The sequence below is a fragment of the Vombatus ursinus genome, unplaced genomic scaffold, assembly GCF_900497805.2.
Source record: "Vombatus ursinus unplaced genomic scaffold, bare-nosed wombat genome assembly UNPS02012082.1, whole genome shotgun sequence".
NCBI classification, from domain to species: Eukaryota; Metazoa; Chordata; class Mammalia; order Diprotodontia; family Vombatidae; genus Vombatus; species Vombatus ursinus.
Window position 1 is genome coordinate 3,328,276 of NW_020951860.1, and position 64,943 is coordinate 3,393,218.

General features: G+C 39.6%; 1 protein-coding gene and 1 pseudogene across 2 annotated transcripts; one reads left to right on the forward strand and one right to left on the reverse strand.

The window, feature by feature from the left end:
- Positions 1–29,368: 29,368 nt before the first annotated feature.
- HDHD5 (haloacid dehalogenase like hydrolase domain containing 5) lies at positions 29,369–54,499 on the reverse strand. Of its 2 annotated transcripts, none has more exons than XM_027857359.1 (8): positions 54,360–54,499; positions 41,524–41,727; positions 39,573–39,685; positions 34,614–34,707; positions 33,748–33,781; positions 33,201–33,375; positions 30,438–30,626; positions 29,369–30,239 (listed from the first exon to the last, which is right to left on the reverse strand). In XM_027857359.1, exons 1-8 carry the CDS (start codon positions 54,486–54,488, stop codon positions 29,927–29,929), a joined length of 1,251 nt encoding a protein of 416 aa, XP_027713160.1. In that variant the 5' UTR covers positions 54,489–54,499; the 3' UTR covers positions 29,369–29,926. The 2 variants fall into 2 exon arrangements, with proteins under 2 accessions (XP_027713160.1, XP_027713161.1); XM_027857360.1 differs by having other exon boundaries at positions 41,524–41,760; positions 54,360–54,441.
- A 236-nt stretch (positions 54,500–54,735) lies between these two features.
- Positions 54,736–58,148, forward strand: LOC114039565 (annotated as a pseudogene).
- The last annotated feature ends 6,795 nt before the right edge of the window (positions 58,149–64,943 follow it).

Sequence of the window (64,943 nt, forward strand, 5' to 3'; positions counted from 1 at the left end):
TAGATAGATAGATAGATAGATAGATAGATAGATAGATAGATAGATAGATAGATAGATAGATAAAATAAAAGGTAGTTTGGGAGAAGAGCACTAGGAGGGTCGAGAGAGGCTTCATGCAGAGGGTGGTGCATTGATGAGGCTCCATCTAGAGTTCTGTGTTCATTTCTGGGTGTCACTTTACAGACAAGCTGGAGACACATTCCTGACTTTAGGGAACAAAAGCAGACCAATTTGGCTGGAATTCTGAATATAAAGGGCAACAATGGGAAATTAGGATTGCAAGGTAGACTAGAACCAGATTTGTGAAAATCTGGCCTTAAATATCAAACTGGGGAATTTGCATTTTATCCTAAATGGAATAAGGAACCCCTGAAAAATTCATGAGTTGGGAAGTGATAGATAAGTGCTTTAGGGAGATTTGTATGGCAGCTGTATAGAGAATGGATTAGAAACCAATTTGTACATTATCTGAGTAGACTAAAAGGTGATGAGGGCCTGAATTAGGCTGATAGTACCTTATGAGTGAAAAGAAGGGGGCAGATAGGAGAGATGTTGTGAAGGTAGAACAGATAAGACAAACTGATTGGATTTGTGTGATGAGGAAGAGTGAAAAGTGGAGGATGACTCCATGGTTGCATCCCAGGTTGGTTGGAAAGATGATGGTACCCTCAACAAAAAGAGGGAAGTTTGGAGGAAGGCCAAGTTTGGTAAGAAGGATATGCCAGGAGGGTGAAACACAGATAATGGATCGTGTTTTGGACATACAAGTTTAAGATACCAATGTGATAGCCTGTGGGAATGGGACTCAGTAGAGAGCATTATCCACATAAAGCAATTATCAGAACCTATGAGATAATTTTGTAAGGGGGTATAGAGAGAACAAAGAAGTTCTTTGAAATCTGTTTTTCCCAAATCTGGAGTTCATGTCAGACTACATCCAACTTTCCTCTCCAAGACAGATCACTTAGGTATACCTAGGCGGGTAGGACTTGTACGAGTTCTAGGAGCAGAACTTATATGATGGTCTAGCAAATGAGACTGAAAAAGAGCAATTGGGTTGGGAAAGAACCAAGAAAGAGCAGTGTCACAGAAGCTGACGGAGGAAGCAGTACCCAGGAGAGGGGAGTGGTTGACAATATCAAAAGCAATGGAGAGGACAAGATGATATCTCATACATGGAGTATGTATTTGGTTCCTAGTCTTTAGTGGTTCTCCATTGGTGCAGACCCTCACACGCCTCAAGCTTCCAAAGAGTCAAGACCTCTCTTGGTGGTCCTGAGTCCCATTAGTAAAGGCTCTCACATGTGAAGCATTCCAATGACATGGGGCCAGAAAAAAATGAGGCCAGGATTTAGTGCAATCACCCTAGCCTCAGAACTTGAGGGAAGAAAAACCAGGTGGTTAAGTAGTGACTCAGGAAGATGTGGAGGTGCTGAAAAATACTTGAAGCTCACATATGCAATTAACCTTATTTTTTCCCATTACCAGACAAAACAGGTATCAAAATACATGTGGAGAGAGAAGAGTAAGAGACACACAGTATTATCTGCTTCAGGTCACAGACCTCACCGAAAGAGTAGTTATTCCCTATACATCCCTCACCTTGGGCTATATACTTATTCCTAATCCTGTTGGAACCAGAAAGGAATGTGTGAGACTGGAGAACATTTTGTGAGATAATCAAGTGCACAACTTATTAGGTCACCCTCTGCTTCTCCTTACTCTTCCATTCCAATCTCCCACCTCCATTATCAAGATATCCCTTAGCTGATTCTCCCTTACTATGTTCACAACTTTTCTGTTAACCTTCAAACTCTGAATAGTTGTAGCGTGTAACTAGCAAGTGGCAAAACAAACAAAGACTTGTATATAACCTACCAAGTTCTCTGAGACTTCCTAGATCACACTGTCAGTTATGGTTTCTGCCTTAACCTCCCTGGAAATATGATATCTGAATGACCACAATTGGCACCTGAAGTATTTTCCTTACCTTTCCCTCTCCTATAGAGAAGTCCCCATGGCTTTACTCCTAGAAAATTAAAAGGAGGGAGGTATAAAACTGCTGTCAACAATGGCTACAGTTTTCCAGACTGGTCCTCTTGGTTTGTTGTAACTCAGTTATACCAGTATATGCCAAGATACCACCCTACTCTCATACCCAGTTGCTGGTGGAAATAAGTTTTGTAAAGAGTTGGTGGACAAACAGCTTGGTCACTGATGCCCATATTGGCTCAGGTTGAAAGGCCAACCAAAGTCAGCCCAGTGGTAAACAATCAAGTGGTGGTGAGGAAGGGACAGCTGTCATGTTAATGGGAATAATAGTAGCCCAACATCCTCAGCAGCAGCAGCACCACCAACCACCAACACCACTCCATCTCCTCTATAGAATCACAACACTAAGCATTTAGCAGAAGTCACTAGGTTGGTTAATAGCTTGCTACTGCTCAAGTTTAGAAGCAATGCTTCACAAAAGCAGTAATTCAAAATCAATGCAACTAAGATAAAAAGGAAAACCATTGATTGGGAAAACAATATTTGCATCAGTTATCTCTGATAAGTATGCAATCTCCAAACCACATGGGAAATTAACACAAAAATAAGAGAGCAAGAGAGTCAACATGGCATAATGAACAGAAGGCTGTCAGGAAACCCAGAGTTCAAGTCCTGCTTCTGATGCACCTTGGTTTGTAACCTTGAAAAAATCTGATTGAAAAAAAAAGATGATGATGATAATGATTAGCATTTATATAGCATTTTAAGGTTTTGCAAGCTATTTTAAAAATATGATCTCACTTTATCTTTATAATACCTCTGAAAAGTAGGACCTGTTATTATTCCCTCTTTACAGAAAGTTCTATGAATTTCAGAGAAGGCACAGATCTTCACTAGTAGAGGAGATACCTCTCTAGGAACTGCTTATACTGATGAAATTGCAGAGATCATAACACATACATGGCTTTTACACATATTATATATACATACATACATACATACATACATACATATATATATATATATATACTATAATGGAGGTTATATAGAGGAATGTGTCTGCAGGGGCCATCCTAGGGAGCATGTTCCAGAGCTCCCCTGGGAATCTCCAGAGACTCCAGGGACATGGCACTAAAGAACTTTATGATAACAAGGCTATCTCCCATCATTCCCTTAGCAGCACAGACAGCAGCAGGGGAGGAGATGCATCAGTTTGAGAAGCAGAGACAGCTTCTAGATGGTTTACTTCCTTCAAATATTCCATGTTTTGAATAGCTCTTCTAACTAGATTTCCCATGAGGGGGTGGTTAGAGAGGCATTTTCCTTTCCCCTACCCTTTCAGCATGGTAACTACAGCTACGTGTCATCAGGCACTAGCAAAATGCCTGTCTAAATTCTCTACTTTGTGTTTCCTTGCCTGAGCATTGGTGGCAGAAACTGTGATCCTCAGATGACCATGTCCAGCCTTGGAGGCAACCTTGTGAATTTGAGGAGTCAGGAGATCCTGTATTCCTTGGTCAGAGCTTACTGGCCACAGAGGGAGATTCTACATCAGAGAAGATAGCACTGGCAGGAGAAGGAGCTCAACCTCTGGCTGAGCTTTCTAGAAGACAAGAGACCTGGAGGGAACTTTTGGGCATTGCACAGCCAAGGTAAAATGTGAAATGCCCATTTAGCAGTGCTGCTAAATGCTTTATGCTTTGATATTTTAAAATCTCAGTCTCCCAGAAGAATATAGAAGTAATTATAAGTTGCTATATCCTGTTTTAAATCTTTGTAGAAATGTGTTTGTGGGTGCTGCATGTGTTAACTATTTCTTTTGTGAAGAGGAAATAAAAAGCTGTTCCATACCTGATTCATATTGTACATTAATACCTTTCTACTTCCATATGTGGGGAGACCTTAGAAGTAAGCCAAACCTAAGCTTTAAGTAATTGGGATGGGAATGTAAAGAGCCAAAGAATATGAGAAAGGGAGCCTAATTTCCCATATTAGAATCTACGTTCACCCAAGAAAGAACCGAGAAGATGGGGAAACTTTAGTGGAGAGGGAGAGAAAGCAGTGTTCCATCCCCTTAGACATAACAGTAGTTAAATTGTTCATATACCTATACATATATTTGTAGATGCATATGTGGTTGTATATAGTTTGTTGATAGTTTGCATATAATCTTTTGATTATATGTATATAAACATACATACACACATATGTGCCAAAATCAATATGAAAGACTGCTCCAAATAAATAAGAGAAATATAAATAAAAATAACTATGAGGTTTTGCCTCACTTCATGTAAATATGACAAAAACAGGAATTGGAGAGGCTGTAAGAAGGCAGGTACACCAATACATTGCTGGTGGAACTGTGAATTAAGTCAACAGTTCTGGATACCAATTTGCAATTATACAGGAAAAGTTCTATGAAGTTCTAAACTGTTCTTTATCTTTTAACTCAGATATCCCACTGCCAAACATATACCCCAAGGAGGTCAAAAACAGAGAGGTCCTATATACAATAAACTATTGATTGCAGCACTTTTTATGATAACAAAGAACTAGAAACAAGGTAGGTGCCTATCAATTGGAGGATAGTTAAACAAATTGTGGTATATGAATGTCATGGAATATTACTCTGGTCTAAGAAAAAAAAAAAACAGGGCAGCTAGAGGGCACAATGGATAGATCACTGGGCCTGGAGTCAGGAAGACTCATCTAACTGAGTTCAAATTTGACCCCAGACACTTACTGTGTGACCCTGGGCAAGTCACTTAACCTTGTTTGCCTCAGTTTCCTCATCTGTAAAATGAGCTGGAAAAGGAAATGACAAACTATTCTAGTATCTTTGCCAAGAAAATCCCAAATGGAGTCACAAAGAGTTAGACATGATTGAAACAACTGAACAACAACAACAAAGAAAAAAACAAATATGAAGAATTCAGAGAAACATAGGAAGATTCATGTGAACTGATGCAGAGTGAAATAAGCAGAATTTAAAATGGCTACAATAATATTAACAGAAAAAAACATAAAACTATGCTACCATAGAGTTCAGAGGAAGAGCAGTGGAGCCACACAGACATTAGTTAACAAAATTTTATTACTACTCACAAGGGAAAGAGGAGAACAAATGTCAGCAGAAAACAGATTTGGTGTGGCCCCCACACCTCTCTCACAACATTGTTGATATGGAGTCAATAGTTATTGATTATGGAATATATTCTCAGGCATAACTGATTTGTTGATTAGTTTTATCGAATTTTCTTTTTTCAATCTTTTTTTAAGGGATGGTTCATTCAGTGAGGAGGATAAAGGGAAGAAGTCTATTTGGAAATAAATATGATATAAAAACAAAAGGCATCAATAAATACATATAGACTATATTCTATATCAAATGTCTTGCCTTCTCAGGGAGGGGGAAAGGGAAGGAGGGAGGGAGAGAATTTGGAACTCAAAATTAAAAAAAAACAAAAGTTTAAAAAATTTTGTTTACATGTAATTGAGAAAAAAATAAAAATTAAATGTTTAAAATACATAGTCAGTTGTCAGTTCTGCTATAATACTGTGTTCCTAAAAAATCACTACAGCATGTAAAATTATAAAAACCATAGGGCTTACAAGAAAAATGGGATTGGGACCTAACACTCAAAACAGTAACATTAAAAAATATAGCAATCTAATAAAAATGGCTGCACACTTTTTTTGATGCATGTTAAATGGTTAAGAAATACATAAATACTACAATAAACAGTGCCATTGTCTATTGCGGTTTCATGATATGTTGTGGCGGAACAGTCTCAAAGAATTCAGAGTCAATTATGGAAGTGTTTTGCATGACTACACATGTATAACCTATATCGAATTGCTTGCCTTCTCAATGAGGGTGGGAAGGGAGAGAATTTGAAACTCAAAGTTTTAAAAATGAATGTTAAAAGTTGTTTTTACATGCAACTGGGAAATAAGATATACAGGCAAAGGGGTATAGAAATCTATCCTGCCCTACAGGAAAACAGAAGGGGAAGGGGATAAGAGAAGGAGAGGGGAGATAGAAGGGAGGGCAGATTGGGGGAAGGAGTATTCAGAATGCATGCCATCTTGGGATGGGGGAGGGGAGAGATGGAGAGAAAATTTGGAACTCAAAATCTTGTGGAAGTGAAAGTTGAAAACTAAAAATAAATAATTTTTTTAAAAAAGAATTCAGAGTCAGACCACGTCTAATCCAAGGATAGGCATTTTTTGAGATTGACGCCTCTCATGAAATGGGCTAAGTTCCAAGAGGAACCAGCAACTTTAGTGAAAGCAACACGGCTTTTATAGGGTAAAGATGCAATTACCTAAAAGAAATGATGAACATTAAAAAGGCAGGAGGGATTTGTTACGGGATTAGGTAATAGGAGAGGGGTCCCAGCCTCAGTAGAATTGCACATGTGATTTCCCACAACGCATACAGAAAAACCCATTGGGGGGTATGTATGTATGATAATGATATTATAATAAGCCTCTCTATGTCTTAAGTTCACCTAAAGGACAGCTTTTGCCATTACTGCTCAGGTGCCTACTCAGGGAAAGTCCCTTCTATTGTTTTGGGGTCCACATCCTGCTTGAGCATCCTGGTGGTGCTGCTTTCTAATTGGCTAAGTATTGTATCCTGAGAGCAGATGGATGTGATTGTAGTTGAGTGCATGGACACGCCTGCTGTTTCTGTGAGAAATATGAGTTCATGGACACACCTGTTTTTCTAGTGAGCAGTGAAGCATATATGAAGAAGTTAGGATATTGAGTTGGGGTGGGGGACAGTGGCTAGGTAGAGGCACTGGGCCTGCTATTCAGTGGGGCCTATAAGGAAGTTAGAACATTGGGAGTGAGGGCAGCTTTATTAGGATACCAGCATTGTCCATGCTTGTGGGCTGCTGTTTAGCCTGCATCCTGCTTCCCATAGGCCTGGGCTGGCACAGTCAAGTATGGTTGAGACGGTGAGTTTTGGTGGGTTGCAACTTCAATTCCCAGGTTCAACAGCCACGGCAGATGGGGAGGTGGATTCAGTCCAGCCCTCTTCTGTGAAGAGCCCCTACTATACTAGAAGCTATACATTGAAAATGGTACTTTACCTTGAAGAAGACCTGAAGTTTTCTCATAGAAGTGGGTGTCAGAGAAGGGTTGCAGCTTGTGAGTTATTGTGAAATAGTATCGTTTTCTATGTTATCAATATCACACGTAAGCAAACTTGCAGTATGCTCAAATTGTTCCCTAACATATCAATCATGCTAGAACAAATTTGCATTTTCAAAACAAGCATTTTAGCAAAACTGTATTTTACTATATTTGTGTATACACACATAGTGAAAGGGGAGAATCTAAGGTAAATAGGATATGTTCCTTAAATTCATTTTTAAAAATTTTGTATTAATTAATTTATTTTTAGTTTTCAACAATCACTCCATAAGCTTTTGAGTTTTAAATTTTCTCCCCCTCCCTCTCCCCTCCCTCCCCAAGATGGCATACAATCTGATATAAGCTCTTCACATACATTCCTATTAAACATATTTTCATACTAGTCATGTTGTAAAGAAGAATTAGAACCAATAGGAGGAACCACATGAAGGAAGAAACAAAGCAAAACAGAAGAAAAAAAGAGCAAACAGTATGCTTCAATCTGCATTCAAACTCCATCGTTCTCTGAGCGGAGCCAAGATGGTAGAGTAAAAGCAGTGACTTACTTGAGCTCTCCCCCAAAGCCCTCCAAATACCTGTAAAAAATGGCTCTAAACAATTTTAAAGCAGCAGAACTCACAAAAAGACAGAGTGAAACAAATTTCCAGCCCAAGAAAACCTAGATGGTTGATTGGAAAGGTCTATTGCACCAGGCTAGGAGAGGAACACAGTGCAGCGTGGGCGCGCAGGCAAAAACCAGGCCTCAGTGAACCTGGAGCAGCCCTCAAAAGACTGAATCATGGGCAGCTGTGGCAGTTTCCAGACTTCTTAACCCACAAACACCAAAGACAACTTAGAAGGTCACTAGGAAAAGTATGTAACTGTGGTGAGAGAGAAGCTCAGTTCCAGCCCCAGAACCAGCATAGCCCCAGGGCAGTGGCTGCTTCTGGAACTCTTGGCCCACAGACTGAGGGGGAATTGAGTGATTGATCAGAGGGGGATTGCAGGGATCTCTTTGCTGGTGCTGAGGCAGGATTCTCTTGCCTTGTCCTTGCTTGGATCTGGGTCACAGTTCTAGGTGGCGGTCCTGGGGCAAGGAGGAGTACTGGTGTAGTGGAGCTTGTAGTGGCTATGGAGAGGAAATCCTCCTCACAATCCCAAGGCAGAAAAAAAGTGCTTGTGATCACTCATAGATCAGAGTACAGCCCAGGAAAGGAGTAAACACCTCGCCCTTGATCATATCACATTGGAAGAACTGAAAATTCACAGGTCTCTAGAAATATCTCTGAAAACAGCTGCACAAAACCCCCAAAGATTGGGACAGTACATTCTCCACACTGGAAGCAGATCCCTACCTTAACAAAGAGTTTAAAATTCAAGTAATTGGCTGGGAACATGAGCAAACTGCACACAAAAAAAGTCAGACCATAGAATCTTTCTTTGGTGACAAAGATCAAAACATACAACCAGAACAAACTCCATAGTTCTCTGGATGTGGATAGCATTTTCCTTCATGAGACTTTTGGAGATCTCTTAGATCCTTGTATTGCTGATAAGAGCTAAGTCTATCAAAGTTAGTCATCACACAACATGGCTGTAACTGTGTACTACCTTCTCCTGGTTCTGCTCACTTCACTCACTATCAGTCCATACAAGTCTTTCCTGGTTTTTCTGAACTCTGCTTGTTCATCATTTCTTGTACCATATATTCATATACCACAACTTGTTTAGCCATTCCCCAATTGATGGGCATCCCTTCAATTTCCAATTCTTTGTCACCACAGAAAGAGCTGCTATAAATATTTTTGTACATGTGGGTCCTTTTTCCATTTTTATGATTTCTTTGGGATACAGCCCTAGAAGTGCTACTGCTGGGTCAAAGAGTATGCACATTTTTATAGCCCTTTGGGCATAGCTCCAAATTGCTCTCCAAAATGATTAGATCATGTGAGGGACTGTCTGAGGTTGGCAGTTGCCAGTTGGGCGCTGTGGCAAGAGTAGGGTAGAATATGGGTATTTTGGAAGTCGAGGCGGGGGCTGTGGTAGGCGGAGTCATGGTGAAGTGGGATGGGCTGGGTACGGAGAAGCCCTGAGGCAGTGGGCAGTGCTATGTGAGATAAGCTGGGTGCAAGGAAGTAGCCGGAGCTTGAGCTCCTGAGGCAAGGAGCGGTGCCACGTGGGAGTGGGACGACAGAGGACTGAGTTCCCTTTGCTTAGTCCCCTCCCTATATGCAATGTCATCCCCAGACGCCTCTTGTGACCTTCCTGACTTCCTGGGTCCCTTTGTGTAGCACTGACCCCAGACCCCTCCTCCCAGTATCTGAGTCTGACTTCCTAGGTCACGTACTCTGTCTATGCGCTAATCCCAGATGCCTCCTCCCTGTATCTGGTCCTAGCCTCCTACGTCACTCCCTCCCCCTTGGTGTGCTAAACTCAGACAGCCCCTTCCGGTATCTGACCCTACAATCATTGGCTAGTAAGCGGGCTGGGGAGGAGGGGCTAGGTAGGTATTTAGGAATGAGCGTGGTCAGATCACGCGCTCTCTCTCTCGGCTCCTGCTCTGTTGCTCTGGCCTTGCTGCTTGGGCTTGCTGTGATGGCCTCTGAATAAAGCTCTGGTGTTGGCGCCTCCCGATGGCTCGTCTCTGTGTGTTTTTCCGGCTGAGGACCGAAGACTCAGAAGTGAGTATGACTCTGGTAGCCTGCTCCTTATAGGAGGAGAGGGTACGGCGCGCAGCCGGCAGAAGGTCGGCGCGGTTGGTACAAGATCATTTCACAATTCCACTAACAATGCATTAGTGTTCCAACTTTCCCACATCTCCAACATTTATCATGTTCCTGTTTTGTCATGTTAGCCAATCTGATATGATGTGGTACCTCAGAGTTGTTTTCATTTGCATTTCTCTAGAGCATTTTTTCATGTTTCTATAGATAGCTTTAATTTCTTCATCTGAAAACTGCCTGTTCATATCCTTTGACCATTTATCAATTAGTGAATGACTTGTATTCTTATAAATTTGACTTGGTTCTCTATATATTTTAGAAATGAGGCCCTTATCAGAGACACTGGTTGTAAAAAATTCTTTCCCAGTTTTCTGCCTCCCTCCTAATCTTGGTTGCATTGGCTTTGTTTGTGGAAAAACATTTCAATTTAATGTACTCAAAATTATCCATTTTGCATTTCATAATGTTCTCTATCTGTGGTTTGGTCATAAATTCTTCTGTTCTCCATAAATCTGACAGGTAAACTATTCCTTGCTCTCCCAGTTTGCTTGTAGTATCAGCCTTTGTATCTAAATTGTGTACCCATTTTGACTTTATTTTGGTATATGGTGTAAGATTTTGGTCTATGCCTAGTTTCTGCCATACTCTTTTCCAGCTTTCCCAGCAGTTTTTGTCAAATAGTGAGTTCTTAGTCCACAAGCTGGGGTCTTTGGGTTTATCAAAAAGTAGATTACTATAGTCATTGAGTACTGTGTCTTGCATACCTAACCTATTTCACTGACCCACCACTCTATTTTTTTAGCCAGTACCAAGAGGTTTTGATGATTGCTGCTTTATAATAAAATTTAAGATCTGGAATGGCTAGGCCACTTTTTCTAGCATTTCTTTTCATTAGTTCCCTTGATATTCTGGACCTTTTGTCCTTCCAAATGAATCTTGTTATTATTTTTTCTAGCTCTATAAAATAATTGTTGGTGTTTTGATTGGTATGGCACTGAATAAGTAAATTAACTTAAGTAAAATTATCATTTTTTATTATGTTAGCTAGACCTACCCATGAGCAACTGATGTTTTTCCAATTGTTTAGATCTGACTTTACTTGAGTGTAAAGTGTTTTGTAATTGTGTTCATATAGGGTTTGTTTCAGCAGGTAGATGCTTAAATATTTTATAATGTCTGCAGTAACTTTAAATGGAATTTCTCTTTCTAACTCTTGCTGTTGGGCTTTGTTGGTAATATATAGAAATGCCAATGATTTACATGGGTTTGTTTTATAACCTGCAACTTTGCTAAAGTTGTTTATTATTTCAAGTAGTTTTTTACTTGATTCTCTAGGATTCTCTAAGTATATCATCATATCATCTGCAAAGAGTGATAGCTTTGTTTCTTCTTTGCCTATTCTAATACCTTCAATTTCTTTTTCTTCTCTTATTGCAAAAACTAACATTTCTAGTACCATATTGAACAACAGTGGTGATAATAGACATCCTTGTTTCACCCTCGATCTTACTGGAAATGCTTCTAGCTTATCCCCATTACATATAATGCTTGCTGAAGGTTTTAGGTAGATGCTACTTATCATTTTAAGGAAGACTCCATTTATTCTTATGCTCTCTAGTGGGTTTTTTTTGTTTTGTTTTACTTTTTGGTGAGGCAATCGAGGTGAAGTGACTTGCCCAGAGTCACACAGCTAGTAAGCATCAAGTGTCTGAGGCCAGATTTGAACTTAGGTCCTCCTGACTCCAAGGCTGGAGCTCTATCCACTGTGCCACCTGACTGCCCCGCTCTCTAGTGTTTTTAATAGGAAGGGGGGAGTTCCTTAAATTCAAACATTAAAGAATACATCTTTCCCACAGTCTACCCTTGGCTGCAGCAAAACCTCCAGATTCAGCTACCCTGATTACTTTCTCCTTAACCTCTCCAACCAAACATCAGCTTTTGTAAGTATATCCTGGTTTCTTCCATGTTTGTTTGTCTTGTGGGGCTCCTTTCAATGCAAACTTTGCATTTCTTCGAGATTTCTGGAGCAAAGGCTGATTTCCTCTCTGTTCTATCTCTGTTTTATTTTTATTTTTCTTTGGTATAAGGTCCCATGATAGATTACAACAAAGACCAACTCTGCTTTGTTAGAACAAGTTCTGGAGGCACTCTCCAATCCCCACTCACACTGGTAGGTCTGGTCCACAGGTGGCAGCAGCGACATCTCCCCCTCAAAGTTCTAGGGGCAGCCTTGAGAGTTGAGGTGGTTTTCATTTTTCTTTTTTTTTCTTTTTTTTGGCTAGGCAATGGGGTTAAGTGACTTGCCCAGGGTCACACAGCTAGTGTTATGTGTCTGAGGCCGGATTTGAACTCAGGTCTGCCTTAATCCAGGGCCAGTGCTCTTGAATCCAGGGCCGGTGCTCTGAGGTGGTTTTCTAAGTCTGTTTCTTACAAGCCTAACCAGTATTCTTTCCCCTTCTCCAATGATAGCCATCAGTGGATATCAAATAGTCAAGCAGACAATCAGCTTTTTTTTTTTTTTAATGTGAGGCAACTGGGGTTAAGTGACTTGCCCAGGGTCGCACAGCTAGTGGGTGTTATGTGTGTAAGGCCGGATTTGAACTCAGGTCGTCCTGATTCCATCCACTACAATTGGCTTTTAAAAAGGAATTTTTACTAAAGAGTATAGTAATAACAGTTGGTACAAAACATTCTTCCAAAACTCTGTGATGTCCTCTCTTACCTGTATATTCAGAATCCAGGGCAAAGTTGGTGATTGATTTAATCAATCTCCAACCTTATACTATCAAAAGTAAGCAAGCAGTGCATAAGATAGAGTAAGCAAGAGTATTACCAAGAATACTAGCAAGATCTAACAACACTCTACATTGTTTATAACCTTTTTTGTTTTCATACACAAAGAGGCAACCAGAACCTGGGTTCAGGTCCTGTTTGTGATATATGTTGGTTGTGTGACCTAGGCAATCACTTAATCTCCAGTGCCCTAGGCAACTAAAACTAGAAATTACAGATAAAGTGCCCACCTGAATTGGAAGAGGAAATTTGCTCATGCAGGCCTTCATACAAATGAAACCAAGGTCCAATCCCTATTCTTTTATATACACACATCACATTGCCTCTTATGACAGGAAGGTAGACACAGGAATAGCTTTAGGCACTTAGATCATAATGCATCAATCCATTCTTGTTATATCACTTGTCTCAACTCCAAAGAAGCTTGTGCATGTAAATAAAAGCACATTGGACAAATTAAAAAATGCACAAGAAACAAGTTTTTCAGATACTTTTTCCAAACGAGGTTCACCAACAAGATGAATGGAGGAAAAAAGACACCAAGAAACCCCAGGCCACTGAGATCATGCTGACTAAATGTATAAAAGATTCCTTCCCCATTGTTCTTACTCATAATTACTCAGATTGCACTAACAGAACAATGAGTCAGTCTGGAAAACCCCGATGACACATAGCTGTTCCTCTCCTTGAACACACTCATTAATGACACCTCTACTTATACATTCATTAAAGATGTTTCTTCAACTATAAAATATAGAAAATAATAACACCCACCTCCCAGGATTGTTGTGAGGATTAAATAGAATCATAATATATGTGATGTACTTTGAAAATCTTAAAATGTACTATAAATATTATTGTTACTATTATTATTATTAGTCCATCCCTACTCTCTCTCCTGACCTCCAATCTATTGCATATTTCAAGCTGGATGTCCTGTAGACATCTTAAACTCAGCATGTACAAAACTCAAGTTACATTTCCCTCACAAAATCCTCTCCTCTTTCTAACTTCCCTATTGGGGGACACTACCATCCTCCCAATTGCCCAGGCTCAAAATCACCACATATATCTAATCTGTTGCCAAGTCATGTCGATTCTATTTTCACAATGTCTCTTATATACTCCCCCTTCTCTCCTGTGACACTGCTACCACCTTGGTGCTGGCCCTCATCACCTCATGTCTGGGTTACTGCAGCTACAGAGTCCCCAGAATTTGTCCTAATTTGACTATCATCTAGCTACACATTGGCTGATAGTTTTCTAATCCCAGTCTGGACCCTGCTTAGAAAAATGAGGTTGGTGCTTCTTGATTTCCAATGATTTTTCCCCCCTCAGTTTATGGCCAATTTTAAGATAATTAATTTAAAGATGCCTCTGTTGCTCTTTCCCTAGTATTCTTTATGACACCTGTCCTGTAATTTACATTCTCATCTTTGGTTCTTTTCTACGTCCAGAGCAATAAAATGAAGCATACTCATTAGCTACTGATTAAAGCTGATTCTACCCAAGAGGCAGCTCTGGGTTTAGAGACTGAAAACCAGAATTATAGTTCCACTGCTTACTAGTTGTGTGCCCTTAGGCAAGTTGCAATCTCTCTGAGCCTTAATTTCTCTACCTGTAAATAGGAACAACATTTATTATATAAGTAGCAGATTTCAACAAGTTCAGAAAAAGTAGAGGTAGGATCCTAAAGCAGGCAGCTAGGTTTAGTGGATGGAGGGCTGGGCCTGGACTCAGGGAGACCTGAACTCAAATCCACTGGAGAAGAAAATGGCAAACCATTCTAGTATCTTTGTCAAGAAAACCCTGTGGACAGTATGGTCCATGGCATGACGAAGAGTCGAATACAATTGAATAACAACAACAACAAAAGGATCCTATGACTCAAAATTGGGGGTAGGGGGTGTTGGGAATTGTCCAAAGACAGAAGGGAAGCACGAAAAAAAATGAATTTTTGATAACACAATCAAAGGCTGAGTTCTCCTGATGAAGAAATGGACCCCAGCTTTCAGAGAAGTATAGTGAAGAACCTGGATAGCAATGGAAAGCTGAAACAAAGATTCATGAGATAATGGATACCCCCTTCTGTCCCAGTATCTTATAAGCTTGTATCTTTTCTGCTTCTGCCTCATCACTTAAGTAAAAATGGAGAACTTAGCATGAGGGAAGAAGATGAAATGAAGCACTTTGATCTCATTTAGAGCTGAATCAACAAGATACCCTGAAGATGAGATAAGAGGCAGCATAGGCTGGACAGGTTAGACCCAATCACCACATTCTTGACCACCATCTCCCCTCAGAAACTGATGGAAGACACCCAGGCCCCTGAACCCGAGAGCCACAGCAATAGCAGTGTCCCTCAAATGATCAAATGAGATATTCGTAAAGCACTTAGTACAGTGTCTGGCACAAAGCAGGCATTTAATAAATATTTATTTCCTTTCTTTCTCCTTCTTTTCTTCCTTCCTTCCAAGATCATAGATCCCCTAAAACCTGTCCATGATCTGCAGACATCAGGTTAAAAATATATCCACTAACATAGGGGGTAACAGGTATACCATAACAAGAATATCAGTAATGGACTAGTAATCCATGGGACACAATATACAAAAAGTGAATCAGCAACAAACTCCAAGACCTCAGATGTCTATACAGAAATCAGCAAAATTGTGGAAATACATGGTGAAAAAAAAAAGAGTTCCTAATGAATGCAAGGAAACAGATTTGACTGCACAGATACCAGTGAAGCTGGATAGTATGGGATTTGTGAATATGGCTCCCCAAGGGGTATAACTTCTTCTAAAGGAATGGAATAAATAAAAACTAGAGCTCAGAAGGTGACAGAGTAGCATTGTGTATTAAGAAGATATCCTAATGTGAGACAGTCCAGGAACCTGAGAGGAGAAAGGTGCCAGTGAGCCTATGGGTAAGATGAATGGAGAAGAGAAATTACATTGTTGTATGAGAAAACTATAGATCACCAGGTCAGAATGAGGAATTCAAATAAGGAGTTTAGAAAACAAACCTGATACAGAAGCATAATATGATGTGACGGGGAAATTCAACTACATAAACCTTGTCTAACAAAAACAGAGTAGCTGATAAAATTGTAACTTCCCTTAATGAATATTTCATCTTTTAAAATGGGGAAGAAGCAACAAGAGGAACTATTATTCTTAACTTGATTAGACCGAGAAGAAACTGATTGCTGGAACTGAAATGATAGGAACCTTACAGGCAAGTTCCCATCTCTGAGGACCTGGAAGATCTATTGATTATGCTTATTTTAAAGATTTACCCTGGAATCTATGCAACCAGCTCAGATATTTTTCTCTGCTTAGCTCTGGGCTTGGTTTGGTTTTGTTTTTTCAGATAATTTGGGGTCATTAGTGCCCCGAGTTGTGAGCTGGGCAGGGAAGCATTTATTAGGTGCCTGGCACCTAGCAGACAATAAATGCCTGTTCCCTTTCCCTCCCCTTCCCTGCTTATTACTACAATAATCTTCTCCACAACACCCTTCATAAGGGGTCATCTAACCTGTACTTAAAGACCTTTAATGAAAAGGAATCATGACTTACGCTGTTACTTTTGGATGAATCTAATTGCTGGGAGTTTTTTCCCTCATCTTGGACACTGCAACTTCTGACTAATGCTCTTAGTTCTATCGTGTATGTCTAAGCAGACCAAGTCTAAATACTTTTGCTTGGCCTTTCAAAAACTTGAATGTCTCTTTTAAAAACTGTCTCTTACTAAGTTTTTTATTGCTCAGATCAAATATTCCCAGCTTTTTCAACCTGTCCCCATATGGCATGATTTCTAGTCTTCTCAATATCTTGATTGGACACCTCTGAATGTGTTCCAGTTTGCCAATGAGCTTTCTTAAATGTGTTTCCAAGAAGAACTCAAAACCAACTCTAGTCATATGAAAACATGCTCTAAATCAGGGCTTTTGAAATTTTTTTCCATTCATAACACCTTCAATACTTCTTAAACTCTGGGTTGCAATCCCATGCAGGGTCACAACCCATAGTTTAAGAAGCGCTGCAAAATCACTATTAATTGTTGTGATTCAGTCATTCAGTTGTGTCTGACTCTTTGTGAGGGCATGCCAGGCCCTTCTATCATCTACTATCTTTCAAAGTTTGTCCAAGTTCATGTTCATGGTTTCCATGACACCATCCATCTCATCCTCCGCCATCTCCTTCTCCTTTTGCTTTCAATCTTTTCCAATATCAGGGTCTTTTCCAATGAGTCCCATCTTCTTATTATGTGGCCAAAGTTTCAAACCTTTAGCTTCAACATTTGACACTCCAGTGAATAGCCTGAATTAATTTCTTTAAGCATTGACTCATTTGATCTCTTTGCAATCCAAAGGATTCTCAAAAGTCTTCTCCAGCACCACAATTCAAAAGTGCCATCAAAAGACTTCTAAATTCCTCTTCATTTTCTGCCATCAGAGTACTATCATCTGCATATCTGAGATTGTTGATATTTCTCCCAGCAACCTTAATTTTCAGCTTTTGATTCATCCAGCCTGGCATTTCACATGATGTACTCTGCATATAAGTTAAATAAATACGATGACAATATACAGTTTTGTCATACTCCTTTTCCAATCTTAAACCAACTGGTTGTCCCATATTCAGTTCTCACAGTTGCCTCTTGGCCCACCTACAGGTTCCTCAGGAGATAAGTAAGATGATGCGGTACTCCCATCTCTTTGAGGACTTGTCATATTTTGTTGTGATCCACATGGCCAAAGCTTTAGTAGAGTCAATGAAGAAGAAGCAGATTTTTCGAGAACTCCCTTGCTTTCTCTATAGTCCAGTGAATGTTGACAATTTGGTCTCTAGTTCCACTGCCTCTTCAAAAAACAGCCTGCTCTTCTGGTAACTCTCAGTTCACATATTGCTGAACCCTAGCTTGAAGACTCTTATTTTTCTGGCATATGACATGGTCAATGAGGCAAAAAGGGTTAAGTGACTTGCCCAGGGTCACATAACTTCTAAGTGTCTGTGACCAGATTTGAACTCATGAAGATAAGTCTTCATGATTCCAGGCCTGGTGCTTTATTCATTGTGCCATCTAGCCCCCACTATTTATTAGAGAAAGGCAAATTAAAACAATTCTGAGGCACATCACACTTATCAGAAATAACAAATGTTGGAGGGGATGAGAGAAAATAGGTACATTAATGAACTCTTGGTGGAATAGTGAACTGGTCCAACCCTTCTGGAGAACAATCTGGAACCACACCTAAAGGGCTATACCACTACTACCCCAAAGAGATCAAAAAAACAAAAGGAACTATATGTCCAAAAATATTTATAGTAGCTCTTTTTGTGGTGGCAAAAAATTGGAAATTGGGGGGCAGCTCATCAATTGAAGAATGGCTGAACAGGTTGTGGTATATGAATATGATGGAGTATTATTGTGCTATAAGAAATTATGAGGAGGGTTGTTTTAGAAAAAAAAAAAAAACATGGAAAGACCTGATGCAAAGTGAAGTGAAAGGAACTGGAAGATCATTGTGCATAGTAACAGCAATGTTGTAATGATGGTCAACTGTGAAAGACTTGGCTACTCTGATCAATACAGTGATCCAAGGCAATTCCAAAGGACTCACGATGAAAAAAATGTTACCCACCTCCAGAAAGAGAACTGATGAATTCTGAGTGCAAATTGAAGTATGATTTTCTCACTTTGGTTTTTTTTGCCTTTTTTTGCGAAATGACTAATACAGACATGTGCTTTGTATGATTTCACATGTATAATTGACATCTTGTTTGTGTTCTCAGTGGGTGAGGGAGAAGTGAGAGGGAGAGAATCTGGAACTCAAAATTTAAAAAGAAAAGAATGTTAAAAATATTTTTATAGATAAAATAAAATGTATTTCCCCAAAACAAATGTTATACTTCAGGTGTCTGACCAGGCTAGAGTACAAGGGGATTATCTCCTCCTTCACTGTGGACACTATGCTTCTATTGATGCTATCTAAGATTATATTAGCTATTGTGACTGCCCTACCAGATCTTTTTCACAAGTAATATTGCCTAGCCAAAACTCTCAACCTATATTTGAGTAGCTGACTTTTTTGAACTTACATATAAGAATAGTTCTATTATTTCATCCTAATCATCAGAAGCCAGATTGCAGAGGGTTTAGAAGAAAGGAAGTAAAAGCATGAATTTTTGACAGCTTTCTAGAGTTCAGTCATAAAGAGGAGGAGAGGTTATAGGACAACAGCTAGTGGTGACCAAGTGTTGTTTTTTTATAAGTATATTATAAGCAGTTTAATAAATTCAGAGGAAATTGGTTTGTAAGCAGCTGATTTTTTTAATTAATTTTTTCAATTAACAAATATCTCTTTTCTCTCCTTTCATCTCCCTCTCTTCCTCCTCTGTGGAAAAGAAATAAAAAACAAAATCCTTATAAATAATATGCATAGTTAAGCAAAACAAATTCCCATATTGGTCATGTTAAAAAAAAGAAGTCTCATTGTGCACCCTGAGTCAATTACCTCTCTATCCTCTAGAATTAGGGTTGTCATTGCATTAATTTTGAGCTTTTAAATCTTTCAGGTTTCATCTTTACAATATTGCCATTAATATACACTTGTGCTCCTAGTCCTGCTCACTTCGTTCTGCATCAGTTCATACAAATTTCTCTGGAACTGTCTCTTTCATAAATTCTCATAGTCATATAGTATTCTATTACATTCATATACCATAATTTATTCAGTTATTTAAAACTGATTTTAGTTTCCAGTTTTTTTGCTGCCACAAAAAGAACTTCTATAAATATTTTTGCACATATGGATCCTTTTCCCTTTTTTAAATCTCTTTGGGAGTATGAGTCTAATACTGAGATTTCTGGGTATGCACAGTTTAGCAATTTTGGGGGCATAGTTCCAAATTATTTCCCGAATGACTGGACCATTTCACAGCTCTATCAACAATGCATTAATATGCCTGTTTTTCTACAGCCTCTCCAACATGTTATTTTCTTATTTTTGTCAGTTTTCTCAATCTGATAAGTGTGAGGTGCAACCTCAAAATTACTTTCATTTGCATTTCTCAAATTATTAGTTATTTGGAGCATTTTTTCACATGGCCATTGATAGCTTGGATTTCTTTCTTAGAAAATTGCCTCTTCATATCCTTTGAATATTAATTGGGGAAAGGTTCTTATTATTAAATAAATCTGATCCTTAAATATCTTGGAAATGAGATTTTTATCTGGGAAACTTGCTGCAAGTATTTTCCCCAGTTATCTGTTTCCCTTTTAATTTTAGCTGCATTTTGTGTGAAAACTTTTAACTTTATGTAATCAGAAGTGTTCATTTTACCTTCCTTGGTTTCTTCTATTCTTTGTTTTAGGATGAACTGTTCCTCTTTTGAGTAATTTGTTTATTTCTATTTTGTTTATTATCTCGCCTTTTATCCTTAAGTCATGTACCTATTTGGAATTTATCTTGCTACATGGTGTGAGATGTAGGTCTACCCTTAGTTTCTGCCAAACTTTCCAAACTGCTTTCTGGTTTTTCCAGCAGTTTTTGCTGGATAGTGGATTCCTCCCCAAGTAGCTAGTTTTTAGATTTAGCAAACATTTAGCTACTCTGATTGATTCTATATTTTGTACACCTAATCTGTTCCATTATCAATCTTTCTATTTTTTAGCCAGTATAAAATAATTTTAGTAACTACTATTTTGTAGTATACTTTGAGATCTGGTATTGCTATGCTATTCTTTTCTCCCCTTTTTCCTCATGATTTCCCTTGAGATTCTTGACCTTTTGTTTTTCTAGATTTTTTGTTTTTTAGCTCTACAAAATAATCCAGTAGATTGATTGGTATGGCACTGAATAAGTGCCCCAAAAAGTCTCTCCCTACTCTGATCTATTCTCCACTTAACTGCCAAGTAATCTTAAAGCACCCCACCTCGTAATAAACTCCAATAGTTCCATTACCTCCAGGATCAAATGTAAAATAATTGTTTGACCTTTAATGCTGTTTACAACTTGGCCCCTTCCTACACGTCCAGTCTTCTTATACTTTACTCCTCACGACACATTCTACAATCCAGATGACCAAAAGGTTATGTGGTGCCCTTCTTGCTGTTTGTTGTACTTGACACTCAATTTCCAACCTCCATGCTGTTTAACTAACTCCATGCTTGAATGATCTTCATCAACTCTGCTTCCTTAAGTTTCAGTTAAAATCCCACCTTCTGTAAGAGGCCTTTCCTACTCTCCCTCAGTGCTGTCCTCCCTTTTAGATAGCCTCCCATCAACAATGTTTATACCATGTATGTACATAGTTGTTCCTATGTTGTCTCCCCCATTAAAATGTGAGTTCCTCAAGGGATCTGTTTTTGCCTTTATTTGTACCTCCAGTGCTTAGTGCAGTATAGGTGCTTAATAAATGCTTACTGACTTGAGATGTTATTGTAATGTTGATTATATTAGCTCAGTCTACCCCTTACTTAGGTCTGTCCTACTTCTGTAAGGTGCTTTATAGTCTATTCATACAGTTCCTGTGTATGTGTCTTGGTAGGTAGATTCCTAAGAATTTTATACATTCTATAGTTCTTTTAAATGGAATTTATCTCTCTTCTTGTCATGTTTTGTGGTTATTCTACAGAAATGACAGTGTTCATGTATTAATTCTTATGTCCTGCAGCTTTGCTGAAGTTATTGCTTCAATTTTTAGTTAACTTCTCTAGGGTTAATTAAATAAATCATCACATCATCTGTAAGGAGCAACCATTTTGTTTCCTAATTCTTATATTTCTTAATTTTTTTCTTATTGTTATAGTTAGCATTTATAAAACTATATCAAATAGTAGTGGCAATAATGGGCATTCTTTTTTTTTTTTTAACCCTTGATCATACTAAACAGGCCTCTGGCTTATCCCTATTATATATAATTTTGGTTCTTGATTTTAGAATCTATTTACATTAAGGAAAGATCAATTTATTCCTGCTTTCTAATGTTTTTCACAGGAATGGGTGTTGCATCTCATAAAAAGCTTTTTTATGTATCTGTTAATATAATCAGATGGTTCTTGTTGCTCTTATTAATATATTCTATTATTGGTCTACATTGGTAGTTTTCCTAATGTTGTCTTTTTTGTTTTTTGTTAGGCAATGGGGTTAAATGACTTTCCCACACACACAGCTAGTAAGTGTTAAGTGTCTGAGGCCAGACTTGAACTCAGGTCCTCCTGACTCCAGGGCCCATGCTCTATCCACTGTACTACCTTGCCGCCCCTGTAATACTGTCTTGATGCTGAGTTCTTGGTATAAATCAAACCTCTGTATAATAGTCTTCGTGATACGCTGCTATAGTCTCCTTGTTAATTTCATATAAATATTCTGCAGCAGCCTTCATTAGATATTGGTTCATCATTTTCTTTCTTGGTTTCATCTTTCCCTGGTTTAGCTATTAAGAACATATTTGTTACATGGAAGGAATTCAGTAGGACCTCTTTTTTTTCCCTATTTCAAACAGTTATATGACATCAGAATGAATTGTTCTTTGAACAGTTGATAGAATTGGCTTGCTAATCAATCTGGTCCAAGAGAGGTTTTCTTTAATAATTTATAGCTCAAATTTTTTTTCTGAGATTTAAATTTATTTAAATTATCTATTTTTTGTTCTGTCCATCTGGGCACTTACTAGTTTTGAAAATATTTATTCATTTCACTTAGGTTATAATTTAGTAAAATAGCTTCTAATAATTTTCTTTATTTCATTTGTTGTGAATTCTTTTTCATTTTTGATATGTTGGTTTTCCTTTTCCTTCTTTTAAAAGATCAAACTAGCTAATGGTTTATCTATTTCTTTTAAATCCAGATCTCACATTTATTAGGACAATGTTGTTGTTTCATTTTCAATTATGTTAGTCTCTTTTTTGAGTTTCAAAAGTGCTATTTTGGTGTTTAATTGCATTTTTAAAATTTGTTGATTTACTAGGTTTGGTTTAGTTTTGAGGGATGTTTTTTCTTATTTATTATTTTATTTTTTCCCCAATTACATGTAAAAATAATTTTAACATTCATTTTTAAAAATTTTGAGTTCCAAATTCTCTCCCTCCCTCTCTTCCCTCTTCCCTCTATTGAGATGGCAAGCAATTTGATATACATTATGCATGTGCAGTCATGCAAAATATATTTCCATATTAGTTATGTCGTGGAAGAAAACACTGACAAAAATCAACAAGAAAAAAATAAAGTTTAAAAAAAAGTATGCTTCAATTTGTATTCCGACTCCATCAGTTCTTTCTCTGGAGATGATAGCATTTTTCACCGGTTTTGGGAGGTTTTTTTCAATCGCATGACGAATTCACTGGTCTCCACTTTCTGTCTTTTGTTGATGAAAGTTTGGAGTTACAAGATTCTCTTAAGGACTGCTTTTAGCTAGTTCCTCAAAATTTTGGCACGTTGTCATTAGCTTTAATAAAATTATCTGTTGCTTCTATGATTTTTTCTTTGACCCACCCATTTTTTTAGAATTAAGCTATTAATTTTAGTCCTTTCTTTCATGGTCTTTTACTGAATATAATTTTGATTTCCAGGAAGAAATTTAGGGGGTTGTAATACACAGAGAAAAATGGGATGACAAAAGACTGTCATCAAATAAAGGAATTCCAGAGGTCATGAAAATGTAAGTCGAACATTTGCAGATCATGGCAAGGTCACAGATGTGACCATCTCATTGTGTGGCTGTGGAATGGAAAAGTAGGTCATGGGAATTTATTAGATTGAGGAAATGTGAAGCTAAAGTATTTGAAGGAGTATCAATATATATGAAGGCAGAAGACAGGAAGAAGAGAAAAATGGCGAAGCAGGCACTAAAATCAATAAAGAGGAAAGACATCTCAGATGGAACCCTAGGGAGAGCAAGGAGTATTCACGCTCTCCCACTGTGAAATGAGTCAGGAATATGTACTGGGATGGGAGGTGCCTGGCTGGGAGCCGTGGCTTGGTGAGGGCTAGAAGATGGAAGAAGAAAAACAAAAAGTTTACGATGGAAGGAATTGTGTTCATTATGGAACAGACATTGCACAGGGCACTTTGGAAAGGGCAGCTACCTCTGAAGTGGGACACAGCAGGGATGAAAGGGGCAGGTTTGAGGTGGATAGTGAATGGGAAACAGTGTTTGTATACTGGCAGTTATCAATATTCAAAATCACTGGGATGGAGTATGAAAAAACATTTAGCATTGAGTCCAGACAGAACATCAATGGTTGGAGAAAAATTCATTGAGGGAGGCATAGAATAATATTGTTCACGGTTTTTCTTTAAGGTTCCACCTCCTGGCAGATGGTGATTTTGTGGCCTGTGAGACCAAAGGAAAAATGGCATCACAGCAGATAGGAAAAGCAGGTGGAGATACGCCTAGTCAAGAGAGAGGGTGCCTTACTTATCTTGGAAAAAGGCCTATGAGGCAGGAAGTGAAAGTCTTGGCCACAGAGGGCAGCCCCACGCTGGAGATGGTCCTAGAGCAAAGTCCCAATAGGATGAGACACAAGCATGTCGGAAATGGCCTGGGAAATCGGTAGGCAGGATCAGCCAGTTTTCTTCCCACTCTGGTTACATGATGCCTGGCAGTGGAGCTGAAGGATTATAACCCAGGGGGTGGGGAAGGCAGAGGCAGGGCAGAATAGTCTGTCAACACTTCAGTGCAGTTCTAAAGTGAATGGGAAATATCTGTCCAGTTGCACAAAAGTTCTCTACTATCCAGCGTAGTGTGATGAGGATAATAGGCTATTTTTGAGTGTTTTGTTCATGCACACCTATGGGTCCGTTGCATCTTATGTATTTTTTGTGGTGGTCAAAATAAAAAGTTGTCCCATACCCCATTGTACAAAGGTACAATGAGTACACTCCCACAAAGGTTAAACTCTAGACACAAGCCATACCAAAGCTTTTTTTTCCCTAAGAGATTTTCCTGGAAAAATCCAGGTCAGGATATAAACAATTTGACCTCATGGAGTCAGACCCCAAGGATCAAACCCAGTCTGTGTGCACCCAGAATCCTTGAGCAAGGAGGAAGCTGAAAGGTCTAGTGCAGAGGTGTCAAACTCAAGCAAGCTGGCAGCAAAACTCCCCCGTGCCCTGAACCAGATTAAAGTGTAATTAGGAAATGTTTAACAAAATAAACATACAAGAGAGATAATGTTAATCTCTGGTTTTCTAAATCAACCCGTGGCTTGCAGGGATATGTTTTTATTTGACTTTGATACCACTATTCAAGGATACACACGCCCAATGTTATAGATAAAATACAGTTCTGGCCCTCATAGACTTTAACAGTTCAGCAGAAATAAAGGAAGAAGTCCTCACCAGCACAGAATCACAGAGTTGGAAAAAACCTCAAAGCTTATCTAGTTGAACCTATACCTGAACAAGCACCACCCCCTACAACATACCCAAAAGGAGTCATCCAGGTTCTACTCAAAGATCTTAAGAGAGGTAGACTGCCCCACCACACACACACCCCTTGAGGCAGGTCAGGCCACTGTTGGACAGCCCTGATTGTTAGGAAGGTTTTCTTGACATCAAGTCTCAATTTCCTCTTGACAACTTAGACTTATTACTTGCATTTCCTCCCTCAGGGCACAAGAAGAACTAGCATAATCCCTCCTCAAGATAATAATCCCTCACTATGTCCAAAGAGTTATAAAAATATGCATACCCTTTGACCCAGCAATAGCACTTCTAGGACTGTATCGCAAAGAGATCATAAAAATGGGAAAAGGACCCACATGTACAAAAATATTTACAGCAGCTCTTTTCATGATGGCAAAGAATTGGAAATTGAGGTGATGCCCATCAATTAGGGAATGGCTGAACAAGTTGTGGTATATGAATATAACAGAATACTATTGTGCTATAAGAAATGATGAGCAAGTAGACTTCAGAAAAACCTGGAAAGACTTGCATGGACTGATACTGAGTGAAGTGAGCAGAACCAGGAGAATGTGGTACACAGTAACAGCCACGTTGTTCAATGACTAACTTTGATAGCCTTAGCTCTTCTCAGCAATGCAAGGATCTAAGACTTCTCCAAAAGTCTCATATTGGAAAATGCTATCCACATCCAGAGAAAGAACTATGGAGTTTGAATGCAGATTGAAGCATATTATTGGCTCTTTTTTTTTCTTTTGTTTTGTTTTCTCTTTCTTGTGGTTCCTCTGATTGGTTTACAACATGACTAATGTGAAAATATGTTTAATAGGAATGTATTTGTAGAACCTGTATCCGATTGCACACCGTCTTCGGGAGGGAAGAAAATTTAAAACTCAAAAGCTTACGGAAGTGAATGTTGAAAACTAAAAATAAATTAATTTTTAAAAAGATAATAATCCCTCTAATAACTCAGGAAGGCTATCATGTTCTCCTGCCTAACTCTTCTCTTCTCCAAGTATAACCATCCTCAGTACCTTGGCCAATATTTGCACCATGCTACTGGGGCCCTTCACCATTCTGGCCATCCTCTGGACATTCTCCAGCCAAAACTCAGGGAACAAGGATCAAGTTTTCTCAGTTATCCTCAGGAATTAGGTTTAACTGTTAGTGGTGGGAGAGTGAAAGGAAAGGAAGGCTTCTGGGGAAACCTGGCAGTTTAGTAATAGAAGTTGTTCCCATCTCCCAACGACCTTTCTTCACAAAGCAAAGTTTGTCTTTGGACATGGATTAATTAAACCTGTAAATTAATCCCTGCTAAAGTCTTTGCTTGACACTGTTCACACAGTCCAATCCCCACTCAGCTAACTTCCGTGACGTCATCTAATTATGCTCTTTAATAAAGCCATCAAGGAGTAAGAGGGATGCTAAGAATGTTAGGATTCATGATTAGGAGCAGTGGAATATTTTCAGTTAGGTTAAGTCAAACCACACCACTCCACCTACATAAAGATCCATCTCAATTGAGGACTTTACACTTTTGCAGTCCAAGCTCCCTCCACTGGTGCTCTAAAAGTTACTAGAAGCTGGACAAAGTTAGTAATGGAGGCTATGAGGAAATAGAAGATAAGGGGGAAGGATTGGGGTGCAAAGAGGAAAACACCCTCAGCAGAGAAAGGACAGGTCTAGGCAACTCTAAGAACCCTACAAGCATGTCTATAAACCAAAAGGTTATAAGCAGTGAGAGGAAAAATCTCAAAATAAAGTTTTCTTATATAGCCCCCAAAAGGAAGAGATAAGGTTTTTAAACCTGTGAGCCAAAGGACCATGAAAACTAAATTGTACCTCTTCTAGCTCCTTGGCAGGTTACACCATGAGTTAACACCCCTACCCAGAAGCAGTTACCTAGATCTCTAGGTAAGGAGGAACTGGTGCCTACTGTAAGGCCCTGTGACAACAGCAGTCACATGGCTCTGGGGGAGTGATAGAGCAAGCTTTTAAAAACAATTATAGCTATTTTAAAATTTTAGTTCCAAGGCAGTATCTAGTTGCTATGACAACACCAGCTCTCCAAGGAAACCCAACAACTCATGTGGTTGTTCCCTTCTTTATGCTGGCTGCACGTACACCAGAAGGCAGCCACGAATGCCACAAGATGCTTCTACTAAAAAAGGTTACTCTAAGACAGTAACAGCTCCTTCCCAAAGCCAAATTTGGCTATTCTGATCACCAGGAAATGACTTTAAAAATTCCTGATCCAAACAAAATATTAGTATATTGTAGAGACAATTTGAAGTCCCAGTTCAATAATTTTAGAAAATATACAGCTCAGATTCTGTATATTTTGGCTCAGAATGGTTCAAATACCTTCAGTTTGGCTCAGAAAGAAACATGAATATTTCATTTCAGGATTCAGCAAATGAATCCAGTTCATTGTGGTTCTTGCTTCACAGTTCAAACAAAAAAGCAAAGCAGGAGATAGATATACACATAGTCGTCCTTCCTTTTTGTCACTGAAAAGAAAAATTTAGTCTGGATGCAGAAGAGGAGTCAGGACTATGCCTAGACGTATCTCAAAAGTTTGTTGAAAGTGTTTCATAAACCCTGAAAAGTTATAAGCTTAAATTCTTATTATCAGGCATTTCTCAAGCTAAGACTACATTCCTAATCCCTGTGGTTTTATTCTTAGGGTTGATTTTACTATATCCCCAGCTTTACCTGTTCAATTGCTACACATCCTTCTTCAAGGCTTACATTAAGGTCTACCTCTTCCATGTATCTTTCACTGCCCCTCCCAATCAGAACCTTTTCCTCCTATGAAGAAATAGAGTACTTTATACCTCTTATATTATCCTCCATAGGATAGGGACTGGACCTGTGATTCTGACGGTATATGGAACTCCCTAGTAAAAAAAAAAAAATTCCTCTTCCAATGTAGGTTAGCATCTTCTCTGTCTTAGAGAGGTTAAGTGAGTTGCCCAGAGTCAAGTAGCCAAAATGTGTCAAAGGAGGGACTGAAACCCAGATTTTCTTGGCTCTGAAGGCTGGTTTTCTATCCAGGGTGCCATGTACTTTTGCATATCACATTATATGTTATATAGCTGCATACATATAATTTCACTAGACTGCAAGCTTCATGAGAGCTGGGACTGGGTCTTGAACATGGTACAATGCTTCATATATAGGGAGCAGTCAATACATAGTATTGAATGGATGACTGAATGAATAGATTCTGAATTGATCAGCTTAGCTCACTTGGTCCACTATTGTGGCATCCCTTAGAATCTCCTCACCAAGGCTAAGTACACAAAGGAATCTGGGTAGGGAGCAAAGCTGATAGTTTTTACTCTAGAACAGAAAGCTGTCCACAGAGGGAGGAAAGAGAACTCTTAATCTAGCTCCAATTCTACCACAGTGGGATCGTGATCAAGTCATTTACCTGTCTCATGAGTTTCTTCATCTACAAAAATGAAACTAGTATTATCAGTTACTACTTTGTAGGGTTGGTATGGAATTCCAACAAGATATCACGTTAATATGTTTTGAAAAGTATAAAGCACCATACAAATATTATTATTATTATTATTATTATTATTATTATTATAATTACTATTACCTGATCAAGAAATTCCGGTGGTGAATTATATAAGGCTAGGGCCATCTATAAGAAAATATGTGAGGTCTAAGGGTCTATGATCCTTTAAGGAAGGACTCTGGGGCTCTGGAGATAAATTGTAAATAGAGAGATCAGACTTTCTGGGTCAAGAGAATTAAGGGTTATGCCTTTTCAGGGAGACCTAATAACAAGGGTAAAAACTGCATCTTATGACACTCTCTGAGCCAAGAGAATCAGGAATTGTACTTTTGTGGATGGTAGCAAAAAAAGAGAAAACACCCATATTTTAGGGCTACAGCTATCATGGGAAGGGTTCTTTATTTCAGGATAACTAGAAATAAATGAATTGAAAATGTCCCTAATCTGGGGTATATAAATGATCAAAGCAAACACTACATAAAGCAATGGTGATAATTCATTACTATGTAGAGAGAAGTTTAATCACTCGAAATAATCGCTGCAGGAGGGCAAAGGACAGAAGTAATATAAAGGCTGCTGTGTGGATGTATGCATGCACAAGCATGTGTGCACACACATTCCCCTCTTTTTTGGAAAATTAGGTAACACCATATCTGAGGAGGAAAATGTCAAAGAAGTCTTTCCCCTGAGTTCACTAACAACCTCCTCCCAAATAATGAAGCTTTGCTATAGCACCCAGAATCCAGATAAAGAACCTCTTGCTAGATAGTATAATGGAAATTTATTTTCATTTCAATATTATTAATGTTTAAAAATCAGTGCAAGGACCTCTGGAGACCATTCAAAATACACTATATAAAGTTAGTTACACTTCAGACACATGCAACAGCATCCTTCAACGAGGGCAAAAGTCCTTTACAAACCATCACTTTTCACTTCCTTCTTTTGTAGAGACATCTAATCCCACTTAAATTGTCATGAACAAGAGGCACAGAGGTGAAGGAATCAGTCATGACAATGTACAGTCATTTCACACCAGAGTCAGAAATCCTGACTTTTCCACCCAAGATGCTACCTAACCTATTTTCCTATGGCCTGTACCAGAAAGGACTACAAGCAAAGTCTCTCTCTTGTGGTTAATATCATCATTATTTCTGAGGGGTCTGACTGGAGGGGGTTTGGGTAAGTGGACCCTGAGAATTCCTTATGACGTGCTGGTTATCCTGCATGGGCTCCCCAGCAATCAATATTCACCAATCCCTCAACAGGTTTCTTCCCTCCCCTTCACCATACCTCTTATCCTCCCACCTGTCACTGCTGCTATATGTGGTCCCAGCCCTCCTTGCAGAAAACCAGCTGTACTGCCTCATGTACGTCAGCCACCACATGTGAGGCTTCTAACAGGCTGGGGTCAAAGACGAAGTCTCGGTGCCCATGGAACGGGGTCTCTGCTTGTCTCAGGGAAGGATTGTATACCCCACTACGTACTAGGATGGACAAGCATCTCTCTGCTGTTGGTGATCCCTGCTTTTCCTCCATCACTTCATAGCATTCCTGTACTTCACCATTTCTATTCTTCTGCAGGTAGCGGTTGTACAGGTTGGCACCATATACATCAGTCACTGGATTATCACTGGGCAAAGGCAGCCAGAAGAGAAGAGCAAACCAACGTAAGTGAAGCAGCCAAAACACAGGACCTCGTAAGGGAATGGGGGGGGGAGAACTGGAAAGGCTCTAAGTGTATATGGGGGGAGATGGGAAAGGTGGCAGGGGGAAGACAGGATAGGGTTGAGGCCAGAGGTTTGGAAAAGGAGAAGGCACAAGGTGTTACCCAACAGCGTAGAGTCTGCGGATGGGGGCCCCCCAGGCCCGTCCCTCTGCCTGCTTCCTGATCAGAGACTCTGCATACTGGTAGGTAGTGATGTTGGGTTTGCCCACCAGGGCTGCATATTTCAGTTCCTTGCCTGTTATTTTTCGATAGATGCTCTCCAGGCAGAGAAGAAACGTGCCGTGGCCAAACCTGACCAAGAAGATAACTTATTAGTTCACCTTCCACACCTGGCCATTCCTTCCTCTCAATGAAATTTCTACTTCAACCTCATCAGTGGTCCCTCCGCCAGCTGTGGTTAAGCAGCAACGGTACTTCTGAAACTTTAACTTAAAAAGCACTGTCATGAATCCATTTAAGTAACTTTAATATTTAAGTAACCAGGGGGGAGGTGAGAGGGAATGAATGAATCTTAACTCTCATTGGATTTGGCTTAAGGAGGGAATAACATACACACTCAACTGGGTATGGAAATCTAGCTTATCCTACAGGAAAACTGGGAGAAAGGAGATAAGAGAGGGGGGACGATAGAAGGGAGGGTAGATTGGGGGAGTGGGTAATCAGCAGCAAACACTTTTGAGGAGGGACAGGGTCAAAGAAGAGAACAGGATAAATGGGGAGTGGGACAGCATGAAGGGAAATATTGTTAGTTTTTCACAACATAGTTATTATGGAAGTGTTCTGCATGACTCCACATATATGACCTGTATCGAGTTGCTTACCTTCTCAATGAGGGTGGGTGAGGAGGGAGGAAGGAAGAGAATTTTGAACCCAAAGTTTTAAAAACAAATGTTAAAAATTGTTTTTACATGCAACTGGGAAATAAGATATACAGGCAATGGGGTATAGAAATCTATCCTGCTCTACAGGAAAATAGAAGGGGAAAGGGATAAGAGAAGTGGGGGGGGGAGGGTGATGGAAGAGAGGGCAGATCAGGGGAAGGGGTATTCAGAATACACAGGGACTTGGGGTGGGAGGAGGGAAGAGATGGGGAGAAAATTTGGAACTCAAAATCTTGTGGAAGTGAATGTCAAAAACTAAAAATTAATTAATTAATTAATTAAAATTATTTAAGTCACCACCACCATTCCCACAACTCCCATTTCATAGGAAAGCAGTCCCTTCACTAGAGAGATAAGGGATAATGGTGAGGAATTCTGCATATCCTGTCAAATTCAGATGATATACTGGTTAGTTTTACAGAAAAGTTTTTCTTTTTTTTCTCTCTTTAAAAAATTCTCTGTTACAAGGGATGACTTTCTGTGGAGGAGATGTAGGAAGAATATACTAGAAATTATAGTGATATAAATAAAAATATAGGTAAAACAAATGTTTTTAAATTTAAAAATAAAAGTTGTATTCTGGCATAAAGCTATATGAAAAGAGATGTATTTTTAACTTTGTTACAATGTATAGAAAATTCACAACTGTGATACAGATCTTGGTATCTCAGAATAAATCTTATACCTTGCTGTGACTGACCCACAGCCCACATAACCAGTGAGAGCTTATCCTAATTTCAGGCAAATAACCAGCCTCTTGAATGCCAGATACTTTAGCACTCAGAAAATGCCTGACTGATAGTCATTAAACCAAAAATATCAGAGCACTGGTCCTACTCTTAAGATTTATTTGGCTGAAAGGGGGTAAGGTATATAAGGTTTGGAGTTACTTAACTATTGACTTACTGGAAATTGGTGGCAGGGCAAGGAGAACATCCTATCTATCAATTACGGAAAAAGGGACAAGGAACAGGGGAAATCCAGGCAAGGATTACATTGTCTGCTACTGAGACAAACCTGTTTCATTTGAGAAGATAATCTGATGATGTCTATACAACACTGTAAGATGTACCATTATTTGAGAAAAAAGAATACTGACCTAAAGTTTGGAGGTCTCGGCTCTGATTTGACCTTACAACTTACTATGACACTGAGACAGTCACTTGATGACTCTAGGCTCTATTCCTATCATTTATAGAGTCAGCAGAATACTTCTGGTTCTTCCCAACCTTCCTCTTAGAATAAAAAGAGACTAAAAGTATCTGTGCTATGAAAATCCACCTGGCAAACCAAATAAAGGGCTGGCCTCAGAGCCAGGAAAACCTGGCTTCCAGTCCTGCCTCTACTATATATTTGCCGTGTAACCCTGAGCAAGTCACTTAATGCCTCCATGCCCTAGTCAGCTCTCTAAGACAAGCTGCACAGAAGGTGCCAACCTGCAATAGTGGAAGAAGTTCCCTATACCAATGAAATCACACAAGTCCCACCTCTATCCTATCCCGACCATCATTACTCTAAGATACCAATACTCTGCGACCTCAAATTCAATTATGCATAACATTAGGGTAAAGGTAGAGGAAGGGAAATTGTTTGAATTTTTGATGTTTATACTTTTCAGATTCTTGTTCCTCTTCTAGATATATCTAAGCTCTGTGTGTGTGTGTGTGTGTGTATTGTTAGAGCTGTGTTTCTAAGCTATCAGCCTACTTAATAACTTCTTTTAAAGCAAAGATTTACTTTTTTGTATCCTTAGCATCTAACACAGTGTCTTGCCCATTTATTAAGTATTTGCTAATAATGTAAAGGGATGTGTGAAACCAACTCCAAGATTCCCAGACTGTGAGATGAATATATGCCCTTCCTAGCTTGGGAACTAAATTCTCATAGTATCAGAATAAAACCTAGAAGAACATGGCTATAGGTGATCAGGACACAGCCAGAGACCAAGGTCAGGGCTCCAAGACTAAAGACCATGATTCTTCACCTAGGCATCTTGGCTTCAGCCATCCAAAGGAGATCCATGTTGCTGATCAGGACAGGAAGATGGGGGTAGGGAGCTACTGCCAGCCCTGTACCAGGGTTCCCATTGCTGAGAAGGACATCTATGATAAGTTGGAGACTTGTCTCCCAGCGGACTGGCTCTCCAAGGAGGAGTACCCCTTTAAAAAACAAAAAACACATACAGTAAGGGTTTTGCAAGACATTCACCATGTATTCTCTGCAGCAGGCTGGAGTGAGGCCCAAATGGAGGCTGAGTCAGTGCCATTCAAATGAGAATTCCTCAGCTCCAGTTCTGCCAATGACTAATAGGAAAATCAGCATATTGCTGAAACCACTCTGGGCCTATTTCTTCTTTTGGAAAATGAAGGCCTTAGGCTATATCACCTCTAAGCTCAAGAGTCTGTAATTGTTTTGGAAAAGTTAGGTCCTCACTGGAGTAAGGCAAGAGATCATTTTAAACTCCTCATCTGTTTTACAAAACCAAAAGGCTGAGACACAAAAATCATACCACCTCAGAGAACTTCACTCACCTTCTATGGGGGGGAAGTCAGTCTTCAAGGGAGGCTGTTGAGAGATAAATCACAGAAGCTGTCAATGTGACTGAGTCATACTCAGCTGCTTACTGAAACCACACCAAAATTCAAACTGTGGATTTGAGAAGGGAGCATCTCAGCCCAACCAATAATAACAACAACAAAAGAAAAAACAAAGGAGAGACTGGATAGATTTGAGAAATAGGGCCACAGAAATAAGAGTCGGGCTATCTGGTTTTTAAAAGCAAAGGCTGAGGGACACCTTGAAGCACATGAAAAAATTTCCCCTTAATGAATAAAGAATTGTAGGAAATGGGTCTATCTTGGAGCAAGATACTTGGGAAGGGAGCTGAAGGTATGGGTTAGTTGACACTGGAAAAGCCCATTATGGGGGATCCATAGCATTTTAAGAATAGACTAGACCACCATTTGTCTCAGAGAGTGTAGCAGGCAGATTCTATTCATTAAAGATATTTGGGGATACCTTTTCTGTTTTAGTGGTCAAAAAGTTGACTGGGATAACCATCAAAAATCCTAGTGGAAGGGGCCGTAAGGTTATAATGATAGATGGATTGTTGTTTGTCCTTTGTCCTTTGTTCTTGAAGAGAACCATGGCATCAGGAAGGTTATGCTATGACTTGCAAGTGAACTGGATTTAAGTGAGGGAGGCCTGTGCAAAGTCATCAGCCTCACTTTCTCCTCTGAAGCCACCTGAATCTAGTGGAAAGATATAAATCAGGATGACTAGAGATGGCCCCCAATGATGGATGGAAGATACTGTTGGAAGGAAGGGGGAAGGAGAGAATGTTGGGATACTGGGTTCCAGAGGAAGATGGATTCCAGACCAATTCTGTACTCAATACCATAGTCTTTGGCCGTCGTTCAAGATCAACCATGTCAAGTACAGGAAATGTTTGTCTCAACTCATCAACAGTAACTACATTCTGGAAACCCAAGCTGGATCATGAAATTAAGGAAGCAAAATAAGACACACAGATTTTGCTGCTGCCTCATCAGAAAGGCCATATTTAAGTCAGAACAAGAGGAGTAATGACTTAACCTATTTACTCCTCATCAAATTACAAATGGTGAACAAAATGCATAAAACGGTGAACAAAATGAACAAAAATCCTTGGCCATTACACTATATTAGCTCTGTTATTTATATCACCAGAGAAAAAGAGAGCAAATAATCTATAATAATATTTTTTGGGGGGGAAGGAGGGAACCTGGGCTGAGATTTTACCAGTACAGAGAAATCTGTGAGTAGAAAGGTCCTCCATCCCATCAGCAACTCCAGTAACTTAAAATCTTAAGAGAGGTGCCTGGGGCACCAAGGGGTTAAAGAACTTACCCATGATCAAACAACTAGTATGTGTCAGAAACGTACCTTGAACCTAGGTCTTCCTGACTCCAAGCCTGGCCTATATCCATGCTGTCTCTCTTAAAACAGTATATAAAGTCAGGTTTATCTTTGGAATATCTTTGTAACACCACAGAGGTCAGGCCCAACTAGGAAGCTTGGGCAGCAGTGGAAGAAAGCCTTAAGTTACAAAAAAAGCCACAATATGGATATACTACTAAAGGAAACACCATTTTATCATCCAATACTATCTGTGAAACACATCAATCATAAGGATCCCTTCCTACCACAACAGCCCCAAGAGTGAAAAAAGTCTTACCAAAAAATGAACCAAAGAAACTGCTCACATAATACACATCAATGAGACTCATCCTACCCTCACGCACAACCCAAGCAAGTGCCTACCTACAAAATATTAAGATTCTGGTAAGGGAGGACAGCAGGGAGGAGAAGTCTCCCCTCACACAGTGGGTCCTGATTGGGTCTAGTCAGCAGGATGTACATGGATGTGCTGCTATGCTATCAGCCTAGAAAGAAAGGCAGTGAGGTATGAGAGAAAGAACATTGGACCAGGAGTCAGAATCTGGAGTAGGTCTGCAACTTCAATTCAAAAAGTATTTATATATTAAGTACCTACTGTATGCCAAGGCTACCGTGCTAGACTCTGGAGATACAAATACAAAAATTTTTTAAGTCCCTGCCCTCGAAAAACTTACATACACCTGGGGGAGAAAAAGTAAAGAAAGGTAAGTTAATACAAAATAAAGGGAAAGGAATAGGTACTGGACCCGTGATTTCACAGGTACAGAGAACTTCTTGGTGGAGAAACTCCTCTACCAACGCAGGCTGGAACCTTCTCTGAAATTCATTTTAGAGAGTAGCCTAGAACATGGAGTTGCTAAGTGATTTGCCATGGGACACACAGCCAGTATGTGTCAGAAGTCGGCCTTAAAGCCAAGTTTCCCCATCCACTATACCACACTAGCTCTCATACTACAAAGATAGGAAGTAAATACAAGATAATAAGAAAATGGGGAGGGGAGGGAGAGGGAAGATACACTAACAAGTTAGGGGCTTGGGAAAGGCCTTGCATAAGAGGTAGAGGATGAGCTGAGCCTCAAATGGATCGAGGGATTCTAAGAAGCAAAGGTAAGAAAGGAGCACATTCCGGGTGTAGGGGACAGCCTTTGCCAAGGAGATAGAAATGTCATGGGGAAGGAACACTAAATTAGGTTAGTTTGACTAGAACATACAGTAAGTGAGGAGTGAGGGATGGGAACTGGACCTGCAATTCATTGGTACAGAGAATTCCCCAGTGAGGCAACACCCTCTACTTGTCCAAGTCAGCACCTTCTCTGAAACTCACAGTCTTAAAGAGCTGCATATCGCTGAGAAGTAATTTGATCAAGGTCATACAACCTGATTGTGTCAGAGGAAGACAAACCTAGATCTCCCTGTCCTTGAGGGGAAATGCGTGGGAAAGAAGGAGTGTGAAATAAGTCTGGAAAAAGAGTTTAGAGCCAGAGTTTTATCCTAGAGGCAACAGAGAACCACTGAAGCTTTCTGAGCAGAGCAATGACACGGAGAGGATTTGTGCTTTAAAAATACCAATCTGACAACTCTGCGGATGATGGAGGGAGAAACTTGAAACAAGGAGACTAATTAGGAGGAGGTTACTGCACAGTGTAGGCGAAGGGTGATAAAGGCCTGAAATGGGGAAGGGGTGACAAATGGGGAGGAGAGAAGACTGAGGAGAGATTATAGAAGCAGAATTGGCAAGTCTTGGTAACTTCAAAGCTGCATTCCTGGGTGACTGAAGGGATAGTGGTGCCCTCAAAAGAAACAGGGAAATAAATTAAAAAGAGAAGTGGATTTAAGAGGCAAAGATAATGAATTTTCAGTCATGTAATCTGTCCTGCATCTGTCATGAAACTATGGGAAAAGCACTTAAACTCTGAGTCTCAGTTTCCTCATCTATAAACCAAGAATAATACTTGTATTACCCATCTCACTATGGTACAATGGCAAGAACACAGAACTTGGAGTCAGAAGACCTTGGTTCAAATCCCAGCTTTGCCCATTATTACCTGTGTACCTCAGAAAGTCGCTGACCTATAATTCTCAGGACGGAGATATAGGAAAACATTACTCGGTTCAATCTGCAGATAGATGAGGATCAGAGGGAAGCGTAAACGTGATAAGAGAGAGAAAGAGAATAATTGGGGAGCATATGGAAGCAGAGAGCAGATATACAATCTTTTTGAGCTTTAAATCCTTATTCCTATGATCTTACAGGGTTGTAGTTAAAAGCTTTACAAACTACAAAGCAGCTTATTAATGTTAGTTTATTATTATTGTAAAGGCTAAAATTAATAAAGACCAAATCAATAATATTCATTTAGCATCAACTGTATATAAAGCACTCTGCTTCACCCCATGGTGGAAGGGAAGAGAACTTGGGTACAACAAAGCATAATCTAATTGTAGAACTAAAATATATGGGGAGCATAGGAGTACAAACAAAGCCCATGTCAGAGGACTTGGGTTCAAATCCTGCCTCTACTTGCTTTGGGTATGCCACCTCCCCTTTATGAGCCTCAGTTTCTTCATCTGTAAAATGGGGGAGTTGGACTAGATGGTCTCCAATGTCTCTAACTAATCTAAATATAATGATTCTATATGTGCCAAATGGAACAGCCACTAAGTATTACTGATGCTTAGAGGACAGAAAGAACATCATGGGTCCAGGGAACCAGAGAAGGCTTTACAAAGAGGGTGGTTTAAGCCTTGGTGGATGGGCAGGACTCAGCTAGATAGAAAGGAGCCAAAGTGGAGGAAAAGAGGATGAAGTTACTCCAGGAGGACTGTGTGTATGAAGGCAAAAAAGTAGAACTTCCAAGCAGGGTTTGGGACCATGGATCCCACCTGCCACCTCCCATCCCAATTCTTACATAAGCTTCACGAGGGGCAATGGCTTAAGATATTGCCCCTCCCAGAGCCTCACACAGCCTTGGTGCTGCCAAAATATTTATGCTGCCACACAACAAATGAAAGCAGACTAGTCGACACCTTGGCACCAGCCACAGAAACAAAATCCTAACGAAGTTCACAAGAGACTACAGCTGGATCTCCTTTCATCCAGATTCCTCGGTCACCACACTAAGCTATGAGCATCAATTCATACTCTCCTTTGCCTCTCCTAGTCTACCTTCATGCTGGCCCATGGCCCAGGATTATCATGTCCCCGAAACTATATGGACAAAATAAAGGAAAAGCGTCACTTTACGTCTCCCCACCTTAGAGTTTGTGAATTCTGATACATGTTGGTGAAGGGAGCATGGAGGACGGTGAAAGTGGCATGGGAAACATGGTAAACCTGGAGGAAGAGGGGACGCACAGAATTAAGGATCTCAATTCAAAGGGGCCTCGAAGGCCATCGACAATAATCCAGACCTAAACAGGAATCCATTCTAAAGAGTCCCTAACAAAACATTACCCAGACTCCACTTGGAGACCTTTAGTGCTCAAGATTCACTGTTCACCGAACAGGCCAGGCCAGGTGGCTTTTAACTTAAGAAGCTTTTCTTAACAGGCAGGTTTTCCTTTTATCAAGTCAAAATCTGCCCCTGCATCTTCAACCCACTACTCCTAGCCTTACCCTCTACGGGGGAGCCAATCAGAACAAATACTTGAAGACAACTATCAAACCTTCATAATGTCTGAAATAAGTGGATTTAACCTTCCGTTGACGCAAATCTTTTGAGTAGTTTTTGTGACTATACCTATGAAAACTGCTCTTTCAAAAGTTATCAGTGGGGCAGCTAGGTGGCGCAGTGGATAGAGCACTGGCCCTGAAGTCAGGAGGATCCGAGTTCAAATCTGGCCTCAGAACAAACACTTGACACTTACTAGCTGTGTGACCCTGGGCAAGTCACTTCATCCCAACTGCCTAAAAAAGAAAAAAAAAGATGTAAAAAAAAAAGTCATCAGTGACTTTTCATCAAATTCAATGACATTTTTTCAATCCTCATACTCCTCATCATTTTTCAATCTCTCATCTGGGGGCATCTGACATTGTTAAACACTGTATACTGATGAATTTAACTTTTATCATCTACTAATTTGTATAAATCTCAGTTTTATGAATATGTTTTGGTTATCTAATTAGAGTTATATAAGGACAGCACTTCATGTATTCTTTCCCGCAGAACCAACTGACTCCTTGAAGCTGAGACGGCCCGTAGAAGAAGGCTAGAAAGTTGATCATCAAGGGCAGAGAAAGCTCAACTTTCTACTCCTTACTGTCTTGCCTGCCACTCTTTCGTGGCTAAGACTACATTCCATTGATCTGCTGATTTCACACTGGCATCTTTCTAATCTCCAATTAGACATCCTCATTTAGTCTTTGTTCAGAGGCTCTAATACTCATTTCCAACCCCAAAGAACACCAGAAGGATACTTCCAGGCATGTTCCACCACAGGCCCCTGCCCTGATACCAGCATTCGCTTCTTATGGAACTTCGAGAAGAACTTCAAGGGGCTACTGGAAAGTATTACTTGTTCTGGTTCAACCTGTAGAGAGATAGGATTGGGGGAAAGGGTAAATAAGGGTAATAAGAGACAGAGTAAATATGGAACATATGGAAGCAAGGGAGTAAATACAGTCTTGTAAGCTTTATCTCCTCTAATACACTAAAAAAAATCAATAAAATAGCCCAGCAAAAGTCTAACTTGGCACCTGACACCCTACTTAAGCCATTTGCAAGGTTGAGGCAAAAACTTTGCAATTTGTTTCTTGCACAAAACAAAATAAATAAGAAACCAACCTCAGGTTAATACTTTGATTTTTTTTTTTTACCCAAACAGTCCCTCTGCCTAAGAGACCCAGGGATTTCTTAATAACCCCATTTCAAAATCACAGCTGTATGTATGCACTTAATTTTCAAGGAAATTTGCCTTTATTTTCTTTTTTTCCCCAAAATTCCACACTGGAAGATTAATTCTTTAACCCCTAGATTCACAAAAGATTCATCATCTTCAAGAGAGCTCTTATGAACTTATTTGGTATAACTATAAAGTAATAAAACCAGGTTTTACTATGACATAAAAAAGGATTATATATATATATATGTATATAGAAAGCTGGAAAAAATCATAAGGATTATAGATTTTGAGTTGGGAGATAGATACCTTACAGATCATTTAGTCTGACCTACTCCTTTTGCAAATGAAGAAACAGAAACTCAGAGAAATTAAGTGACTTGTCCAAGGAGACACACAAAGACAAACAGACAGACACAGACACACAGACACACAGACAGACACACACACACACAGAGACATCTAATAATTGGCAGAGCTGGGATTTGAACCCAGGTCCTCTGACTACATTATATTGCTTCTGCAGCTAGGTCAATATTATCATTCAAAGCAGTCATATTGACTCTCTAAACCTTTCTGGAATGTCATTTAGGATCTGTTTCCAAGCTACACAAAGATCAGTCTTAAAAAAGAAAAAAAGAAAGAAAAACAAAAACAATATGATGGATAGAACACTGAACTTGGAGTCAAAAGGCCTGGGTAGGAATGCCTGATCTCATCAATACTTCCTGTGTAATGCTTACCAAGTCACTTAAACTCTCTGAGACTCAATTTATTCATCTGTAAAATGAGGGAACTGCACTAGTTGGTCTCTAAGGTCCCTGCCAGATCTAAATCCTATGATACTATTAACTTTACCCAGCTTATTCACCAGAACTGATTCCTAATGATTTTTAGCTGTTTCTAAAAATCAAATTCAAGGGGGCAGCTAGGTGGCGAAGTGGATAGAGCATCGGTCCTGAAGTCAGGAGGACCTGCGTTCAAATCCAACCTCAGACCAAACATGTGACGCCCAAAAAAAAAAATTTTTTTAAATTAAAAATTAAATTCAACCTCAAAGGATTTGTCACCACTGAGGATATTCAGAAGAAAGTGCTGCAGGTTCTAAAGGCAATTCAAGAGCATTCCACAAATGTTCTCAACAGGACACTAACACTGGAACAAATGCATTGCTTTCCAAGGTGACTAAAGAAATACTCAAAAAGGTTAGGCATTCTGGTACATTTTTCCAACAAATTAGTCATTTTGTAACTTTCTAATTTGTACTAGAAACGTGAATATACATAGTCCTTGCCTTGGAAGGGCTTGCTGAATGCATTGAAGAGTGCAAGGAACTCAAGGAAAATGAGGCACTCTGGGGTGGCCTGAAAAGGGGCTTTGACACAAAAGGTGAAACTCTTAGAAAACCCCCAAGTAAGAGGTTACCAAAAGACGGAGGAAGGCTGAGCAGTCGAACTGTGGGTAACGCCTTTGCCAAGGCCGGAAAGCCCAGCTTCTAAGGGCTGCATCCTTCTGCAGTCCTCCCTCACCTGCAGACCCAGGAAGTCCGACAGCTCCTGAGCTTTCACTTGTGGTGCACAGTTTCCGGCATTAGTGACAAAGACAACCGGCATTCGGAGACGCCCATTCGAGTCAACCAGCTTTCGGGCGGCTTCCAAGGCAGCAGGGATTGCTCTGTGACCACGGACAAGCACCCCATCAATGTCGAAGAGGAACCCAAAGGTTGGAGGGGTCTGCACAGAGAGGGTAGGAGAGGGGAATTATCACTGCATCAAGGGGATGTGAGGGAAGAAAGGAAAAGAAAATTCAAGTTACAAGAGAAAGAGGCTCAACATGATAATAACAGCTGAGATTTTCATAGTGCTTTATGGCATACAAAGTGCTTTCCTCATAATAAACCTGAGGCATATAAGTATTATTATTCCCATTTGACAGATAAGGAAACTGAGGCACCAAATTTTTAAGTGATTTATTTATGTTCACACAGCTAGTATAAAAAAAAGCGGCAGAGCCAGGGCCCAGGTGTTCTAAGTTTAATTTTCTATCCACTATATCACGTTCATATAGCATCCTTAATTTACAGAGCAGACCTTTAAAGAGTTCATGGCAACCAAGGAAAAATAACAACAAGGTTCTACTCTACTAGATTTTAAATTACTGAAACAGAAAATGAAATTTATAAAGATTCTTTTAACAACATCTCCTTTTCTGAGTTTCCTTCCACCCATCTATTTACCTAGTCCAGAGCCTGGTAGCAATTTTAGTGAACATCTTCCATTCTTGGTCTTCCTGCTCTCATATTTGGAGACTTCGATATACATACTGATGTCTATCCCCTAAAATATCCTGGTCTCCCGGCTCATCTCCACAAACTCTTTATGATCTTCTTCTCTTCTTTTTCTCAGATCCCCAGGAAGATAGTTACACCTTAAATCTCAGTATCACCTGAAGCTATTCTACTTCCAAAATTTTGAACCCTGAAATTCCCTTGTCTGATCATAATTCATCTCTCCCAAATCATTCTCACCATCACAACCTCACCATGACCTCCATTCAAGAAGTGTGCTGGCAAACAAATATGTTCAATAATTGGCTCTCCCGAAGGGAAAAAAGTACACATTATATACTTTTAAATTTAATCTCCATCATTAACATTTTCTCTATAACTTTCTTAAGTCTAGACAATCAACAAAATGATAAATCAAGCCTTGAATTGTAGCATGTGTTGATTTCTGAGGGGTAAGTAATCCACCGGCTCTCAAGACTACGAGTTGGGTCCAGCACACCTCCTCCAATCCTTTGATTGGGCCTCAGCTTTGTCCCTTCACAACGGACTCCATATATACCAAGCTCAACTGTCCTCCTCCCTTGAATGCCCTGCCCCCCTATTCAACTGCTAATCTTATTTTTACCACTCTGCATCCCTGATCAACCCTTCCCCACTCAGTTATTTTCTGTTCCCACTCCAAACCTGCTGAGTACAAAATCACACAAAGTTGCCAGATCATTCTACTATAAATTCATCTTGCTAACCACAACCAGACCTTAACCACTGTGAACCAAGCCTTTTACTTCTGTATGATTTTTTTTTTTAATCAGGCAGCTGTGCTAGTCTCTTCTCATTTCTACCCCTCCTCAACCAACCAAAAAGCATCTATTAAAATGCCTACTACATGCTAGGCACTGGGGATATGAGGGGAAAAAAATTAAACAACCCTATTTTCAAAGAGCTTACAGTCTATCTAGGGAAATAACATGGACATAAGTAATTATATATATAATAAATATACACATATACATACACACATAAAAAATACTAGACTATTACAATAACCTTCAATTCATCTACCTATCTCAAGTGTTTCTCTACTCCAACTTTTCCTCTATATATCTGCCAAAGTAACTCACCTTAATCACAGATCTAACCATATGACTGTCCCATTAAATAAATTCCAAGACGTGAACAGTTCTAGAACAACTCTCTTTAGAGTAGGAATTCTTGTTTTTTTTCTGCATCATGATCCCTTTTAGAAGTCTGGTGAAGCCCTTCTCAAAATAAAGTTTTTAAATGCTTAAAAAATACTTAGGAGTACAAAGGAAACCAAATATATTGAAATACAGTTATCAAAATTTTTTTTTAAAAAGTTCACAGACTCCCAGGTTAAGAACCACTGTTCTATAGAAAGGTGGTTCAATATGGTAGAAAGAATTTACTCAGGAGGCAATGCCTCCTTCACTGAGAAAATTGAGGTTATACCTTGTAAATTTCTTCATCTCTTACTCCACATCTAAAACCCTTTTGTATCTGTCTTCTCCTTTGCACTAATCACTGAATAAGAAGCCATCTTTCTCTATAAAAAAGCTAACTGTGTCCTCTTGTGCCTCTGACCCTATTTCTTCCCAACTCCTCTAGGAAGTTACCCCATCAATCACTTCTCCTCCCCTCCTATCTACTGATCCCTTCTCCACTAACTACAAATATACTCAGGTCTCCTCCCATCCTTTACTATTCACTCAATCCCAACATCCACTCAAGTATTCTAGCTCTGCTTCAGCTTTACTGCACAATTTCTAGAAAGTCATCTAAATCCACTGTTTTCACTTACTCACTAATCACTCACTTCTCAATCCCTCGAGTCTACCGCTCCTGAGGAAACTCTTTCTCAAAAACAATTAACGATCACTTAATGGACAAATTAAGGTTCTTTCCCCAGTCCTCAACCTTCCTTGACCTCTTTGCAGGTATTTACATCGAGGACCACTCTTCCCTTAGATGCTCTATGATACTTCTCTCAGTTCTTGATCCTGCCTGTCTAGCCACTCTTTTATAGCCAACTATTTCATTAAGCATTATTATGGCTATACAAATGGAAACCTATGTATCTAGGCTTAACCTCTCTTCTGAACTCTAATCCTGCACTGCTGAATACCTTCTTGACATCTTTACTTGGATTACTCAGAAGCACCACAAATTCAACACTTCCAAAATTGAACTCATCATCTTCCTGTCTAGACCTACTTCTGCAAACTTCCCCATTTCTTTTAAGAGTATCATCATCTGGGGCAGCTAGGTGGCTCAGTGGATAGAGCACCAGCCCTGGAGTCAGGAGGACCTGAATTCAAATCTGGTTTCAGACCAGACACTTCACACTTACTAGCTGTGTGACCCTGGGCAAGTCACTTAACCTCAATTGCCTCGACAAAAAAAAAGTATCATCTTCCAAATAACCCATGTTTTAAACTAAGTCAATCTAACTCCTTTTCCCTCACTCCCCAGCCCCAAATACAATCAATATGCCAAGTTCAGTCGAGTCTACCTTTGTAATATCTCTAATATTCATTTCCTGCTCACCACTCACAATGCCCAAATCCTAGTTCATCCTCTCATTTCTTATTTTTGTTTGTTTTTTTGGTGAGGCACTCAGGGGTAAGTGACTTGCCCAGGGTCACACAGCTAGTAAGTGTCCAGTGTCTTAGGCCAGATTTGAACTCCTCCTGAGTCCAAGGCCAGAGCTCTATCCACTGTGTCACCCAGCTGTCCCTTCAGCCTCTCATTTCTTTCTTTTTTTCTTTTTCTTTTTTTTTGCTTTTTAGTAAGGCAATAGGGGTTAAACTTGCCTGGGGTCACACAGCTAGTAAGTGTCAAGTGTCTGAGGCCGCAGCCTCTCATTTCTGAGACTATTACAACAGCTTCTCCCTGCTCCAATCCAGTCTCCACAAAGTTGTCAAGAAAATCTTCCTAATTCGCAAGTCTGATCTTGTCATTCTCCTGCTCAAAAACCTCCAGTACCTTAAAGTTTAAACTCTTCTGTCTTGTATTTTTAAAGCCCTGTACAATCTAGTTCCAATCACATTTCCAGCCTTATTTAACTCCTCTTTCATGTATTCAAACTAAATTGTCTTACTAGCCATTCTCTGAAAGCAGTATGTCCCTCCTGCCTGGAACTCTCTCCCTCTGTGCCTTTGCTTCTAAGAAGCCCTTTTGCCTGGAGAGCACTGCAGAAGACACATTCAACTCCAGAAATGGCCAAACAGACTCTCTCCCAGAGTTCACCAGTTTGGTGATGTCTTTGTGAACCTGGCTTTGAGAATTACAAGAAAAGGAGGCCAGAAGATCTTCCAAGCAAGTAGGTCCCGTTTTTGAATGCTCATTTCCCAATCCTTCCTTCTGGGACTCCAGTGGCACACAGCCAAAAAATGATATGCTACTTCCTTCCTTTATAGTTTATACTATTGCCAGACTAATCATTATACACAGATAAGGTCACATCACTCAACAATCTTTGACCAGTGTTCAAGGCCTTTAATAGTCTGATATCACCCTCCCATTCCAGCTTTATCTCATATTACTTATTTCTGTAAACTCTGTCACCAAACTCTCGGTAATTCCTTGGTCCCACCCCTACCCTGTGACAGTTGCAGAAGAGTGGGATGAAGCATCAATTAAAAAGAAGAGACAGCTTCAAGTAAACTCTTCTTTTGACTCTCTCATGATAACTACCTTAGAGTAGCTCTTTCTTACACTATACTCTGCACAAAGGAGTAGGGGGGTCTTGCCCATAGGTGGCTCCTTCTGCATGGCAGCTAGAGCAAGAGGATTTCACTGAACAAGTTTACTCATGGGTCCCTGACTGCCTTTTTTACTTTGTATTTCCTTTCCTAAGTAGGTGATCTAACATCATTCTCAAGACGGATGTGTCCAGGCTTTGAGGTTACCTTACGAGTTCAAGATGTCTTGCCTTGGAAAGACTCCACTTACAGGAGGTGCTCACTCACTGGCCTAACTTGCTAGAAGATACGGACTTTAATGGCAACAAGTGAAGAGCTGTAACAAAACGTAAAATGCCTAATTGGCAGTCCAAGACACTGCTTCACATTTAGATGGTCTTGAGCATCAACTTCCTGGCAGAGTATAACAGTACTACCACTAGCTCAAACATGTTTCTGTCAATGACTGCTGGTAATCGTGTGTTTTTTAGTATTTCTTATGTATCTAGGAAATAAATATCTATCCTATATCTGATTTACATTATATATGCTTTACCTTTTTATTTTCCCTTCCTCTATCCCCTGGGAAGACACATGACTCAACAATTTAGTTGTCAATTTTCCCTGGGGCCAATGTAACAAGCCAAATAGTATTAGAAAAGTACGAGGTCAGGGTAATTTAACCTGAGGTCCATGAACTTGTTTTTAAACATTTTTTAATAACTGTAGTTGAAGATAATTGGCTTCCTTTTAATTTTTGGGTTTTTTTGGCAAGGCAATTAAGGGTCAAGTGACTTGCCCAGGGTCACACAGCTAGTAAGTGCCAAATGTCCGAGGTCACATTTGAATTCAGGTCCTCCTGACTCTAGGGCTGGTGTTCTATCCCCTGCACCACCTAGCTGCCCCTTCCTTTGTATTCTTATGCACTTTTTTAATTCCAAGAAGGTGCTTATGGGTTTTTAACCAAACTGCCATTTCTCATTAAGCCTAATCACTGAATAGGTGCTGCCTCAGCCAAACTGAGACCTGTTAAAGACCTTAGCTTGAAAAGGCCAAGGTTGTGGATAGAACACCAGCCCTGAAGTCAGGAGGACCTGAGTTCAGATCCTAGCCTTGGACCAAACACTTGACACTTACTAGCTGTGTGACCCTGGGCAAGTCACTTAACCCCAATTGCCTTTAAAAAAAAAAAAAAAAAAAGGCCAAGGTCCCCTACTGCATCCTAAGCCATCTCCAGTTGTCCTGATCCATACCTGGCCACTGGCTCCTGAGGAAAAAGTGAAGCTGGTGACTTTGCACAGCTCTCCCTCACTTAAATCCAATTCATTTGCAAGTCATGGCATTACCTCCCCAATGTCATGGTCGTCTTCAAGAAAGGACAAACAGCAGCATGACACAAAAAAAAGGTTGAAAAAACAAAACAAAATCCTCTTCCAGGCTCCCTCAAGCCTGAATCCAGTCACTCCAGGTCACATTTATAAGTCAAAAGCAGAGGAGCCCCTCATTGGAAAAGGCATTTGTGTGCAGTATCCCAGCCCCTTTGGGCATAGCAGCAATTCTTAATGTTAGATATTTAATTTTTTAACAGGGTTACTAACTAGTACATGAAGGGAATGATGAAGACAGCGTTTACATAGATTTTAACAAAGATTTAAATTGAATATCTAATACTATTCCTGTGAAGAAGACGGAGAAATGCAGAAGACTGGATACAACTGGAAGGATTCAGAACTACCTGGAATAGTCAGATCCAAAAAAGTAGTAGTCAATGGTTCAATGTCAACATGGCAGGGGATCTTCAAGTGGAGTATCCCAGGTTATGTACTTGGTCCGATGCTGATGAATGCTTTTATCAAGGACTTGTATAAATGCATTGTTCATAAGCTCATCAAAAATATACAGATGATACTAAGCAGTTAACACCCTGGATAAAAGTCAGGATCCAAAAATATCTTGATAGTGTGGAGCATTGTTATAAGCTGAAATTCAATAGAAATAAATGGAAAGCCTTAATCAGTTTCACAAGTAAAAGATGGTGGAGAATAACCATGGGGTTATTCAAGTTTGTCTGAAAGACTGGGAGTGAGGAAGAAGTCAGCAGTGTAATGTAGAAGCCAGAAAAAAGCTAATGTGATCTTGGGTTCCACTAGGTGAAGCATGGCTTCCAGGAATAAAGATGGTAGTCAGTGCCCTGTTCACACTATATATGGATGGCAACCATGATGGTGAAGAGCCTTAAGTCCACAGAATATGATGAATAGTTGAAAGTATTGGGAACATTTAGTTTGGAGAAAAGACTCAGGGGGGCTATGATACACCGTTTCAAATATCTGAAGGTCCATCACATTAGAAAAGGGATAAGACTTGCTCTCTTTGGCCACAGAGGACAGAACCAAACGATGGACATTGCAAAGAGGCAAATTTAAGCTTGATATCAAGGAAGATTTCTAGTGATTAAAACGGTCCAGAAGTAGAATAGGCTACCAAGAGAGGTGATGGCTCCCCATCCTTGAAAGTCTTCCAGTAGATAGCACTTGGCAATCTGCATGGCCACCTGTGGGATATGATAAACTGGGGATTCCATTCAGGTATAGGTTGACCAGTGAATATAGATGACCAGTGAAGTTCCTCCCAATTCTCAAATTCTCTGATGTTGTGAGTCAAAGAGGCTTGGATTTGAATCCCAGTTTCACTACTTGACTGTTGGCTATAGTAAAGTCACTTAACCTCTCTTGGCCTCAGTTTCCTCTTCTGAAAAACTAGAACAATCCTACTTAGATACTCATCTTACAGAACTGTTTTGAGGTAAGTGCACCTAAGGTCATACAGCAAATTAGTGGCAGAAGAAGAACTGGAATTCAGTCTCCTGACTCCCAGTCCAAAACTCTTTTCGTGACATGCTGCTGCTTCACATAATTTACTTATTCTCTACCCTGCCTCAATTCCAAATCCCTTCTTCTAATTCTACCTATTCTCTCCACCCTCCCACGTGAAAAGAAAATTCTGCTTTTTTTCCCCCTGCATAGTTTTTAGCAATAGGCTTCCTACAATATAATGAACTGGTCTTGAATCAGTGAGGGCTAAAAATTGTGATTTGCAACCTTAAGGAAAAGAGTTTTTTGCATTCAGCTAACAGATTCTACCAATGTTCATTTTCATTATTCAGAAAATTCCTATTCATTGTTCCTGCTGTAGGTTAATTTATTTGTAGTAGTATATCTTCACCAGTTTCTTTGACATGTCTTCACTCTGAAGAGACCCACTGTTAAGTTTGTCTTCCTAACTGGAGTTGGCATTTGTGGCAATAATATATTTGATTTTTTTTTTCTTCTGAGTTTCACAAGATTTAGAACTAGAGCCAGAAGTTAACTTTAGAAGCTAACAAGTTTAACTCCCTCTTTTAGGAAGATGAAGTGTATGGAGTATTGGAAAAAGATGATGAGTTCTATTCCATCCTGTTTGAAATACTGATAAGAAATCGAGGTAGAGATATGAAGTGTGTAGTTGGCAATGCATTTCTAAGGCTTTGAAGAAAAGTGAGAAGAGATAGTCAATGTCAGTGCTGAAAGCAATATGTCCTTATATTTGGTTTATTAAATGCAAGACCTAAAAGTAAAGGCCATACGACTTATCTATAGATACTCAGGAGAGAAGAAGGCATGGGCAATAATAAATACCAGGTCATCTCACTGTCCTAAGACATTCTACTAGAAACCTCCTTCCAAGATAACTTTAAATAGCTTCTTGGCATCTCATTATTCATCAAGTTTGAAATCCAAACTGTACTATTGTTAAGCCCACATCTCCCCATCTTGTGCATTACATGAGTCAAATGCTTTGCTAAAATGTAGGGTAAATTATAAATTATACATAAAGAACTCCCTTGATACAACAGTCTAGTAATCCTGTTTTTAAAAATGAGGTTAATCCATTGTGATCTGTTCTAGGTCATGATCAAAGTCAATGCTTATTCTTTGTTATAATCACTTCCTCTTCTAAAAATCCAGTAACCATTTCCATTCTAGAATTTTGTCAAAAATCAAAGTCAAGCTCATTGGCCTACACAACATAGACTACACTCTCTTTGATTTGCAGAAAATCAATAGAACATCTGTTCTTCAGTCCTGTGGCACCTCTCTCAGTCCCTATAATCTTTAAAAAATAATTCACAGTGGCTAATCCATTACATCCACCAGTTCCTTCAATACCCTAAGATGTAGTTCATCTGGACCAGGTGATTTAACTCAATAAAGATGGTTAAGTATTTTTGCTAATGCATTCCAGCCTTGTACAAGAACTGATTCTTCCTGTATTGTAACACAGAAGTGTCAAACTCACATAGGCTGTAGCCAGAAAACAGATCAAAACGTAATTGGGAAATAACATTTTACAACACAACAGAGATAATGTTAATTTGCAGTTTTCTAAGTCAATATGTCAAAAAAAGCTTCTATTTATATTTGAGTTTGACACTACTGTTTTAAGCCATTATGCAGAATGCCTCATTTTATTTTCAGATAATAACTTAAGCAGCTATTCACTGGTGAAACCCTCTTTTTTCCTCTGAAGTACCTGTCTTTAATTGGTGGTGATACTAAAAACACCACCTATGACCCTAAATTCTTCAGTTTCTTGCCTAAGACTTCATAATCCTTATAAACACTATCAAGATTGTTTCTGGCATTGTAAGTTGTCACCACCAAGAGTGAGTAGTAATTATCAAATTTGACAAGTCCTGGGAGGTTCTCCATCACATTCTCAAAACACACCCATGGAAGACGGCAGATGTCTATATTTTTAATGTCATGTCAAACAACGATTGCCTCAGCACCTCTCAGCAAGAAGTCAACTCCTACCACTTGTATCTTTTTTCCTCCGACTCATCAAATAACTTCTCAAAACTTATAGCATCTGTGAATTCATATATCATCATTTTAGAGGAAAACAAAAAACTGCTTCCTTCTCCAAAGCTCTAATTCCCTTCTTCTCTTTCTTCTTTTTAATAGTTTCTCATTTTTTTCAATTAATAAACCTTTTAAAAATGTATCACTTAAATTCTATTAGAGGATACTGTGTACAAAACTAAGCACATACAAAATATATGCAAATAAGTATAAAGCAAATTGAATAGGGAAAAACATTGGGATCTGAAGTAATATGAGGAAAGGCTTTATGTTATAGAAGGTGGTCCTCGGGCTGAGTTTTGAAGGAAACAAAGGATTCTAAAAGGTTGAGGTATATAAGGACTGCACCCCAAGCATATGGACACAAGAGATGGTAGTGTCATGTATGAGGAGCATCAAAAAAGCCAGTTTTGCTGGACTATAGACAAGAAAAAGGGGAATAGTGTAAAAAGTTGGGAAGGTAGGCTGAGTCTGGGATTTAAAAGTCAGAGTAGTTTACAACAGGAATCTATTAGAGGTTACTGAGTAGGGAAGTGAGGTTGTCCTATCTATTGCTTTAGGATGAATTGGAAAGAAGACAGACGAGACAAATTAAGAGGTTGTTAGTCCAGGCAAGGGACAGCTAAGTAGTACTAGGCATAGAGCACTCAGCCTGGAGTCAAGAAGACTCATCTTCATGAGTTCAAATCCAGCCTCAGATACCTACTAGCTATGTAACCTTGTGCAAGTCACTTAACCTTGTTTGCCTGAGTTTCCTCATTTGCAAAAGGAGCTCCAGAAGGAAATGGCAAACCACTCTGGTATCACTGCCAAGAAAACACCAAATGCAGGGTCATGAAGAGTTGCTCATGACTGAAACAACTGAACAACAACAGTCCAGGCAAAATGGGATCAGGTTCTGCTGTAGAGTGGTGATCATATGAAAACAGAGAAGGGGAAAGATGTGAGAGACATTGTGACAACAGGAAGAAAATTTGTCAATTGAGCAAATAAGATCAGAATGAGAGTAAGGATTCAAAGACAAAGGTGATGTTTGAGAACTTCAGTGATTAGATGACAGTATGTTCCATAAAATAAAGACTGGAAAAGAGTGGGTTTGGGGAAAAAATGAGTTCAGTTTTGGACATGATGAAGTTGAGATGCCCTTGGCACAAGTAGTTTGAACTATCCAACAAGCAGTTAAAGTTCAACAACTAGAGCTCTAAAAAAAAACTACAATATGTATATAAGACGTATATTTAAAAGTGATTTACAAGGAGCTTATGAAAGTGCAGAAAAATAATAAAAGAGGTTCCAAAACAGAGCCGTGGGGAATGTCCAGTTATGGAGTGTGATATGAATGATAAAACAGCAAAGGAGGCTGAAAAGGTGAGACAGGTAGGAGACTAAAGGGAGAACAATATCATGAAAAAACAGAGAAGGAAGAGCACCAGAAGGATAGGGTGGTCAACTGTGTCAACTGTTGCAACAAACTCAAGAAGAATGAGAATTGAGAAAAGGGTAAATCACTTAACCCCAATTGCCTAAAAAGGGAAAAAAAAAAGAATAACACATTGAGTAGGAGAGAGAAAATATAAAATCTAAAAGCTTTTGCACAAATATTACAAGTGTAGAATCCCAGGAAGACACAGTGTGAGAAAATCTTTGGGGGCAGCTAGGTGGCGCAGTGGATAGAGCACTGGCCCTGAAGTCAGGAGGACCTGAGTTCAAACACTGCCTGAGACCAAACACTTGACACTTTAGCTGTGTGACCCTGGGCAAGTCACTTAACCCCAATTGCCTAAAAAAAAAAAATCTTTACATTAAGCATCTGATCATAGGTCTGATATTCAAAATTTATAGAAAACTGACACAACTATAAGATTAAAAGCCATTCTTTAATAGACAAATAGTCAAGTGATATGAATGATTTAACAAAAACAAATTATCAATAACAAGACAAAAAAGTTCAATATCACAAATGATAAGAGAAATACAAATTAAAATAACTTTAGGTTATCTCCTTACATCCATAAACTTAGCAAAGATGATAACAGACAAGAAAAGTCATTGTTGCAGGAACTGTGTGGGGAAACAGATATACTGATGGTGAAATTTTGAATTGATTCAACCGATTTGGAAAAAACTTTGAAACTATGGGGAAAAATCACTAAATTTTTCATACACTCTAACCCAGGGATTTCTACTACCTGGGATTTTTCCCTGAAAAAGTTACTGACAACAAGAAAACTCCTATCTATGTCCATAACAATATTGTGATGTCAATCAAAAAAGTTATATATACCATTGCATATTAATGCAAAAAATATCACTATGCTGTTAGAAATGACAAATATTAATAATTAGGAAAAACTTGTATGAATTGAAGTGTGAAGAAAGTGTGAAGAAAGCAGAACTAAGAAAACATTATACATACGAATTACAACAGTGTCAATGAAGTCAATATTGAGAGGCAACGTAACTCAAGCCAAACACAGCGGTCAATGTTAGTAACACACACACTATCAAAGTTAACCAAGAACAGACTGTTTTGGATGAAGCACTTTGTAGAGTGGTGTCAAAAGAAGATGTATCAAGTTATTGTTTGTTTGTTTTTAAGGCAGCAGAGTAAAAAGACCAAAATTTCAAGTCTGAAATTCTCCCTCCGACTCCCCGATTGATCTTGGGCAAATCACTTCGCCGTGGGGCTCAGTTTCCTCACCTGTTAAAATGAGGCGAGTGGCCTACACAGCCTCTAGGGTCCCTTCCAACTTTCCAGCTGCCATTCTACCGGTCTCTGCACTATAAAAACCGGCTTATACCTAAAGGATAGTTTTTAGACATAAAATAATACAAATTTCAAGCCTTACCTTTTCTGTCTACGACCTACGTCCTTTGACCCTGGCTTACAAACTCTCATGCCAACCCACCTCCCTCTCCTCTCCTGCTGCTGCATCACCCCACTGGACAGCAGAATACCTCCGTGACATCTTTTTAGGGGGAGAGGGTGCAGGGCAGTTTAAAGAGGAACGGAGGGATAGCTCGAGTTCCCCAATCACTTTTGGTTTAAAGAAATGTTAAAAATCGAAACAAAAAGTGCAAATTGTGGGGAAAAAAAAAACAACCGAAGCAGGTGGAAAGAAAGGGAATCCACAAGCAAGCCACCTGGAGGGGAAGGGACGGAAAGAAGCCTGAGGAGTCCGTAAATCCCTGCAGGGAAAGCAGGGATATTACTGAGGTTTCACAGATTTCCCCGGGGCGGGCGGAATGAAGGAGGGCGTGGCAGTGCCAGGCAGTGGAAGCCGCTACCAGCGGCTCTTTAAATCGCGGGGCCCGAGCCGAGGCTTCCAGCCCGGAGGGCTTCAGGAGCTGCAGATAAGCCCGACCCACCACGCTTGGGACCGGGGCTTAAATGGGCTCCTCCCTCCCCTGCCCCCTCCATCTCCGCAGTGTCCTCCCCATCCTGGCCCTCCGTAGCCCCGGCGCGCTCTCACCTGGGGGAGGCCCCCAGCGTAGCTCCTCCCAGGGCTGCCTTGCAGCCCCCATGCCCTGCAGAGGGGATGCTGCCGAAGCCAGCGACCCGAAGCGGCTCGGACCGCGGTGAAGCAACCGTACAAACCCATCCGGCCCTGCAGCCGCCGCCGCCGCCAGCACGTGCAGCGAACAGGCCGGCGCTCGCCTTCCCCGGGCCCTTCCCCCGTCCCTCCGCTCAGCCAATCAGGGGCCTGCTCTCCCCGCTCGGGGCGGAGTAAGTGCCGCAAGGCATCCCGGGAGTAGTAGTTCTTTCTTCCATCTCAAATCTTTTTGTCCTCCGCTTCCCAGCAAAGCCCAAGGCTGGAAAGACGCTCAGGTCACTTGCCGGATAAGGTTGAATTGTGGGCCCCATTGGACCATAGAGCCACGTGGTCCCGGAGTTTCCGTGACAGAACTTGGAAGACTGGATTCCCTTTAGAGCTGAAAGACACCTTAGGGGTCATCAAAGTACAATTGTCACCTCATTTGCAGATGAGGAAACGAGCTCAAAGTAGGAATAAATAGCTAGTAACATTTATATAGCACCTTAAGGTTTGCACAATGCTTTACATATGTTATCTTATTTGAGCCCTACAACAGCGCTGGGAGGTAAGTACTATCCATCCTATCAATCAAACATTCATTATTATTATTCTAGGTTATATGTCAGGAAGCTGAGGCTAATATAGGTTAAGTGACGTGTCCAGGTTCACACCCATAATAAGTGTCTCAGGCCTTCCTGATTCAAATCCAGTTCCACTTAGCTGCCTTGCCTTCAAGAAAATCACATACATAGTAACTGGCAATGATGGGATTTAAACCCAGGATTTTGTTTTTTTGGTTAGTTTTTTGTTTTTGTTTTTTTAAATTCCAAATTAAGGGCTCTTTCCATGACACTGCACTACTGCTTGTTCGAGTTTTCAAAGTCTTGTTTCCTGGTTCATGCAAGCTCTGGTAAGTTGCAAATAAAAGGTAGAAAAACATACACTGAAGTCATAGTAAGTAAACACTTATTAAGTACCTGCTTTGTACCAGAAACTGTGCTAAGCACTAAGGATACAAAGAAAGGCAAAAGACAGTTCCTGATCTTAAGGGGCTCTCAGTATAACAAGGAGATACCATTCGAACAACTATGTACAAAAAAGCTGTAATCAGGATTAATGGAAAATAATCAACAAACAGAAGGCAACAGAAGTAAGGGGGACTGAGAACAATTTCTTGTAGAGATTTTAGCTGGGACTGGAAGCCAAGTGGTAGGGATGAGGAGAAAAAAACATTCCAGGCTTGGAGGACAACCAGTGAAAATGCCTAGTGCCAAGTGAACTGGAATAAAGCAAATGTCACTGGATCACAGGATATTTGAGGAGTGGGGAGGGGAATCCTATGGGAGTTTATTTTGTTTCGCCCAGGGATTTCATCATTATGGAGAACTTTTGCTGGAGCTACACAGTAGCTACTTTTGTGCACCTTTATTAAACCTTTTGGTAAATTGATACCAGATTAATTTAGTTATTTGGTAAAATAACACCTTTATTTAACCTCTTGGTAAATTAATAAATACAGATTGCAACTCATTTGTAGTTTATAGACTTTGCCTGAAGACGCTAAAAGGTTCAGTAAATCCAACATTTAACTAATTGGGCTGTCTACTCACTATATCATGCGGTCTCTCCTTAGACTAGTTAAAAAGGGAATGAGTATGAGAAGCTTAAGACTTGGTGGGAGGGGGAGAATGGAAAGGAATAAGGAAAGGAATAAGCATTTATTAAGCACTAACCATGTTGAGTGTTTTACAGATATCTTACTTGATCCTCACAACAACGTTGGGTGATAGGGGTTATTATTATACCCATTTTACAGAAGAGAAAAGTGAGGTAGACAGAGGTAAAGTGATTTGCCCAAGGTCATATAGCTAGTAAGTTGTCTGAGGCTGGATTTGAGCTCAGGTCTTCCTACTCTCAAGCCTAGCAATCTATCCATGTGCTAGATTGCTGCCTTTTGTCTACCAGTCACCTCTCCCAATCCCTGCATTTAAAGGGACTTCAGAAGTCTAACATTGCTTGACAAGTGATCATCTATATGAAGTACATAGGATCACAGATCTATAGTTAAAAAAAGTTAAAGGTCTTCTCAAGCAATGCCCTCATGTTACAGAGAAGGAAACTCGGACCAAGGGTGATTGAGCATCCAGCCCAAAATCACACAGGATCCTAACCCAAGGTCTCAGGACTCTCGGCAGGGCACCTTATTGGTTTCATCCCATGAAGGCATTCCATGAAGAGAGACCATTCTCTCTCAGAGAGACTTTTGGATAGCTCTACATTTGTTCTTATATCATGCCTAATCTGCCTCTGTAGTTGAGATCCTTTACTATATGACCTCATATCTCTCACACAATTATTTGAAGAGACTAAGGTATTATTTTAAAAGGAATGTCTATTTCATAAATACAGTTTTGTGACTTGTGACTTTTTAAGTGAATGGTGAATCACTGGCTTTCTGGGGACTCTGATTTAAGCCATTGACAGGTATAGGAGATGGGAGGCTGAGGCTGAAGTTCCTGCCAAGGTAAGATGGAAGAAATAGCAAGGGGTCGGGAGCCAAGATGGCAGCGTAAAGGCAGGGACTCGCCTGAGCTCTCCCCCAAACCCCTTCAAATATCTTTAAAAATTGGCTCTAAACAAATTCTAGAGCAGCAGAGCCCGCAGGAAGATGGAGTGAAACAAATTTCCAGCCTACGACAACTTGGAAGGTCGGCAAGAAAGATCTGTTGCACTTAGGCGAGACTGGAGTACAGTCAAGGGCAGGCCCGGCCAGCACTGCCCCGGCCGTAGCAAACCAGGATCAGGCTTTGGAAGTGACTGAATCAGCAGGGGCACTGACAGCAGCTGCTTCTGGAGCTCTCAGCCTGCAGACAGTAAAGGGGTCAAACAACTGATCAGAAGGAGATTACAGGGGTCTTTTTGCTGGCACTGAGGCAGTACTCCATTGCTTTGCCCATACTTGGATCTTTGTGGCAGGCCTGGGTAGCAGTCCCAGGGCGAAGAGGAGCACTAGCATAGCAGAGCTTATGGCCATGGAGTGGGGATGCTTCTCACAGTTCCAGGGCAGAAAGGAGTGCTTGTAGTCGATCACAGACTACAGCACAGGCCAAGAGAGTAGTAAATATCTCTCCTTAGATCATACCACCCTGGAAGAACTGAAAACTTACAGGTCCCTGGGAGTATCTTTGAAAATACCTACGTGAGACTCACCCCGAGTGCCAGAACAGCCTGTCGTGACCCACAAAACTTTTCTTTCTCAACAGAGCGGCGGCAGTGACTGTGACCATTTGGCTGTGTCGGACCTCTTTAACGTGCTTCCTTCTCCTCTCTGCCTGTGTGTCGGCCCGGATCCAGCGGAACAGCCACGCAGAGGTTTTAATGGATATGTCCCAGAAGGATCCCTGCCAGAAACAAGCCTGTGAAATACAGAAATGCTTGCAAGCCAACAACTACACGGAGTCTAAGTGTGAGGCTGTCATCCAAGAGTTGCGTAGGTGCTGTGCTCGGTACCCCAAAGGGAAATCTGTTGTCTGTTCAGGATTTGAGAAGGAAGATGAAGAAAGGCAGAAGCTTAAATCTGCATCCAAATGAATTTCTGCTCCATGTTTTTCATCCAGGAGATTTTATTTGGTCTCCTGAACAGGTTTTCTCAGGTAGTCAAGAAAAGCAAAATGGAAATTCACTTACAGGTTTAGTCAATAGATATGCCACTTAGGCAAAAGAATAGAAAGATGGAAAAAGAAATCTAGTCTGAAACAACTTATTAAAAGCAAAAATGTTTTTGTTTCAATGTAAACTTTTAAAAAATGACCTGTTTAAAATAAACATGTTTTAAATGCAAAAAAAAAAGAAAAGAAAAGAAAATACCTACATGAAACCCCTGAAGCTTGGGACAATGCACCCTCCAACCTGGAAGCAGAGCCCTACTTTAACAAACAATTAAAAGTAAACTAATAGACTGGGAAAATGAGCAAACAACAGGAAAAAGAAACTCTGACTATACAAAGTTACTGTGGTGACAAGGAAAATCAAAACACACATTCAGAAGAGGACAACAAAGTCAAAGCTTCTACATCTAAAGCCTCCAAGAAAAATATGAATTGGTCTCAGGCCACAAAAGAACTCAAAAAGGATTTTGAAAATCAGGTAAGAAAGGTAGAGGAAAAATTGGGAAGAGAAATGAGAGTGATACAAGAAAATCATGAAAAACAAGTCCAGGGGCAGCTAGGTGGCGCAGTGGATAAAGCACTGGCCCTGGAGTCAGGGGGACCTGAGTTCAAATCAGACCTCAGACACATAACACCCACTAGCTGTGTGACCCTGGGCAAGTCACTTAATTCCATTGCCTAGCCAAAAAAAAAAAAAAAGTCGACAGCTTGCTAAAGGACCCACACACACACACACACACACACACACACACATATATATACACACACAAATACTGAAGAAAATAACACCTTAAAAAACAGACTATGCCAAATGGTAAAAGAGGTCTAAAAAGCCAATGAGGAGAATGCCTTAGAAAGCAGAACTGGCCAAATGGAAAAGGAGGCCCAAAAGCTCATTGAAGAAAATAATTCCTTAAAAATTAAAATGGAGCAAATAGAAGCTAATGATTTTATAAGAAATCAAGAAACAATAAAACAAAACCAAAAGAATGAAAAAATAGAAAACAATGTGAAATATCTCATTGGAAAAACAACAGACCTGGAAAATAGATCCAGGAGAGATAATTTAAAAACTACTGGACTGCTTGAAAGCCTGATAAAAAAAAGAGCCTAGATATCATCTTTCAAGAAATTATCAAGGAAAACTGCCCTGATATTCAGAACCAGAAGGCAAAGTAGAAATTGAAAGAATCCACCAATCACCTCCTGAAAGGGATCCCAAAATGAAAACTGCCAGGAATATTATAACCAAATTCCAGCATTCCCAGGGCAAGGAGAAAATATTGCAAGCAGCCAGAAAGAAACAATTCAAGTATCATAGAGTCACAGTCAGGATAACATAAGATTTAGTAGCTTCTACATTAAAGGACTACAGGGCTTGGAATATGATATTCTGGAGTAGAATTACAACCAAGAATCACCTACCCAGCAAAACTGAGTATAATCCTTGGGGGGGGGGGGTGGAATGGACGTTGAATGGGATAAAAAACTTTCAAGCATTCTTGATGAAAAGACCAGAGCTGAATAGAAAATTTGACTTTCAAATACAAGACTCAAGAGAAGCATAAAAAGATAAACAGGAAAGGGAAATCATAAGGGACTTACTAAGTTTAAACTGTTTACATTTCCATATAGGAAGATGATATTTGTAACTCATTAGACTTTTCTCATTATTAGGGTAGTTAGAAGGAGAATATATAGACAGATTGGCATAGGTGTGAGTTGAATATGAAGACATGATATCTAAAATGTAAAATTAAGGAGTGAGAGGGAAATGTATGGGGAAAGAGAGAAAGAGAGAGGTGGAATGGGGTAAAATTATCTCACATAAAAGAGACAAGAAAAGACTTTTACAGTGGAGGGGAAGAGGGAGGGAGGTGAGGGGGAATGAGTGAACCTTACTCTCATCAGAATTGGATCAGAGAGGGAATAACATACACACTCAATTGGGTATAGAAATTGATCTTACCTTACAGGGAAGGGGATAAGAGAAGGGAGGAGGAGTGATAGAAGGGAGGGCAGATTGAGGGAGGGGGTAGTCAGAAGCAAAACACTTTTGAGGAGGGACAGGGTGAAAGGAGAGAAGAGAATAAACGGGGGAGGAGGTATAGGATGGAGGGAAATACAACTGTGTAACTGTGAAAAAAATTTTGAAGCAAGTTTCTCTGATAAAGGCCTTATTTCTTAAACATATAGAGAACTGAGTCAAATTTATAAAAATAAGAGCCATTCCCAAATTGATAAATGATCAAAAAATATGATCAATTTTAACATGAAATAATCAAAGCTATCTATAGCCATATGAAAAAATACTGTAACTCACTACTGATTGGAGAAATGCAAATTAAAACAATTTTGAGGTACTATCTCATACCTTGACCAATAACACAAAAAAAGTAAATGACAAATGTTGGAGAGGCTGTGGGAAAAATGAGACTTTGATGCACTGTTGGTGGAGCTGATTCAACCATTCTATAGAGCAATTTGGAACTGTGCCCAAAGGGCTATAAAACTATGCATACCTTTGACCCAGCAATACTACTACTAGGTCTGTATCCCAAGTAAGATAAAAAACTAAAAGGAAAAGGATCTATATGTACAAAAATATTTATAGCATCTCTTTTCTGGAAGTAAAGAATTAAAAGGTAAGAGAATGCCCATCAATTGGGGAATGGCTGAACAAGTTGTGGTATGTTATTATGATGGAATACTATTGTACTATAGTAAGAAATGATGAGCAGGATGCTCTCAGAAAAACCTGGAAAGACTTGCATGGGCTGGTACAAAGTCAAATGTACTGTGTACAAAGTAACAGCAATATTGTAAGATGATCAGTTGTGAATGACTTTGCTATTATTCTCAGCAATAAAATGATCCAAGCTAGCTCTGAAAGACTTATGATGAAAAATGCTTTCTATCCCCAGAGAAAGAACTGGTGGTATCTGAATACAGATTGAAGTATCCTTTTTTTTTTTTCTTCGAGGCAGTTGAGGTTAAGTGATTTGCTCAGGGTCCCACAGCTAGTTAAGTATCAAGTGTCTGAATCCAGATTTGAATTCAGGTCCTCTTAAATTCAGGATCAGTACTCTATCCATTGTGCCACCTAGCTGCACCTGAAGCATACTTTTTTTTTACTTTATTTTTCTTGAGTTTTTTTTTTCCTTGTCTGTTTTCTTTCACAACGTGACTATTATGGATATGTTTTGCATGACTCCACCAGTATAACCTATATCGAATTGCTTGCTTTCTCAATTAGGGGGAGGTGGGGAGGGAGGGAGAGAATTTGGAACTCAAAGTTTTAAAAAGGAATGTTAAAAATGATTTTTACATGTAACTGGGGGAAAATAAAACTAAATAAACATTATAAATAAACTAAAAAAAAGAAAGAAATATCAGGCGGTCAAAAGCAACTTTGTCAGAACTGTTTAAGGAGTCCAACTTCTAGAACAATTAGTAGAGAAGTAGACTATATGATTCCTGAAAAGTTTGAGAAGGCTCAAAGAATTTGGATCAGTTTCCAGTTCCAGATGTTGCTCTTCAGCACCCCCTAGAGCTTAAAAGAGATGAAGTACCTGTTGGGGTTTTTGTTTTGTTTTGTTTTGTTGTTTTTCTGTTGGCTTTCATTTGAGAAAGAAAAGAAGAAAAAAAAGGTTTTTGAAGCCACTTTGCTGATGCTGATTCAAAGACAGGATCTCAGTGAATGAAAAAGTAGCAAGATTTATTTGCCTTGATTAGAGAGTCAAACTAAAGTGCTTACTATAAATTGTTTTGATTGGACAATACCCCCATTCTGGACCTGTAGCACTCAAGAGATCCTACCTAATGAGCTCTGGTTTCAAGTGAACAGCTTTCCAAATTAAGTTGTTATTCAGTCATTTTTCATTTGTGTTTGATTCTTCATGACCTCGTTTTGTATTTTCATAGCAAAGTTACTAGATTGGTTTGCCATTTCTGTAAATGTTCTATTTCTTATTCATGACTAATGACAGTGCCTCACACATAGTAGACAATCAGTGGATATTTGTTGAATGAATGAATGAAAGATGAATTGAGGACATTACCTACATAACTGACCTGGGATTATTCGGAGTTCAACTGTGTATTTGTCTGAATTCTCTGGAAAACTGCTTCAGTTCCTCATTTCACTTTGACAGTGGAATTCAGGCTATTATCAATAGTGAACTCTGTGTATGTGATTAAACATTAGGCACCATCTGTGGCAGAGATTGCATATGATATGTATGCATAGTCTTTGTGTGGCTAAATCACTTTCTCCCCAGACAAACACCTAAAACCTGATAGATTGTTTCCTAGCCTCTTATTAAGTGATGGGGTCTCCCATTTGTATTAAATAGTCATCAGTTTGAGATCTGGTCCAATTTTAACCAGAAGTATTTGTACCATTACTCTTTATAATAGCAAAGAACTAGAAATAATGAGTGCCCGTTGATTGGACAATGGCTACAAAAACTATGACTTGTGAATGTTGTGGAATATGACTTTGTAGTAAGCAATGACTAAGCAAAGACTACTACTGTGAGTTCACAAAATATAGGAAAATCTATTTGAAATGATGCAGAGTAAAAGAAAAAAGTAGAACCAAGAGAATGATATTTGCAAGATTCTAGAGCACCTCGAGTGCTTGGCTATACAATTTGAAACTATGCAGTGGAAAGAGCATGGGACTGGAAGTCAGAGGACCTGAGTTTAAATACTGACTCTGCAGTGAGGTTTTGAACTTTTTTTTTTACCAAGCTGTTAATTCATAATTTCATAGTTTGCTTGCTCTCATTTCTTTTCCCAATTTTTCATCTATAACTCTCATTTGATTTTTTAAATTATTTTTTGCTCTTTCTTTAGCACTTTTAGGAATTCTTTTGGGGCTTATATCCATTCTGCAGTGTAGCTGTTTTCACTTCTTCTGAGTTTGTGTCTTGATCTTCCTTGTCACCATATTAAGTTTTTATGGTAAGGTTCTTTTTTGTTGTTGTTTGTTCATTCTTCCAGTCTATTTATTGACTTTTAATTTTATGTTAAAGTTGGGATCTGCTTACCAGGGGTCAAGCGTTGGGCACTGTCCCAAGCATCAGACTTTTTTGCACTGCTATTATCATAGCTAGTTCTGGAGATTGGTAAGTTTCTGGTGCTTTCCAAGGTAGTGTGATCTGGGGAGAGATGTGATCACTGCTCTCCTAGTCTGAGCTCTGGTCCTTACCCAGGAAGAGCTCCTGCTCCCTTATAGCTGTAAGCACTAGCACCCCTCTCTGCAACTGTGACCTGAAACTGGGTAATGGGTGATGGAGCTGTCAAACAATGCTCAGTCCAATGCTGGCATGGGGCTAATATGTAATCCCCTATAATCTCTTTCTGACCAGGTGTCCAATCCCCTTAGAGTCTCTGAACTGAGAGCTCCCAAAACTGCTGCTGCTGTCACAGCCACCTCCAAAGACCCAAAGGTAGTGTTGCTGCAGTATGTGCTCCAGGCCAACCCCCACCCCAGTGTCATAGAACTCGCCTTTCAATCTTCTACATTGTCTGAGGTTGGAAAAATGTCTTACCCTAACCTTTTGTTGGCTCTGCAGCTCCAGAATTCATTTTGAGGTGTTATGTAAAGTTGTTTGAAGGAGAATATTGGGAGAACTTGGCTATAAAGCTTCCTCTACTCTGCCATCTTGACTCTACCCTCCTACCACCTTTGGAATCTTGAGCAAATCACTTAACCTCTCCATGCCTCATTTTCCTCATCTATAAAATGAGAGGGTTAGACTAGATGACCTCTAAGCTTTCTCCCAGTTCTAGATCTATAAATCTATGGATATGATGCCATTGAAGATTTCTAAAATAATAATAATTGACATTATTATAGCACATTAAAGCTTGCAAAGCTTTCCATACTTTACAGACATTATCTCATTTGAGCTTCACAACAATAGTAAGTATTGTTGTCTTCATTTTACATATGAGAAAAAATTCTCAGAGAAATTAAAAAACTTTAAATTAAATTTCTGAGCTTCCTTCCTGCTCTGGAATCCTATGATTCTCAAGGCTACTGTAATGGGCTAGAACTCAGGGATGGGGAACCTGCAGCCTCAAGGCCACATGTGGCCTTCTAGGTCCTTGAGTGCAGCCTTTTAACTGAGTCCAAGTTTTACAGAACAAATCCTTTTATTAAGAGGATTTGCTCTGTGAAGTTTGGATTCCATCAAAGGGCTGCACTTGAGGACCTAGAAGGCCTCATGTGGCCTCAAAACCACAAGTTCCCCACCCATGGTAGATGTTACAAGGTGATTTAAGTACATAAAAGGATGTAATTATTAAAAGGGCACTAAGTAACTATGCACAGATTATAGAACTAGAAAACAATAATATTAAGTTACAGCAAGAGAATCTGAAGTTTATCATAAGAAAAGACTTTCTGTCAATAAAATGGGTAAACACTAGAACAGCCTAACAGAGACATATCGTTCTTGAAGTGTTTTAAGAATGAGATAGACAACCATCTGTCTTGGTGTAGAATATTAGAGTTTTTGACATCATAGAACTAGAGATAACATAGATTTCAGAAGGTGATTTGACCAATCCCTTTAATTTCATACATGACAGATTGGGGTCCAGAGTAGTTCAATGACTTACCCCATGTCACACAAGGAGCAAACAGCAATGCCAAGTCTTCCGAATACTTCTGTTTATTTTTCTTTCTACCATACAAATTGGAAGGGAAGTCAGAGGTCACTTAGACCAACTCCCGTCTGAAGTGGGAAATCTTCCTAATACATCCATGAGAGATGATTATACTTTTTCCCATTCTCTCTAGCTGCTAGTACTTTCCTTCCCAAAACTATTTTGTTTTCAT

Excerpts from the sequence above, each read along its gene's own strand:
- HDHD5 (XM_027857359.1), bottom strand. The coding sequence starts at position 54,488 with ATGGGTTTGTACGGTTGCTTCACCGCGGTCCGAGCCGCTTCGGGTCGC. Across the intron at positions 34,708-39,572 it reads GTGGTGGAACATGCCTGGAA|CTTGGGTTTCCAGAATGTAG; the intron begins GTATCCTTCTGG and ends TTCATGATCCAG. Across the intron at positions 33,376-33,747 it reads TGACTTCCCCCCCATAGAAG|GGGTACTCCTCCTTGGAGAG; the intron begins GTGAGTGAAGTT and ends TGTTTTTTAAAG.